Below are 70,277 nucleotides of genomic sequence, written 5' to 3'. Positions count from 1 at the left end.
GCCTGGCCCCATCCTCAGCTCCTTCCCACAGAACACTGTGGTGGGATCCTCCACCTCTGCTGCTGTGGGGAGCATCCTCAGCTGTGATGGAGTTCCCATCAACTCTGGGGGCTTTGACCTCTCCTGCATCACCAGCCGCTATGGTGGCAGCAGATGCCGTCCCTGCTAAAGCTGCCTAATATCTTTAGGCAAGAACCTCCACGACCTCAAGATCTGACTCTGGGCAGACAGAGAGCTTTAAGACATTGTATTTAGTGTCTGAGCCATTGTTCCCTTCTACATTTTTTGTCTTTCCTTTGCTGTCCATGTGTCCCCAGGCCAGCCTAGGGGGATGTGTTGCCCTCCCTCTCTCTTTAAGGCAGGTAGATGGACCTCCTACAGGAGCTCCACTGCATCTTAGTGGCTGGTCCTGGTGCTCTCTGTGAGCCACCTCTGTTTCTACCTTACATTCATTAAAGTTGTGCATCTAAGCCTTGGCCTCTAAGTTGTCTTTCTTTCTGTTGCAAATTTTGCAGTCTAGTCTGCTCAGGCTAAAAGGTGGAGGCATAGAATGTGCGACTCCCTGTTGTGGATTTAACTCTCTGCCTTTTCCTTTGGAGATGCTGAAGAACATCCCTGGCTACTTCATAGCCAATGACAAACAGGGAAAAGATGGCTCCAGATAGTTGCAGGAATGACGAAGGGAAACAGCAATATCCAGGAACAGCTCACAGCCTCATGTCTTCCTTCTCTACCCCTGCATTAGCCAAACTAGGCTCCATAAGCAGCACATGTTTGTTTAAAAGGGAAATGTCTGCAAAGGAAGGTGAGAACCTTCATGAAATGGAAAATATTCTTTCCTTCCAAATTATTTCAACTTTGAAATTAGAAGGTTTTCAGACAAAGATATAGGAAAAGGAATAAGTGTCCTTTACTAATAAATATATGTATAGCAAACAAACACCACCACCAGCAGCGACACCAAACAGCAGCAATACCAGTCCCAGCTGCTCTGGGCTGCAGGCACTTTCCCCTTGGGTGCAGTTCCAGGCACAGCCAGTAGGGGCGCTGCTGGCTCCCGGCCGGGCAGGGTGGGTGCGTTGATTGCCCAGCAGGGGGCGCTGTGGCGCGGGCTCGGCCGCGTCTCCCTCACGCGGTAATGGCGGCTCGGGCAGGGGAGGAGAGGGGAGGCGGCTCCCTTTGCAAAACTCACAGGGAGCAGCCGGGCTCAGTGCCACTCTGGGTGGCAAAATGTGCTGTAGCAGGAACCTTGGAGTGGTGAGCTGGAGCCGCAGAGGTGAGCAAGCTTGGGGAGGCAAAAAAAGCATAGCAAAAAAATCCCAAAGCCATGACAGGAGCAGCGGGGGGGGTGGATGTGGGGTGTTGAACTAAAATGTAGCAAAAACTGCCAGAGCAGGGGCAGAAAACAGCCAGCTGGGTGGCTCCAAAAGGAGAGAGAAATTGGAGAGAGAGGGTTGTTTATGGTTTTCCACCGGCTCTCACATCTCCTGTGTGATGTCCTGGGGATGGCAGAGGCAGACCGGCTCCTGCAAGCAACCAGGAGATGCTCCCTCCAGAGAGAGGAAGCACATCGGGTCCCAGGCTTCCCCCAAGCAGCTGGGGAGGGTCCCTGCAAGTGAGATCTGGTGTAGAAGAGGTCCCAGTTCAGGTCAGGAGAAGCATTGAAGATCAAAACTCTGCAGTGGCAGCAAATCGTCCCCACAGCAGCAGCCCAGCACCAAGTCACAACCATCTCCACTCCCATCCTGCAAGAGAGAAGGTGAGAGAGGGCTGAGGGCAGGCCCTGACCGCCTGCCAAATCTTGCAGTGTCTCTGCATTTCCCAAGGGGAACAACTCCCATCCACCAAGCCCACTCCCCAGCTAAGAAACTGCAGCCAGCTGCACCCCTTCCATATACAGTGACCAAGATATCAAAGTTCCAGTAAAAGTATAGAAGACTTCCACAGGAGCCAGAAAGAGAGTTGGAAACTGAATATATGTGGAGTGTTCCTGATGGGTGTTGATCAAATTATGCTGTTTAAGGAAGGAGCTCAAGGATACTGAGGGCTGGGAGTGTTCCTGATGGTACATGATTAGAGAGAATCTTAACTCACAAGGCTGCCTCTTTATTAGGCAGGAAGTTTAGAGCTTTTCAAGAGGGCTGATCCTGACAACAGAGAACTGAGTAAAGATGAATCTTCTCTCTTTCAAATTCCCCCATGCATGAAGCCTGATCAACTACAAAACCTTGGGCTAAAGCAGTAAATCACACAGGAAAAATGACCCCATTTGATCAGATCTTGAATTGCAAGATCATTATGGCTACAAGCCAGGCAAGACTGAAATCTGAGAAGTGGAATCCTATCAATGCAGACATAATAATGGCCCAGACATGAGCATTTTAGTTGGTTCTCATCAACAATTAATAAAATTTGCAATAGATAGGGGAGCACAACATTCAGTACTATGCACTGGGATCTTGAGTTGTGTGTATGGGATGGCAAATTGAAATCACCAAAGCAGATGGAGCTTTTTTAACTGAACTGATAAGGGTAATTTCTGGTGAGAAGTGGATGTCAGCTCTACTCCCTTCCCAATTAAAGATCACAATAAAAATATTTTGGGTTTTGAATTATCAAACCTGGTGTCTGCTGGATAGGACTGTGTGGATCTTCAGTTCAAATGCTAACCCTAATCCTAAAAGAAATCCAGAGACTGCAGTGTGCTTGCTTCATGCAGTGACTTCAGTCCCATTTCAAGGATTGCTGGTGTATCTCAGTGCTGAACTTTTGCTGTGGCATGAGGGGGAGTTTCTGTAGTTCCAGCCAATTTGGCCTAACAGCTGGGGTACCCAATATTGCAGGCAATTTATTACAGGCAATTTATTACAGGCAATTGATTGCCAAATTTGTGTCTTTAACTGCTGCTGTGCCAAATTCTGCAGGACTGGTAACTCAAATTTAGAGAGCCTCCCACTCAAGTATAGCAACTCTGGATGTAAAATAAATGTTTATTTATTATTCCATGCCAGGATCATGACAAGGCTCAATTTGCACTTGCTTGAAAGGGTGGATAATACACCTTTATCAGACTCTCATTTGAGTATAAACATTTCCCCACAATTGTACAAGCTGTGCTTGCCAAACATTTACAGACAGTCTCACTTTCTCTAGACATGTAATTATGTAATATTCTAATTGCAAGAGACACCACCACCACCCCCCCCCTCTGAAAAAGTGGGTGAAGCAGCAACAGGAGTGTGGGAAGCAGTTCATGAACTAGAAGCTGAGATTACACTCCTGAGGCCAAACTGACCCTGATGAATCAAAGATATTTTTATTACTCAACTAACTGTATTTAAAGAGACAGAACACAGATACTCTGAGTAAAAAAAGGTACTTTTGTCATTATTCCAAGCTGTTATACAACTTGAACAACTAAGGGGTAATCTATCTAGGCCAACTCTGCTGAGACTTGTAGTGTTTTATCTTTCCAGGAACATTACTGGGAATTGTGCCAGAACATCCTAGTGAAGATTGAGTTTCTTATCAAAGAACTGCTTATCATTTTTGTGGGAGCAATCATAGCCAGCAGGAGCCAAATTTGGTTCACATATCAACAAGCTCAACCCACAGGGTTGAAACTCTTTTTTCTTTTGTTTATGCTAATCAATATGGTAATCATATTCATTCTGGGCTACACACACTTCTTTCTTGTGGGTACAATTACATAGGAAGGTGGCATTCAAAAGGTAACCTTGGATAATACAAAAGGGAATTCCACTCCTAGCAACTAGATAATTGTAGCAACTATTAATTTTCCTTTATGACCCCACTAACTGTAAACCACAGTTTTTGTTCTAACAGTGCATGGTGCTTCAGTATATACCATATACCCAATGATTGTGTCAGGCTATAATCCCAATGGAGATGCACTCTAGCCCCTAGAGCACAGAGTATGGGCCTGATGGAATGGATGTGCTTGTGTGAGAACCCCTCGTGATTTTGTATTTGTAGACAACATTATTATACATACAAGTACCCTAATATTTGTGCTTGTAACTTGCTTGATATTATGGGATATGATTTTGGTAATTCAGCTCCTCTTATATCTTACCAATTGTTATCATTTAATTATAAACTGACTTAACACCAGCAGCCTATTCCCACTGAATGAATATCACTTTGATGGGAAAAATGCTATTTAAGGAAACTTGGGAAAACAGACTGAAATTTTTGATTGCCATTCATTCTGATGTAGAAAAATCCACTGAGTGATGGAGCAACCAAAGAAAGACAGTGAATACCATTGTTGGGACATTGTATTTGGATGGTCACCAAGAGCAACTGAAGTTCTTAATAAAACACTGCACCCTGTGATTGTCCTGATGCTAACCTTTTGCCTTTTATTTTCACAATCAAATTGTATATTAAAATGTGGGGGATTATAAAGACATTAACTTCCAAATTTAAAGATAATTTATATAGTTTTTCCCCTTTCTCTCTCTCTACTTCTCCTTTTTCAGTCCAACTCCTTATTGATGTTTGAGCCATAGGTGATGCAGAAGCCCAGATGATAAGGTGTCTCAAAGGCCAATAATCAGATAGCCATGGAGCCAACCAAGGACTGTTGGCAAGAAAGCAATGTGAGAAAAAACAGGCTGTGGCTGGAGAAGGGGCCATACAGAGGTAGGCAGCCTATTTTTGCAAAAAACATCCTTCTCTCTCCTGGAAACAAGCACAACACAGTACGGTGCAAACACAGAAATGGGTCACAAAGTAAGCATGGACTGCCAACCAAAGGTTGATCCAGCAGCAGTGGGCACTGGTTTGCTCAAAGGACTCATCCAGGAAGAACTCAATGGACAGATTACATACATTCATATATACAAAAAATGTTACAAATTTATGATGAAGCCATAAGACATTTGCACAACTTCAGCTGAAAGTCATTTACCATTGCATTAGCTTGAGTATGGCTGATAGCAAACTTGTGAATTACCTCAGCCCTGCATGTCTGGATACCAGATGAGTCCTGCCTGTGCTAAAGGAGTGTCTCTCATCTACCTCTTCTCCTGTGCGCAGGCCATGGAATGTAGAACAGGAAATGGAGGGGAGGGGAAGGAAGAGGAGAGGTTGTAGACAGTCCCCAGACACAGTTTTTTCCCTTCACAACTGTTGCCAAATTTTGAAGACATGCTCTTGTTGATGATCTTTGGCTGTTGAGTAACCAGGGACAACTTTGTCAGCTTCAAGGGAGTTGAACCCTCTTCTTCCTCCACTGTTTTCCTTAAGCAATATAGAAGGCTTGCCAGAAAATGAAGGATGACTCAGAGGCTAAGACTTGGATGCAAAAGTATTTTATTGAGTATACAGAAAAAAACATGGCTCAGGAAGAGTACCAGGAGCAGCCACTAAGATGCAGTGGAGCTCCTGCAATGTGTCCATAAGAGGAAGGGAGGGCAGCTGGTCCCACTGGGTTGGCCTGGGGACACATGGACAGCACAGAAAGAAGATGGAATAGTAGGAGAAAGAAACATCATCCTAAAGCTGTAAACAGAATGTCCAGAAGCTCTATCTCCTGCCCAGAATCATGTTCTGCCCAGAACCATGTTCTGGGATCTTGGAGTTCTTGCCGAAGGACAATGCCAGCAGATTTAGCAGGGACGGCATCTGTTGCCACCATAACAGTTGGTGATGCAGGAGAGGTCAAATCCCCCAGAGTTGATGGGAACTCCATCACAGCTGAGGATGCTCCCCACAGCAGCAGAGGTGGAGGATCCCACCACGGTGTTCTGTGGGAAGGAGCTGAGGATGGGGCCAGGCAGGGTCACCACCACAGGCGAGGGCTGGATGGCCACATGGGAGTCCTGGCACTGCCTGACACAGCACTCATTGCAGCTGTTGGCCAGTGGGGTGGGGCCACAGGGCTGGCAGCAAGGGTTGCAGGGCTTGCAGCAGGACATGGCTTGGGGGTCACAGGAGCACCTGGGATAGAAGGAAAGGGAGAAGCAGAAAGTGAGGACACATGAGGATCAGCACTGCACCCAAACACCCTGCAGCCAAGGCACCTGCTGGCCCACATTGCACTGCCCAGCTCCAAGCCCAGGAGCCACCTGAGCCAAGTGCCAGCCTCTCTCTGTCTGCACAAGGCCTTCTCTCCCCTGCCCTCTCCCTGCACAAGCAGTTCCCAGCCCTGGGCTGTGACAGCCCCTGTCAGCTGAGACCTACAGCCAGGAAATCTGGTCTTGAAGCAGCAGGGGGAGAAGAGGTTTCCCACTCACCTGATTCCTGAGGAGGAGGTGAGAGAAGTGGATGAGAGCACAGAGACTTGGGCTGCCTTTTATAGCAGTCCTGCACTGCCTCAGGCTCAGAGGCACCTTAGTGGAAGTCATAATTTTGTGACCAACTCATGTCAAATGTGTGTCAAATATCCCAACTAATGCTACAGGCTGTGTCCTGGTTTCCTGCATTACTACCTTTTCATTTCCTGGCTTCTGCCACGTGCTTTCCTATATGAAGGGTCATTTTTTAAAATGCCAGGATGAGAGGCTCAAGTATTTCAGATCAGAAAGACATCAGTGGATGAAGAAGGTTTAGATCAAGGCCATTGTCATCCCATGCAAGCAGGTGATTTGTACCTGTGTCATTCCTCTGAGCTCCTCTGGTGGCCAGAAATCAACCCTGCTCTCCTGCTTCTTGTGCACTTGCTCAAGATCTGCATGTGACATGACACATCTTTTGGTTCCTTCATCATTCCGTGATCAACACTCAGGGTTATACTCTCAGGTGGGCTTCTGCTAGGAGGGTTTGTTTCCAATGCTGTACTAAGAGTACTGAGAAAATTGTGCAGTCTCATTGACCTCATCCCATGTCTGTGCACTCTCTTTAGGTCCTCTGTCCTTCTCTGGCGCACTTGAGTCTATTCTGCCAGTGTGAAGGTTCCATGCAGAGCACATGTGTGGGCTTGTGAGACCTTCATCCTGAAAGCATGTGCACATCATGGTGGGGGATTCTCCCTTTTTGTGTCCTTGAGCCCCACAGGGTTGCAGCTGTCCTTGCTGGAAGGAGACAATTTACAGCTCAACAGTGCTGCCTTCAACCTTGCAGAGACGTGTTCAGAGAGTTGAAATGCCACCTCTGCCTCCTGCACCCTCCATTTTTGCTTTATGTTTAGGTAGAAACACTAAGAACATCTATCCACTCCTGCAGGCTGTAATCCCTAATGGATCCATTCTGGTGTGACATTGCTAATGACAGGAAAGGGACACAGGGTCACCATGTACAGGCCAGTGCCTGATGAACTTCTACAGCTCAGCAGCCTGGTGCTGAGTGAGGGAGGGCTGAGACTTCCCAGGAAATGAGTCTTGGACCTTGCCCATGTTCAGATGTTTCTCTGCTGAGAGCTATAGGAAATTTGGACCAACCCAACATAAGGATTGCATAGCTGAGTGTTTCTCCCTTCCCTTTGCCAGCCTTGGTGAAATCATTGCCAGGTGGTTCTGCTGAGAGGTTTCAACCAGAACCAACTCTGCTTCCTTTTGGGCTAGCTTTCAAGATTAGGTCCTAGTGCTCATAATCTGATTTAGGTCTCCAGCTGTGACATGTCTGTATCTGTATCTGGCCATTGCCCTGAACCTGGACTTTGATATACATGTAACTTCCAAACTTGACCTGTCTCATGGTCAAGTCTCATGTCACACGTGGTGATTGCTAGACTTCGCTGAACTCTGGTTATTGTCATGGGATCTCATCCAGACATCATCTGATGATGCCAACATTAAAGAAATCACCATAATGACCTCCATGTGTTTCATTTCCTGAAGGACTTACCAAGGACATTAGATGACTTAGATGGCAGTATTTTTAGAGTGTTTCTTCTGAATTTTTAAGCATGACTAGTAATACCATTTTTCTTGAGAATATTCTAAGTTTTTTTCTGCTTCCTATCTGTTCCAGCAGAAACAGTGTTCTTCTCCCAGGTTTTTCCTCTCAGAGGACTGTGGGCAGTGATATCAATTGGCCCTTGTCTACCTGGAGACCAGCATCAGGTTCAGAGTTTTTCTTTTCCCAGCCTTCCATCCCTCACTGCCCCTCTCTCCCAGCCCCATGTTTCTCCCATGTTTCCCATAAAGGACACTGCAGAAAATCTGAACTGTCTTTGTAGTCTCAAATTTCTGAGGTTCAAGCAGCAAAGGCTGTTCCCCATGACCTCCAGGCTACAGGAGAAGTGGGAGCTCAGAGGAGCGGCATGCTACAGTGATCCCTTCCTGTAAGAGGCTGGGGTTATTTCCTCAAAGAAAAGAAAAGAAAAAGGTGATGAGAGAACATCTACCATGCATTTGTTACTCTCCTGAGCCACAGGATGGCATTACACTTGCCATTTCAGCTGTGATAAGATAAAATATTTTCATAGAATGGTTTGTGTTTGAAAGGACCTGAAACATAACTTAGTTCCAACCTCTTGCTATGGGCAGAGGCACCTTCCACTAGACTGAGTTGATTCAACATGTCCTTGAACTCTATCAGGGAAGGGGCAGCCGCAGCTTCTCCGGACAACCTTTTCCAGAGCTTTACCACCATCACAGTAAATAATGTATTCCTAATATTTAATTTAAAACTAACTTGTTCAGTTTAAAGCCATTCCCCTTTATCTTATCACTACATCCTGCCATAAAAGGTCCCCCTAACTTTAAGTACTGAAAGGTGCTCTGTCTCCAGAGCCCTTTCTTTTCTGGGATGAGCAATCCCAACTCTCCTGTCTTTGTATCAAAGGTGTTCTTCCCCTCTCATCATGTTTACAGGCCTCTTCTGGACCCTTTCCAGCACATCCATATCCTTCTAACGGGTCTTTTATATTGGGGGTCCCAGAGTTGAAAGCAGTACTCCAGGTGAGGCCTCATGAGAGAGAACTAGAGGGGGAATATAGTGCCCCTCAGCCTGTTTGCCACATTTCTTTTGATGCATCCCAGGATATGGTCATTTTTTTCGGGCTGCTCCTCAAATGCATGACACATTGCTTGGTTATGTCAAGCTTCTTGTGTACCAAAATCCAAGGTCCTTCTCTGCAGGGCAGATCTTAATCCATTCCCCATCTATGCAGTATTTTTCCTTGGTTCTGCCCTGTACCCAAGTGCAGAACCTTTCACATGATCTCCCTAGACTTCATGAGTTTTGCACAGGCCCAAGTCTCAAAGTCCACCAAGGTCCCAATGGAGCATATTCAGTGCTGTTTGTAAAGTGAGCCAGCCTTGCCTCAAGAATTTTTCCAACCCAGAAGGGACAGATTTCCATCCATTCCCATGTCAGGCTTGTTTCCCTGAAGACAAAGCAACAGCTTCACTTGACAATATGGTAAATTAATTTGGTGTTTTCATGAATTAATTAATTGCTGCACAGGAATTCTCAGCTCAGTTATGTGTTTCCACCATAACTTTAGCTCCCTTGGGCACAAACCATAGCAGAACACAACCAGTGTCCTCTCCTCTTCCCAAGGACATGTGACAAAACCTCCACCTATGACCTAGCTTATAGAGAGAACTGGATTTATTTTGTGGAGAAAAGGAGGCCGAGGGAAAAGTTTATCACACTAATACTACCTTGAAGGAGGCTGTAGTGAGATGGATGTCAGTCTCTGCTCCCAAGTAACAAATGGTAGGACAGAAGGAATTGGCCTCAAGTTGTACCAGGTAAGGTTTAGATTGGATATTAAGAAAAAATTATTCCCTAAAAGGATTATCAAGCATTGGAACACACAGTTGAGGGAGGTGGTTGAGTCACCACTCCTGGAGGTGATTTCAAAGAAGTGTAGATGTGGCACATAGGAACATGAGTTAGTGGTAGAGAGGGCAGTGTTATGTTTATGGCTTGATGACCTTGAAAGCATTTTCATGATTCTGTGGCTGTGCAAATATCATGAGTCTTGAGCATTTGAATTAGACAATTAAGAATGAGACAATCAAAAGGTCAGTGCAACCAGGAATTACCACAGATACGATGAACCTTTTCTTCCCTATGTATCTTCTAACCCTGGTGAAGAATGGCCTTCTCATTGTCCCTGCATGGAGCAATCAGTACCTACAGACCTTACTGCATTTGTTCTTCCTCATCATGTTTCCTTTGTTAAGATCTGGCATTCTTCCACTCCTGCATCAAAGCTGATGGAGACTTTCCTTGTCACCAGGAAAACCATTGCAAGCCCTGGTCATATGTCCATTGGGTTTGTGGTCATCTCCACCCAGGTGTTTCTGCTGACTGGCACACCTGCACCCACAAAAGCCATTGCTTAATCCAAGTCCCCCGATGTGGCCTCTGCTCATCCTGATCCAGCAGCTGTTCCCACCCCACTGTGTGTGTCAAAGAAAAGCAAAGAGTTGGAGAGCCTGTGCTATGAGGAAAGACTGGAGGAGTGTAACCTTTTCTCTCTGAAGAACAGGAGCCTTGGGGAGGAGCTTATCACAATATTTTAATGAATAAATGGGATCTACCAAGAGCACTTAGAGTTTTTCAGCACAAGGATCTACATGGAGGGGCTGCCCATGAGGGTCACCCACTGAGTGAAGAGGAAATGGAGATGATTTGAGTGCTGACAACTGAGACCAGTGCTTGGGTGTCAGCAGGAGCAGGTGATACCTTGTTTTCTGGGCATAGTAAGATGAGCATAGGCGCCAGTAAGATGGAGTTCTTTCTCATGTCTGCCCTGAACTCCACACCTGAGTTGTTATTCTGAGCCCTGCAAGGTCTTTAAGAGTCCCTTTTCTGCATGTAGGGGACCATGGATATCTGAGTGATAACATGGATTAGAGCATTGCTCAAGGCTGAAGGCAAAGGAATTTTTGCGTCCCATTCCCACTGCTGCCATTGTTTGAACTTGTGATTTCACAGGTGGCCTTTGTGCAGTAGTCAAGGATGTCTTCATTAGCTCCAAGGGAAAGAGCACAGAGGAAAATCCACTGCAGGGACTCCCACCCTCTGCTTTTTTTAACTTTATACATTAACAGATTAGAAGAGTTGCCACAGAAGAAAGGGGAACTTGGAGGCGAAGGCATGAGAGCACAACAACTTTAATGAGTCTAAGGAAGAAAAGGAGACCACTGAGGCAGTCACTAAAATGCAGTGAAGCTCCTCAAGGGTGCCCATCTGCCTGCCATGCAGAGGGAGAGAAGGCAAATATCCCCACTAGACTGGCTGGGGAGACATAGAGAACAGGGGATAAGAAAGAGCAGAGTGGAAGAAGCTCTGTCATGTCCCCTCACGTGGCAGTCCTTCAGTGTGTGGGCAAGAAGCACAAAAGGGGTGCCCATTTCCTGACAACTTGGACAAAAACAAGCCACTCAGAAATGACCCAAGTGAATATTACCATTACCACAAGGAATGCCAACAGCCCTTGATCAGAGACTCCTGCCTCAGAAATCCTTGAGCCTCTCATCCCAGCATTACAGAAAGAGATCTTCATATAGGAAAGCACGTGGCAGAAGCCAGGAAATGAAAAGGTAGTAATGCAGGAAACCAGGACACAGCCCTACCATTAGCTGAGATGTTTCACATTTGACATGACCTGGTCACAAAATTATGACTTCCACTAAGGTGCCTCTGGGCCTGAGGCAGTGCAGGACTGCTATAAAAGGCAGCCCAAGTCTCTGCATTCTCATCCACTTCTCTCACCTCCTTCTCCTCAGGAATCAGGTGAGTGAGAAACCTCTTCTTCTCCTGATCCTGCTTCTTCAAGACCAGCTCCTTCCTGGCTGTAGGTCTGAGATGACAGGGACTGTCACAGCCCAGGGTTGGAAAATGCTTGTGCTGGGAGAGGGCAGGGGAGAGAAGGTCTTGTGCAGACAGAGAGAGGCTGGCACTTGGCTCAGCTGGCTCCTGGGCTTGGAGCTGGGCAGTGCAATGTGGGCCAGCAGGTGCCTTGGCTGCAGGGTGTTTGGGTGCAGTGCTGCTCCTCATGTGTCCTCACTTTCTGGTTCTCCTTTCCTTCTATCCCAGGTGCTCCACTGACCCCAAGCCATGTCCTGCTGCCAGCCCTGCAACCCTTGCTGCCAGCCCTGCGGCCCCTGCCCGCTGGCCAACAGCTGCAATGAGTGCTGTGTCAGGCAGTGCCAGGACTCCCATGTGGCCATCCAGCCCTCGCCTGTGGTGGTGACCCTGCCTGGCCCCATCCTCAGCACCTTCCCACAGAACACTGCCGTGGGATCCTCCACCTCTGCTGCTGTTGGCAACATCCTCAGCTGTGGTGGAGTGCCCATCAACTCTGGGGGCTTTGACCTCTCCTGCATCACCAGCTGCTATGGTGGCAACAGATGCCGTCCCTGCTAAAGATGCTGCTGGCAACATCCTTGGGCAAGAACTTTCATGACCTCAGAACATAGTTCTGGGAAGGAGATAAAGCTTTGGGACATTGTCTTTACAACGTCAAGCCATTCCCTTCTTTCGCTTTTTTTTTGTCTTTGCTGTTCATGTCTCCTCAGGCCAGCCTAGGGGGATGTACTGCCCTCTCTCTCTCTTTAGGGCAAGCAGATGGACCCCCTGCAGGAGCTCCACTGCGTCTTAGTGGCTGCACCTGGTGCTCTCTGTGAGCCACCTCCTTTTCTTCTTTACACTCAATAAAGTTGTTTTGCATCCAAGTCTGGGTCTCTAAGTCCTACTTTGTTTTCTAGCAAATCTTTTAGTCTGCTCAGGGAAAATAGCTGGAGGAAGCAGAGAATGGGGTTCCCTAAAGTGGATTTTTCTTCCTGCCCTTTTCCTTGGAGTTGACAAAGTTACCCCTGGATATTCAGCAGCTAAAGGCCATCAGGGAGACATCGAGCAACAGTTGTTACGGGAAACAAGAATTCCTGAAGCCCACAGCTTCGTGTCTTCCTTTTCCACAACTCCCTTATCTAGTCTAGGATCCATGGCTCCCACACAGGTGCACAGGCAGATAAGATGCACTCCCACAGCACAGGCAGGCAAATCTGTCCTGACATGCAGGTCTGAGGTAATTCACAAGTTAGGATTCATGCCAGTCATATACTCAGTACACAGTCTGGTAAATTACTTTTGGTTGAGTTTGTGCAAGGGACTTAAGGCTTCAGTATTAAATCACAACATTTCTCCCATGTATGGATGAATATAACCTGTCTGTCTATGTCTTCCTGACTGAAACTTTGAATTATGTCTTGAATTATGGTCAAATTATGGGAAACATCAGTTAATATGTTGGTTTGTGCCTGTTTTGTCTAGATGCTGTTAGTACTTGAAAATTTAAAAATAATGAGAAAGAGGAAAACTATCTCCTTTCCTGATCAGATCAGACCCCTTTCTTATTTTTCTTCCTCCAATCTTCTGTCACTTGTCCCTTTTTCTTCTGATCAGTCTCAGCCTGATCTTTCATAGATGCATGTGAAGAAGTATTGCAGAAGCTCTTTTTCTCTCCAGTAAACATTTTCTTACCATTCAACCCAAACAGACAGGACCTTAGAGAGTTGATGCAGGGACACAAAAGCTCTCTCATCCCAATCATTCTTAGAGCGTCTCAGTCTCTCCCCTAGCTGGCATGTGTTGTGCAACATGCCCTGACTGTCCACTCCTCCTGCATGTTTGCAGAGCCAGGGCTTGCTTTTTTTCTCTGCCTTAACCTTGGACACTTCCAAAAGGACAAGAAATGAGGAGCAGGATGAAACATTTCACAGGTCTCTCATTCTGCTGGATGTGTCCTGGAGCCAGCACAGAAAGACGAGGTGCTACAGGCTGTTCCCTGGAGACTCTGGGCAATATATTAGCTATGGAAGATCTGGTTCTCTCTAGGGTATCTCTATAGGAGTCAAATGGCATTATTTTGCTGTGGGATATATGCTGAGATGAGGTCTCAAACCTCCTGCCCAAACACCCTTCTCCCTTGCTCTTTCATTAAATGTGGCTGTAGCACAGAACAAGAAACAAAATGGGACCTTTTTCTGCTGCTGCTTTGCATCCCCTTGTTTTGCATCTTAGAGCTTTTCCCTGCAGAATCACTGACCAGTGCTTTCTTCCAAGTACTATTGGGCAGATCACTGTCACCCAGCCATGACAAGTGAGAGGAGAGGAGAGGAGAGGAGAGGAGAGGAGAGGAGAGGAGAGGAGAGGAGAGGAGAGGAGAGGAGAGGAGAGGAGAGGAGAGGAGAGGAGAGGAGAGGAGAGGAGAGGAGAGGAGAGGAGAGGAGAGGAGAGGAGAGGAGAGGAGAGGAGAGGAGAGGAGAGGAGAGGAGAGGAGAGGAGAGGAGAGGAGAGGAGAGGAGAGGAGAGGAGAGGAGAGGAGAGGAGAGGAGAGGAGAGGAGAGGAGAGGAGAGGAGAGGAGAGGAGAGGAGAGGAGAGGACGAGGAGAGGAGAGGAGAGGAGAGGAGAGGAGAGGAGAGGAGGAGAGGAGAGGAGAGGAGAGGAGAGGAGAGGAGAGGAGAGGCGAGGAGAGGAGAGGAGAGGAGAGGAGAGTTGAATGTTGTGCCTACCAGAGCAATAACTTTTATGCCTGTTCTGGTACCAGCTGCAGAAAGGCCAAGCCCCCCAGCTGCTCTCCTATCAATCAGGGACTGGCCCCAGGCACAGCGGCCGTATCACCATGCACCTGAACACCACGGGGAAATCCAGTGTGCTGAAGGTGGAGGAAGTGGAGGGCTCTGACAGTGCCTTGTACCTGTGTGCTGTGCAAGTCACCCTGATGCAGGGAGCTTCCTGGGCTAAGCAACAACCCACGGGAGGGAGGGGAGGTGTGTATGTGTGAGGCTGATCTTGGGGAAAGGTGAGCTCTTCTCCTGGAGCACTATTTCCTTGGTGGACTCAGAGACCTTCAGGCCATTACATTCTTCCAGAAGGAGTCAATGTCAGTGGCTAGAGAAGAGGGAAAGAGTGGTGAAAAAATCTGCTTTGGTACTGGTTTCCCTGTGCATCCTAGGATAGGAAAGTATTTGCCATGTGCTGTGCAGGGAACACTTGTCCATTCTCCTCTCTGTGTGCTAGGTTGATAGGAAGCAATCAGAGACTCACCCAAGCCTCTGTAGTGTTTTTGATTCACCAATTTCAGTATACTCATTTTCTGCTGTGAGATAGGATTAGGAGTAAAAGCAAAGCAGGCTTAAAACTTGAAGGGTGTAAAGAAAACTTTTATTAACAACCTAAAATAATAATAGAATTCAGAATAAAACCTTCAGAACACCTCTCCTCCCCTCTCTCACACCCTCTTCTCCTTCTCAACAACATACAGCAATACTTCAGTCAGTTATCGACTTAAGGACAGTCTTTTTTTCAGTTCATTCTAGGGAGAGGAGTCTCCCCTTGTCAGGCTATGGGGACCTTTCCAAGACAATAAAACAGCTCCCTCGCGGCTTCACTTTTCATGAATAGCAGCCACCCAGAAGTCTGCAATCGTGAAACTCCTCTTCACAGCCTTTCCAGAGCTGTGCTTATGAGCCATGTCAAACTCATGGGGTATTTTGAGGATGAGCTGTTCAAAAACAAAAATTCTCTGCATCTATCTTTAAAATTATCTTCATGTCTAAGAACAGAGGTCCTCTTCTCCCCTTGGGCAAAGGGTCTTCATCACTCTTCTCTCTCTGTTCATGCACAGGTACATTTTCTCATGATCTACAAATTGAACACTCCACCCCACCATGTCTTTCTCCATGGTTTATAGGAATCTTTAGTGTATTACAGTCCATCCCCATAGCTTACAAAAGGATTTTCAGCCTAAATTCACGGCACCTCCTCATTCCTCTTTCCATGTGGATCCTGACTCCTGCTTCACTGACTTTAGTGTATCCTCTCTGTTCTTTTTTCCTCTTCCTCAAGAGAGTATTGAAGGTCTGCCAGTATTATTAGAGAATTGGAAGGGATAAAGTCTCACATGGTGGATGCAGAGGCTGTGCCAGGCCACACTGGAGCTGTCCAGGATCTCAGGAGACTCAGGCTGTGCTGGGACAGGCTGGCCTCAGAAACAGCAGCGGCTACTCTGGAAAGGGTGGGAGGAACAGGTGGAGCTCACTCAGCCTCCCTGGGCCCAGCCACAGCACCCACTGCCCACGGCCACCCCTCCTCCCTGCCGGACATGGCAGCTTCCCTCCCAGGGCCCGGCCCTGTCCCGCCAGGCCTGCAGAGGAGCCGGGCCAGGCCCTGGGACCTGCACTCCTGACAGAAGAGAAAACAGACCTTGCCTGCCTTTGCTTACTTCAAAATGGGAATTCACAGACGTGGATCAAATCCTCCAATTAGTTTCCCAGGCTGTCAACACCCAAATCAGCCTATGATTGATCCCATCAAGTCACGGAGGAAGTTTTCTTCCATGGATGCTACTGAAGTGCCAATTAATGCAAAATCAGCACAGCCTCGTAGTCAGTTCCTGTGAAAAAGGTCAAGGTTTTTTGTGTTTGTTTTCTTTTTTAATAAAAACTCTTCATTTAGTTCCCTGCGCTTTTCTCAAAACCCCATCCCTCATTGCAGCTGTTGAGCAGTGGGGTTGTGCAAGGCTGGCACTGCTGTATGCAGGGCATGTCTTGGGACACAAGGGGCACTTGGAAAGAGGGCAGGGAGGAAGAAAAATACAGGAATACATGAGGAGCACCACATCAGGAGCGAGTCAAAGAACATGCTGGGCCAGGAGGTGGAGGCTCTGCAGAGATGTATGAGTGCTTGTTGGCCTTATCCTGCCAGGCTCCAAAAGAGCTACCAGCTCCTATGCAGCCACTGCCCAGCCTCTGAGTTATTTTCTGTCAGACTCATCCTGAATGCAAAATATCACATTTGAAATGCAAAACATACCATTTAATGCTATGGGTTGTGGCTTGGCTTCTTGAATGACTGTGTTTTTATTTCCTGTATTATTTTTTATTTCAGGCACGTTTCCAAGAGATTCTTTTTCTTTTTTTTCTTTTTTTTTTTGGCAAGATAAGAGGCCCGAACAATTCAATTCGGGATCAAAATACATCAGCTAGGGCAGAGGACTCATGTGACATAATGGGCAAGTGTAGTAAAAGCAAATAATGTCAGTCTGGATCACTGCTGTGGGGGTCTGTAGATGCCCTGTTGGCAAGGAATGACTCAGCTCCTGGATTTTATGAACCCAGACAAATTCTGCTCCTCCTCTTCCAGAGAAAAATGTGTGGAGCCCATGTCTGCATCTTTGTTCCTCTCCAGAATGCTCCAGTCCAGTCACTATCATCTCCACATGTCCACAGCAGAGGCCATGGTTCATTCTTTCACAGAATCACAGAATATGCTGAGCTGGAAGGGACCCACAAGATCATCATGTCCAGCTTGTAGCACAGGGCACTGCCAAGAGTCACCCTATGTGCCTGAGAATACTGTCCTGGGGAGCCTAGGCAAGTACCTGACCACCCTCTGGACAAAGAACAATTTTCTAATATCCAACCTAAACTTCTTCTGACACAACTGCAGCCTATTCTTTCTAGTCCTGTCCCCACAGAGCAGAGATCAGTGTCTTCCCCTCCTCGTCCCCATCATGAGGAAGCTGTAGACTGAAATGAGGTCTGACCTCAATCCCCTCCTCCCCAGGCTGAACAGACCAAGTGACCTCAGATGCTCCTTATACAACTTCCCCTCAAGGCCCTTCTCACTCCTTGTGGCCTCCTTTGGACACTCTCCAATAGGATAATGTCTCCTTTTAAATTGTGATGCCCACAGCTGCATTAAGAACTCAGGGTGAGACCACCCCAGTGCTAAGCAGAGCAGGACAATCCTTTTGCCACTGGTCATGCTTGACCTGATGCCCCCCAGGACACAGTGACCCTCCTGGCTGCCAGGGCACTGCTGACTCATATCCAGCTTGTTATCAACCAGGACCCCCAGATCCCTTTCCATGACACTGCTTTCCAGGCTCTTGTTCCCCAGTCTGTCTGTACATTCAGGATTGCTCCATTCCAGCTGCAGAATCTGGCACTTGTCCTTGTTATGGTTGGTGATTGCCCAGCCCTCTGATTTGTGGAGTTCTCTCTGCAGGGTGTCCCTGTGTTTGAGGGAGTTGACAGCTCCTCCCAGTTTTGTATCATCCATGAACTTTCATTCCTGCATTCCAGTCCTTTATGTAGATGATGAAGAGCACAGGTCTGAGGATGAAGCATTTCTGAACCCCAGTATTGGCAGGTCACTGGTCTGATGTCACCCCAGTCACTGTCATGCTTTGTGCCTGACCTGTGAGCCAGTTGCTCACCCCTCACATCATGTGTTTATCCACCTGTGGGCCGGACATTTTGTCCAGGAGGATCCTGGGGAGACAGTATCAAAAGTTTCACTGAAGTGAAAAAGATTACATCAACTGTCTTCCCTTGATTAAGCAGGTGAATTACCTTGTCATAAAAGGAAATCAGATCTGACAAGCAGGACTTCCCTCTCATGAAACTGTGCTGGCTGTGACTTTGCATGTTCTTGTCTCATGTGTACTTGTGTGCAGCTGTGACTGTGTGAATATACATAGGTGCAAAAATTTGTGCATGATTTCTTTCTGATGTGCATAAGTGTGTCTGTGTGTCCCTTCTCATGATGAATTGCTCTACTTAACAGCAATGACATTCTCCACTGCTCTACCAATAAGCTCCACAGATCACCCAGAGTCTGAAGGAACTTCCGTGTAGCTGAGCAATAACAGAACAAACCTGGCAGAGAATTATCCTCACCACAGGCACTGAAATGCAGTCTTCTCTAGCTTCAATCCTCCTTTTCCTACTGCTTCAAAGCTCACACTCTGCTGATGATGATTCCTAGAATGAATTAAGATGATTCCATACAATTTGGATCCTCAGTTTAATTCACTGTAAACAATATTAGGAATGCCTAAACATGGCTTGCAGTCTGCACTCTCTGCTTCTCCAGGCCAGGACACAGCTATCCCAAGATCTAGGGACTTCAAAAGGTGAGGCTTGCTTTATGGACAGCAGAAAGGCTAAGAAGTCCTGCCAGTTTCATCTAGGCTATGCTCAAATGAGTTTTCTTGCACTACAATGGCAATACTGTCTGGTGTGAGATATGTCTCTGCCTCATATTCAAGCTAATGCCAAATGTGCCAGTGCACACCATCAGCCTGGTGCTGTGTCAGGTAAGCTGAGACCTCAGATTCAACATGGTCTTATCTAAAGGACTATGACATAGGGAAAGGAAAGTACTCAATGGGTATTTGTCCTCACTTATTAATGAGTCATGATGGGGAGAGGAAGGTGGAGTAGAAACCTTGATCAAACGCAATGATTGTTCTCTGCATTCCAACTCCTGTTGTTCTGCAGAGGAAATTACACCCAGGACCCTCACACCAATGACCCCAATGCAGCTCTGACCACACTGACAGGAAAACCATTCCTCAGGAGATCATGGGGCAGCTATTGCTTCAAGGTTCCCCAGCTTTCTGGGCATTTGTGGGCAAAGACACATCAAGACAAGGCTTGATGGTGTCTGGGAGCAGAGCAGTCAGGGGATGTCTTCCTCAGCTCCAAGAGATTGTACCTTAATAATTTCCCCTCCATGGTGCCCCAAAATTCCATTCCTCTGAATGGAGAAGGGTCTCCTTATGCTCTCACCCATGTCCATGACTAAGTAACACCTTTCTCCTTTGGCATTCAGAAGTGCAACTGGGGGAAGGACCACACAGACGCCAGACTTGAATGCAGCAGAACTTTAATGAAATGAAAGAAGGAAACAAAGCCACTGAAAGCAAAGGTCAGCAGCACAGGCAGCACCAAGAGCAGCAGAGAATCTGTGCTCCTTGGCTCTGGAATAGTTCCTGCATAATATGGGTCTACCTGCCCCACAAAGGGGAGAAACCAAATGGTCTCTACCAAGATGGCCTTTGGGGAACATTGCAGCACATAGGAATCAATGCAAACACTGAAAAGGGAGAGAAAGGCAAGTTCGGTCAGCTATCCTGCAAACAGCACCCAAAACCTAGATCCTCTGCCCAACACCATGTTCTGAGTTCCTCAAGATGTCTCATTGGAACTTTTCAGCAGCTTCAGCAGGGACGACATCTGTTGCCACCGTAGCGCCTGGTGATGCAGGAGAGGTCAAAGCCCCCAGAGTTGATGGGAACTCCATCACAACTGAGGATGCTGCCAACAGCAGCAGAGGTGGAGGATCCCACCACGGTGTTCTGCGGGAAGGAGCTGAGGATGGGGCCAGGCAGGGTCACTACCACAGCAGGTGGCTCAATGACAACAGTGGAGTTCTGGCACTGCCTGACACAGGGCTCATTGCAGCTGTTGGCCAGTGGGGTGGGGCCACAGGGCTGGCAGGGACGGCACTGGGTGTTGCAGGACATGGCTTGAGGCTGCAAGTGTACCTGGCAGAGAGAGAAAACAAGAAACAGAGCACAAGGCTGGGTGGGTGGCTCAGGAGCAGCCTGGTTACCCCATCACTGAAGAGCTAAAGGCCATCGTGAGTGGGAAGCTGGAGACTGGGCCAGGAGCCCTACAAAGAGCAGCAGGAAGCTCAGGAAGTTCTCTCCCAGGACATAAAGCAAAAGGCAGCACCATCACCAGCAGCTCTCTATGCCAGCCTCCTCCCCACTTTCTTCTCTCATGACCAGATGCTCCAATCCCCAAATATGAGAAAGCCAGCATCAGTTGAGATGGCCACCAAGTGGAGATCTCACTTTGGAAGAGAAAGAGAAGGGGCTTCACACTCACCTGGTTCCCAAGCTGAAGGAAGCAAGAGAAGTGGATGAGAGAGCAGAGACTTGGGCTGCCTTTTATACCTGCCCTGCACTGCCGCAGGACCAGGGGCAGCCTTTGCAGAGGTAACAATTTCCCAGCAAGCTCATCTTGAATGCAAACCAGTGCACCTAATGATATGGGCTGTGCTTTCATTTCCTGCACTGCTGCCTTTTCATTTCCAGGTTTGTTCCATGCCCGTTCCCCAATGAAGGCTTCTTCTGATCCCTGGGATTAAAGGCCCCAGGATTTCTAAGGCAGGAATGCAGCAGTGCAGGCAGAAGACTCAGTTTATGTACTGCATGGATGGGCCCAGACCAGGCAAGTGATGCTATCCTGATCAGTCTTCTGGGGTTGTTTGAAGTGTTGTTTTCAGGAAGAAGCTGCAGCACTCATAGAAACATAGAATCTTATAATCATAGAATGGCTTGGTCTGGATGGAACTCCTTCATAAAGAAAAGCAGTGACACTCACTAGATTAAGTTGTTCCAAGCCCCATTCCCTGGCCTTGAACACTTCCAGGGATGCAGCAGCCACAGCTTCTATGAGAAGTTCCATTGCCTCATCACCCTTTGAGTAAGGAATTTGTTCCTAACATCTAATCTGTATCTTTCCTCTTTTAGTTTAAACCATTCCACTTTGTCCTATCAGTGTCTGCCTGTGTAAAAAGTCAGCATCCATCTATTTCTAAGTCCCCTTCAAACACTGACAGGCCTCAATGATGTTTCTTCAAATCCTCTTCTCCCTGCAGAACAGCCACAACTCTGAGCCTGTGCTCATAGGAGAGCTGCTCCAGCCCTCTGAGCATCTTTGTAGCCTCTAATAGAAGCGTGTCTTTCTTGTGCTGAAGACTCCATGTCTGAACCTAGGTGGGGTCTCAGAAGATCAGAGTAGATGAGGAGAATCGCTGCCTTCAACCTGCCAGTCCTGCCTTTTGTGATTAGCCTAGGATGCAGTTGGCTTTCTGGGCTGCAAATGCAAACTGCCGGCTCATGTCCAGGTTTTCATCCACCAGCACTCCCAAGTCTTTCTTCACAGATCTGCTCTTAATGAGTTCATCTCTCAGTTTGTACTCATGTCTGGGATTTCCTGATGCAGGTGCTGCATCCTGCACTTGAACTTCTTAAACTTCATCAGGTTCTCATGGGCCAACTTCTCAATTTTCTCCAGATCTCCCTAGATGGAAATCTTCTGTAGTGTCAGCTGCACTGCTCAGCTTTGTGTCATCTCAAACATGCCAAGGGAACACCTGATCTAATATCCCTGTGATTGTCCCGAGACAAAGCCTCGAGTCAAGCCCCTCTTCCCCTACCTCCATGTGGTTATAGAGTCACAGACCAAAGCTGTGTCTATCCAGACATTTTCATATTCACAATAGTACACCCTTCAAATCCATGTGTATTGGGTTTGTATGGCCTGGTTTTGGAAGTGGGAGGGTTACAGGGGTCTGTGGCTTCTATGAGAAGTTGCTGGAAGCTTCCTCGGTGTCCAGCAGAGCCAAAGGCAGCTGGCTCCAGGACAGACCCACTGCTGGCCAAGGTCAGCCCATCAGAGATGGAAGTGATGCCTCAGTGATGCATGTTAAAGAAGGAAAAAAGTTATTGCACTGGTGTAGTTGTGGCCAGAGAACAGCAGAGTGAGAGTATGTGAAAGAAACAACTCTGCAGACACTGAAGTCAGTGGAGAAGGAGGAGCAGACATTGCTCCAGGCTGTGGATCTGAGATTCCTCCGAAGCCCATGGTGAAGGGCATGGTGAGGCAGCTGTGCCCCTGCAGCCCACAGAGGGAATGGGGGTGCACCTGCAGCCCCTGGAGGAGCCCATACCAGAGCAGATGGATGCCTGAGAGGAGACCATGACCCTGAGGGAAGTCCTGCTGGAGCAGAGTCCTTGCAGGGTCCTATGGAGAGAGGAGCCCATGCTGGAACAGGTTTGCTGGAATGACTTGTGACCCTGTGAGGGCTCCTGAACGAATGACCCTGTGGAAGAGTGACTCACATTGTAGCAGTTTGTGGGGAACCATAGCCTGTGGGAAGGACTCATTTCCTTCATGGAGAACTTCTGCCATGGGAGGCACCCCACCCTGGAGGAGGGGAAGGACTCCCACTCCTTTCCCTGATCAGCAGCAGGAACAACCTGTGATGATCCCCATTCCTGCCTCCCTGATCTGCTGGGGGGAGGAGGAGGTAAAGCTGGGAAGAAGACGGAGGTAGGGGGAAGATGTTTGCTTTTTGGGGGTTTTTAATAAGACTTCATTTACTTCTCTTTATCCTCTTCTGGTTGTGCTGATAATAAGTTCAATTAATACACCTTAGTTGAGTCTGTATTGCTTGTGACAGTATTTGGTGACAGATCTCTTTTGGTCCTTATCTCAACTCATGAACCATTGTTTTACTTTCTCTCTCCTGTGCACCTGTAGAGGAGAGTGATAGAGTGGCTTTGGTGGGTGCCTGGCACCAAGCCAGGGTCAACCCCCCACACATCTCTCTAATTTGGAGTTAAAGATGTTGTGTGGACTATGTTGAAGGTAGCTGACACTGGCCAGTCTTCCCTTGCTGACTGTTTCAGTCACTCCATCATTGAAGGCCACCAGATTGCTCAGACATTACTTGCCCTAGGAGAAGCCTTGCTGGCTGTTTTGGATCACCTCCTTGTCTCAAATATGACTCACAGTTGCTTTCATGAGGATATGCTCCATGATCTCCCCAGGCACAGAGGTGAGGTTTACCAGTCTGTAGTTCCCTAGGTCTTTCATATTGTCTCTAAAAATCCAGTCTGCTGCTGGGTGTCTAAGGACTCCTGTGTATGAGGATGGGCCATGTCCTTCCCTATCCCTCCCTCCTCAGCTCACCCTGATGGTTATTTGTTGTCTCCCCATGTGTGTGCATTGGGCTGCAGGGTCTGACCCCACCTTACCTAACTCTGCCCGCAGGAAAAACTTCTGCCTTGTTTTGACTTGTCCACTCTCTGTGAGGGTGAGTCTGTGAGTACATAAACAATGCCATGAGCTTGCCTGGGGCCTTGCCCTTCCCACAAGGCTCCAACCCTGCTGCAGCTGTCTCCTGGTGTCCTCAGCAGAGTTCACAGTAGGGTGTGCTCCTACATGTATTCATGCCTTTGGTGCTCTTGTGTGCAACCAGACTTGTGTAAATGTACCACAGGTGCATATTTGACAGGTGTATATGAACACGTCCTTTTGTGTCTCTCCTCACAGACTGTGCTGCTCATGGGAGGGATGCTCTACAGGCTCTGTTCATGAGCTCTGCAAAGCAGCAGGAGTTCAAATGCAGCTGAAAGGTAACGGCATCAGCCTCCTAGAAATCCCTCCAAAAAGAGGCACTATAATCAACCTGCTTCCTGAGCCCTCCTTCTCCTGATCCTCCAAAGCTCATACTCCACTGATGGTGATGCCAAGCCCCAACAAGGATTCCCAGTTTAGATCCTTAATTTAGTTCAGTGTAATAGGATTGGAACTGCCTCAGGATCATGAACAGTCCCTCTCTGCCTGCCTCACCAGGTCAGGACACATCTGCTAGAGAGTTCAAAATGATGGGGTTTGCTTTCTCCTGGAGAGATAATAAGAAATACTGCTTATTCTCCTTGTTCAGACTGTCCAAATGGATCTGCTTCCAGTGAACTGTTGGTGCTTCCAGGTATGGGTCACAGCCTTCCTTCATGCCAAAGCCAATGTCAAATGTATTCATCCAGCTTGTCGACCTGGTGCTGTGTCAGACTGAGGTCTTGGCCCAAACAGATGCTGTATTAAAGAATCACATAAAGAATGCTGTTATTGGTGTGCACTGGACTGGAAGGACAGAGACACTGTGTCTCTCGTAGGGAAAGCCAATAAAAAGGGTTATTGGGCAGATGGGCACTAGTGGAGGATGCCCCAGCAGTCGCTCTGTGGTGCAGATGTCACAGTGTCCCCAGGTAGGAGTCATGCTTGTGCCTTGGGTCTGCCTGTGGAGCAGAGAGAGAGTGGGGGACTCCAAGGGTGCCAGGCAGAGCAAGGAGCTGGATTGCCCCTATATTAGCAATTTACCTGGTGACAGCAGTGCAGGTCTTGTGGGTGAAAAGGTGAGGCTGGGCATCACTAGAATGTGTCCACTGGCCAAAGAGGTGGAGGAGTTCAGAGACTCTTCCCTAAATCTCCAGCAGGAAGAATATGGGGGAACTTCCCTGTTAGTTCCTTCATGCTTCAGCTCGTGCTTTGAGCTTAGCTTTGCCTTCGTCAGCTCTTCCCTACATTCGGGGAACTGTAGACATCTGAGATGTCCCAACCTTCTAATCACTCACTTAAACTGAGAATGGAAGTTGAAAAAGAAATTTTGGAGTATCAAAGAAAAAAGACTCCTAAATGTCTGCATAATAGTGAAGCCAGATGTTCTTCACGGAAACTCAGAAATTAATGCTATGACTTGTTGTGGAAAGTAAGAGAATGCTGTATACTAGTAGGCCCAGCTTTCCCTGGGGACACTCTGTGTCCTGCTGTCATCAGCCCTGTTACCCATCTATAAACAGCAAAGGGATGGCTAAAAAGCAGGGATTTCCAACAGGTATGCACAGGGTACAGACATTAGAACTGCAGCCTGCAGAATTCTGCATCAACCTGATTGCCAAGAGAGATGGTGTTCAGTGCTCTGATACCTCTGTCACCCTGACTGACTATTGGTAAAACAGAGAAGAGGAGGCGATGTCATCAAAGGACTTCACAACCTCATTTTCTGAAGAAAAGGACATCTGTCTCCATTCCAGACTCCTAGATGGGGAAAGGGCAATTTACATAGTCTTCATCATGGATGGATGGATGGATGGATGGATGGATGGATGGATGGATGGATGGATGGATGGATGGATGGATGGATTCTGTTTATCCATCCCTTCCTGAGGCCTCTGATGTGCTTTTGATCAAAACAGTGCCCAAGAGTATCAGACTAAGCAAGAGGGACGTTTGCAAACAAAACTTGTCTGGCACAGACAGCTCACAGATACTGCTGAATATGTCCAGAATGACCTTGCACACAACTTTTCTGGAGCAGTGCTGATCCTGACACAGCAGGGCCTTTGAGGCCTGAGCCTGAGCAGAGCTGCTCTATCTGTGGCTGGGAGTGACGGGGTACCACGGAGCAGTGGAGGGTCTGTGGGCATCTGTTACTGTCCTTGGACTGCCCTGGACCATGAGGGGTCACAGGGACTCCAGACCCTCCAATGTGGCAGTGGGACTGCAACGAGGAGCTGATCCCAGCTGCCCACACCCATTTCTGCTGGCCATGGTCTGAGACTGGCAGTGGAGTGAAGATGGAGATGAGGCCATGGGCCAGCTCTGAGGCTATTCCACACAACCCACTTCTGACATCCTTTGGGAATATTTTCTGTCTACTCCAGCACAGCACTGACCAGAGCAAGGGGTGCTGCATCCTGCAGGTTGGTTGTCTCCAGGACCTCCCACAGAATTCTAGTTGTTATGTCAGGACAGCAGAGGTTTTTGCATGAGGTATTGGGGATATATCTGGGCAGAGACACTGAAGGGAAAGGGCTGCTCACCCTGGGGTAGCAGGGGATGTTTTGCCTGCCCCAGGATTGTTCCCCACCCTCTGCAATGTATTCCAACCTCACATTTTTCTGGATGAAGGGTCTCACTTATCCCTCAGGAATAATTCTACCCCAGCAGCCTTCAAGTGGAAGGAAGGACAACCTGGAGACCCAGAGTGAGATGCAAAAATCTTTATTGAGTTTAAAGAGGGAATCAAGGTTGTTACAAGCACAGCCCTCAGTGCAAGGATCTGGAGAGACAAGCAAGACACTTCACCTCTTGGCCATGGTGAAGTCCATGCAGGGCATCCATTTGCCTTGCCTGTAGAGTGCAGGCTGGCTTGGAGGAGCCTTGCAGCCCAGCAGAGCAGAAGGACACAATGAAAATAAAGACAAAAAGATATGCAGGAAAGACATAGGGCATGCTTTCAAAGTGAGCTGGGCCCTTCCTTCCAGCATTTTCAGTAGGAAGCAAAGATGGCCAGTTCCTCATAAAGAAATGAAGATTCTTCTGAAGATTCTTCCTTTGTCCAGCACCATGCCTGGAGATCCTGGGGACACTTTGCAAGACCTATATATGCCCAGGGACTTTAGCAGGGGAGGCCCCTCCTTCCACCGTAACGCCTGGTGATGCAGGAGAGGTCAAAGCCCCCAGAGTTGATGGGAACTCCATCACAGCTGAGGATGCTGCCAACAGCAGCAGAGGTGGAGGATCCCACCACGGTGTTCTGCGGGAAGGAGCTGAGGATGGGGCCAGGCAGGGTCACCACCACAGCAGGTGGCTCAATGACAACAGTGGAATCTTGGCACTGCCTGACACAGGGCTCATTGCAGCTGTTGGCCAGTGGGGTGGGGCCACAGGGCTGGCAGGGACGGCACTGGGTGTTGCAGGACATGGCTTGAGGCTGCAGGTGTACCTGGCAGAGAGAGAAAACAAGAAACAGAGCACAAGGCTGGGTGGGTGGCTCAGGAGCAGCCTGGTTACCCCATCACTGAAGAGCTAAAGGCCATCGTGAGTGGGAAGCTGGAGACTGGGCCAGGAGCCCTACAAAGAGCAGCAGGAAGCTCAGGAAGTTCTCTCCCAGGACATAAAGCAAAAGGCAGCACCATCACCAGCAGCTCTCTATGCCAGCCTCCTCCCCACTTTCTTCTCTCATGACCAGATGCTCCAATCCCCAAATATGAGAAAGCCAGCATCAGTTGAGATGGCCACCAAGTGGAGATCTCACTTTGGAAGAGAAAGAGAAGGGGCTTCACACTCACCTGGTTCCCAAGCTGAAGGAAGCAAGAGAAGTGGATGAGAGAGCAGAGACTTGGGCTGCCTTTTATACCTGCCCTGCACTGCCGCAGGACCAGGGGCAGCCTTTGCAGAGGTAACAATTTCCCAGCAAGCTCATCTTGAATGCAAACCAGTGCACCTAATGATATGGGCTGTGCTTTCATTTCCTGCACTGCTGCCTTTTCATTTCCAGGTTTGTTCCATGCCCGTTCCCCAATGAAGGCTTCTTCTGATCCCTGGGATTAAAGGCCCCAGGATTTCTAAGGCAGGAATGCAGCAGTGCAGGCAGAAGACTCAGTTTATGTACTGCATGGGCCCAGACCAGGAAAGTGATATTACAGTCTGTCTAGCTCTGGTGGGGCTGTTTGAGTTTCAGCAATCCTCGGCTGGCTGCCCAAGGACTTCTGTGCATGAGGATATATCCTGTCCTTCTCTTTCCCTTCCTATGGTCCTTTCTTCCCTCCTCATGTCCATGGACTCTGCAACTTGTTTTGGCCTTGACCTACCTAACTCTCCTATCAGGAGAAAATTCTAGCTTTTTTAAACTCATCCCCACTTTGTGCAGCTCAGACAGCCTTGTCTGGCTCCTTGTCCTTCCTCACAATGCTCCAAGCCTGCTGCAGCTGTCCCCGAGTATCCTCAGCAGAGTCCACAGTGCATTGTGTTCCTACAACTTAACTTCTACAGGGTAGAGAGGTGGGCCCATGTAATCCTTATGAATCTCAAGAAGGCCAAGTGTAAGGTCCTGAATTTGGGTTGGGTTATTCCCAAGAATGGGCACAGACTGAGTAATGAGTAAACTGAGAGCAGCCCAGCCAAGAAGGACTTGGGTGTACTGGTGAAATAGAAGCTGGACATGACCTGCAATATTCACCTGCAGCCCTGGAACTCTATCCCAGAATTGTATAACATGAAAAGAAGAGTGACTACCAGGTATAGAAAAGTGGTTGTCCCCCAATACTGTGCTCTTGTGAGACCCAGCTGGAGTGCTGGGTCTAGTTCTGGGGTCCCCAGTGTGAAGGTGCTGGAGGCCACAAAGAGACTCACAGGGCTGCAGCCCTTCTGCAGTGAAGAGAGAGCTGGGAAAGATTAATGTGTTTAGCCTGAAAATGGTTCTAGGGATACCTTAAATCACATTCCAGTGCCCAAAGAGGATCCAAAAGAGATGAAGAGGAACTTCTTTACAAGGGCATGGAGTAACAGCACAAGGGAGAATGACTTCCCACTGAAACAGGGCAGATTCATACTAGTTATTAAGAAAAAATTCTTTCCTCTGAGGGTGATGAGACCCTGGCATAGGTTGTCCAGAGAAGCTGTGGCTGCCCCATCCCTGTAAGTGTATGTTGTAATGCACATACTCGTGTGACTCTCAGTTGCTTCTAGATACAGACATTTTGATACTGAAAACTATCCAAGAAACTTGACTTGGGGCAGATGTATTGGAGGCTACACCATAAACAAGCCAAAACAGCCTTGTCAATGTTCAATGCTTAAAATAACACTGGAATTCTCAGAGCAAGTAACCTACTAGCTCTTCTTCTTTTTTCATCTCCATGGGCCTCCACAGATGGGCACAGCTGGAGAACGAGGCCTTTGGAAGGAGGCACAGTTGCTCTTATGGTTTTCTCACTGTGGTCACAGAAGCCTAAGATGGGAAGGGCTCTTCTTTACCCTGCATTAGCAAGTGAAAAACAGCCACCAGCCAGACTCTGGACAAGAATCTTCCTGCACTCATCCACTGCCAGAGAGTGGTCCCAGTGTTTTTCATGTCTCTCCTTTCCAGGGAAATCACCAATGCTGGAGGAAGCTCCCACATTCTTGAGTCCATGCCAGTTTCTCTGTCCAGCAGATGGTAACATCTCAGCACTCTCCTTTCCTCCCATGAGCTAAAGGAAGGGTTCTGGGGACCTATTTTCAAGTAACCCCACTACATCATTCAGCTTAAGGGTGCTGATTTTCCAGATGGATCCCACCCTTTGAATTGGAATCTGTTGCTCATGGAATATCACACCCTTTGCCTGAGAAATCTCAGGGTACTCATTTGTTTTCCTGCTGCTGTTCCAGGATAGCCTGCCTCTCCCAAGTGACACGGGTCTGCTCTGACAGCCCTGTGTGAGGCTTTGCATGCCTCTGTTTATCTCGGAGGGCTCTGAGCAGTGTTGATGAGGAATTCACAGCAGGTCTCAGTGTCCTGCACTCTGCTGTGTCTTGGATTTCTTGGACACTTCAAGTCCTGCTTTTTGTTGCTTTCCAGGACTGTAGAGGGCTTCAACACTCCAAATATACAATTCTCTCCAAAATGCATCATTCTTAGGCAGAAATGACTAGCAGTGATATCTGAGGTTAAATTCAGTCTCAGATTCTTTCTGCTGTCCCAGGCATTTTCCCAAATGCTGCTGAAAAAGAGCACAGCTGACAAAGACTGGGAATCAGCCTATGCCTTGAGCAATGGTGCCTGGATACAGGACTAAGTGCCAAGTGCCCAGGTGGATACAGAAGGCTTGTGAATCTTTTTCAGAATTGTTTCTAGAAGGGAAGACTGGAGTCATCTCCCTTGGAGAGCTCTACACTCAGGTGAAATTAATCCCACACTCTCCATAAAGGTGTGTCTACCATGCTGATGCCTCCTCCTTATGAAGTGGTTACAAGGACTATCTTCAGTGTCAGTGTGCAAAAAGAAAAGCTTTGAGAACATGATTAATCTGTTCTGAAATGAAAATTGGGAGGGGGAAAGCAAGTGTTTGGAAGTGCTAATATCCTCCTAATGAGTGTAAAGAGAGACTTGCTTCCCAGCCAGCCTTCTATAGCTCTGCACTTCGACTGCTTTGCCAATCCCATTAAAGATTTTCCACAACAAAGACCAAAATGGGTGGAACAATGTTCTGCTAAAAATTATGTGGGATTTTAGATGTGGAAATGCCCTGACACATCTCGTACGAAGCATACTGTTTTGCATAAGTTTAATTAAAAATAAGAGAGTAGATTCAGATAGTATTTTATTATAATTTTGTTTGCAGTCTTATGCTAGGAATAATGGTTAAGGGTAGAGATATCAGACATTGCCAAATTTTATCCTGAATCAGAGTATGATTTGATGAAATAGCTACAAGAATGTGGCATAGATACATCTCAAAACATCAGGCTAAATGGAGAAACACATGTATACTTCCTAAAGAAATGTTTCCTAAAGCTGCTGGGATTTCTTTAGGAGATTCAGACAAACCCTGACAAAATGAAGCACTTGGCACACTGGGGTATAAACCTGTGGGAATACCATTCCTCTGGCTCTGTTACAGAACCATTTATGGATGGGGTTTGTGACCCTTTCCAAGCACAGCACTTTAAACGACTGGGAGGCATTCTGATTTCACAGGGAATGAACAGAGGGTGGTGGGAGCAGCAGAACTCAGGCTCAGCGCAGCCAGAGATGGCTGTAAGGTGACATGGGCTCACTGGGGAATTGGTGGCTTCTTGCTGCCTGGGATGCCCAGACAGACTCACACTTCAGTGGGGATCTTGTGCAGGACAGAAGTCATGGGAGGGTGGGGATGAATCTGTTCAACTGATGCCCTGTAAAAAGTCACTTCATTTTTTCCAGAAAGCCTGTCTCAGAGCAAGCTTCACCTCTCTGTTTCTGAGTGTGTAAATGAAGGGGTTCAACAAAGGAGTTACCACTGTGTTAAAGGTATTCACAATTTTGTTCAGATCCAGGGAGTTCTGGGCTGATGGCTTGACGTATAGGAACATGGTGGAGCCATACCAGATCGTGACAACACTGAGATGGGCAGAGCAGGTGGAAAAGGCCTTTTTCCGGCCATGGGCTGACTGGATCCGCAGGATGGCAGAAATTATGTACATGTAGGAGACCAGGGTGACCACACAGGAGGCCACCACAACAATTATGGAAATGAGGAAGGTTGCCAGTTCTACAGGCCGTGTATCACTGCAGGAAAGGGCAAGGCAGGAATCTATATCACATAGAAAATGATTGATGACATCTGGCCCACAGAAAGTCAGCCTGGATGTCAGAAAAGCCAGCAGAGAAATGGCCAAAAAGCCTCCCAGCCAGGAGCTGAGTGCCAGCCGAACAGAGAGGACACTGCTCATGAGGGAGCAGTACCTCAGGGGGTAGCAGATGGCTAAGTAGCGGTCGTAAGCCATGACAGAGAGCAGAAAACACTCAGTGGAGCCTAGAGAGAGAAGAAAGAATAACTGGAGGATGCAGACACTGAAGGAGATGGTCTGGCTAGTCCCCAGCATAACTCCTATGGCTTTGGGAACAACACCTGTAGTGTACCATATCTCCAGAAAAGAGAGATTACAGAGGAAAAAGTACATTGGTGTGTGTAGTTTGCTGCTTCTCCACACAAGGGCTATAATGGATGCATTGCCTATTACTGTCAGGGTGTACATCAGTGCAAATACCACCACAAAGGAGACTCGGAATTGCCGTGTGCCTGGGAAGCCAAGAAGGATGAATTCTTCCACACTTGTCCCATTTGCCATGTCCTTCCAAATGTTGAGGTCTGTCTACAAAGAAAGAAAAGTTTCTGTGAAAGTTTGAATGCTTGTGCTGGTCCTTCAGATGCTACAAATAGTGGGAAAAAAAATCACTATCCATGAAAATGCAATTGGTGCACAGCATGGGAAAATGGCATTTGTCCTATGTTAAAATTGTCAGAGAAATCCTTCCCTGATGCAACACATTTGGACAACTAGATCTAACCCTAAAAACCAGGCATACCCCAACAAATGAACACTTGGAGAAGTATTTATCAGAATGTGCACCTCCTTTACAGCATGGGAAATGTAGTCACTTCTGTGAGATTAAAATCCCACTTAGGAAACTATGGACAACAGGCTGAGGCACTCCAGCTATGGGAAAAGCTGTTACAAGTAGAAAGGGAATAACATAACCTGTAGTCTCCAAGGCAGGCAATACTGATGTGTGCAATCAGCAAATGCAACTGAAGAATACAAATACTCTCGTGATAATGTGACACCCTAAGAGATTTTTCCACCTCTTCTATGACAATTAGTTACAAGGGATTGAGACTGAGCTGCAGCCACATAGGGCAGCAGGTTAGTATGACAGTCACTACTCAAGGTCTCCTATACTTGCTTTCTTCCAAGCCTCAGAACAGGAAGCTTTTGCAAATATTTCCATTTCCCTCACTCGTGTCTGCTTCTCAGCATAGCTACTAGGGGTACAATTCACCTCTTTGTAATTTTACCATCTCAGAGACAGGAGAAGGATTTCTGCTGACCAAGCTGAAGTATCTACAGTGAAATACTATCTCAGCTCCTCAGCTTACCCCGCTTCTTTCTTCACAGATAGAAAAAAAGCATGAGGGAGACATGGCTCATTTTGTCTTATAAACATGGCTAAAAGCCCTTTAGAAGTGCCAGGTTGTCTCTGAGGGCTAAGGCAGGAGTCTAGTAAGCACCTGGATGTTAGACATCTCAGTTTGGGCAGAGATATTCAGTCTCAGTGACTGAAGGCAAAATCCTCCAAGTTTAATCCCATTAAAGGTACCTCTGATTAACTGTTCCTGCAGACAAGGGAACAGTTCTCTAGAGAACTGCTGTTCAGGTGGATGTGGAAGAGAGATGGACTAAATCACCATCTGAATAATCTTTTTCTCTTCCTCCACAGCAATATATACCAGAAATCTTAAAGAGCAAAGAAATCTCCCTTAAATCAGCTCTTAAACACGCATTGGAATTCTGTGCTATACGTCTTGGGCAGGCTTCACTCACCAGATTTGCCTGTGGTAATGATCCAAATGACATTTTCTTATGCACCGTCCTCCTAAGGTTGCCATGATCCCCTTGGCTTATGGAGAGCATTGGAAAGAGGTAGATTTATTTGGGGTAACTCTGGATTCAGGTGAAGGTGCGTGGATGAGCAGCTCTCCCCTTGCTGACTCACTTCCAGCCGATGGCAACTGCCTGACCTGGTTTCCTCTCCATCCAGTAGGATCTGACAGCTTCCACTCCTGATCTTTTCCCTCTCACAGCCACCACCGTAATTCCACTAAAGGGAGCTTTGTGTGTGCACACACAAAGTGTAAACTCTCTTCAGCTTAGCTTCATATAGTGAGATCACACACTAGAGAGTGCCAGCATCATTAGCGTAAGAACATCCCCACACCCACCTCATTAACACAATGAAGCTCCAGCTGGCCACGCCTAGGAGACTGTTTTCTGTTTTCCCTCTGGTGTGCCCAAGGGAGTTTGACCTCTGGGAGATCTTAGATGAATAGTATTCTCTCTTGGCACAGGCCAATTAAAGAACAGCAATGCAATTCCCTAAGGGGCTGCTCGGCTGGGTGTTTGCCTCCTGCCTGCTGCTGTGGTATGAGAACCTTGTCAGGAACTCAGCTGACATGGAGATGTCTGAAATAGTCATGTTTCAAGAGACTGGATGTGTGAAGTATTTGGTGATGGATACTAAGGTGGCTGTGCAATCTTAGGGTGGGAAGTAACTAAAGGCAACTGTGGGCACATGAATACAGAGACTGTAAGGTAGGGGATTCACCAACCTTCATTTCAGAGCCTTTAAATGCAGTTAAGGCCTCTGTCTTCAGCTTTAATTGAAGAACTAAGTAAAGATGTAAGTTCAAATCAGACAATACATTAGTAGGGGAAAATTTATTTCCCCTGACTCAGAAAGGATGTCTTCTGTAGAGGTACTCATCTTTGCTCCATTCATCATCAGCTGAAACAGGCGCTCTGAAGCCTTAGATCAACCCTTACAAAAATATGATCTCTTACAGATCAGGCAGCACAGGCCTTACTGACACCTATTTTTCTTCTGTTGGCACTCAAGATAAACCAGTCAGCTGGCTTAGACCACACACCCACAAATACACACACTTCTCATCCTCCAGACATTTTGAGTTAGATTCCCCTCCAGAGAGTCTTCCTGCACCATCCAGGACCACCACACAGGTGTTGGACTTGACAGACACATTTTCTGCAAGTCCTGTGTCCCAGGCTTCAGTGTGGTTGAGAGAAAACTGATCTGTACTTGGTGTGAGGTGAAGATGCAGCTGATGGGAGTGAAGCACTCAGCTTGAGCCTATTTGCTGACCAGGAAACTATCTCCCCACTATCTATCTGTCCTATCCATGGAAATGGTGTGGGGTTTAGCCATGGGAGGGAGGTGTTGGAGCGTGGGTTCACTTGTGATTGTTTAATGAAGGAAGCCATGCACACATGACCAGGTATGCAGGCCCTGCTGTGAGCTTGTCCTAGTTAAGGAGTTCAGAGGCCACCACTGGTCAGCTGCAGGATTTGTGTCTCCAGAAAGATGATTCATGCCATTTTCTGTGCACATCTGCTTTGGGATGGGGTAAGTTCCCTGGGTGATCTTATCTCCCATCACTGACTGTGGGAGAGTCTACAGAGTCTGTTAAATCTGGTCCTGAAGGTGAGTTGTACTCCCCATCTTCAGGCCATGCTCTGAGACCAAGCAATCGTATCTGAGCAGAAATGTTGGAAGGCTGAGCCTGATCCCTGCTGTCTGTGGAGAAGTTAGGAATGTCTTCTTTAGCTCCAAGGGTCAGTGCCTGAAAGGGCTCCATTTCTGTATTTCCCACCCTCCCCTTCCTCTGGGAATAATCAATGATCCATTTGTGTCCTCATCTTTTCCTCCACCACCCATGGCAATGCCTTTTGGTCTCAGCAACTTGAGACAAGGACACCAAAAAAGAATTACATGAAGGCTGAGGGTGAGATGCAAAAAGCTTTATTGTCATTGAAATGGGAAATTAGTTCCCTTATAGAGGAGGCTACTGATGGTGGTGGTGGGAGACCACATGTAACCGTGGAAAGTCTGTGCCCACTTTGGCACAGACACTGGAGAGCCAACAGGGCACCCATCTGCCTGCCCCACAGTGGGCAAGGGTTAGCAGATTCCCCCAGAGAGGCTCTGAAAGTCTTACAGTCCAGAAGTATGGAAGCAAGAGGTGGGGGAGAGAGTAATGCAGGGAAAGCAAACAGTGGCCATGGTTTCAGAGAGCCCCACCTGCCCTCCTTCAGAAGGGCAGCATTGGTTGCTCAGCACCTCTGAATTTGATGGCCTGGAGCTCTGTCCTCAGTCCAGCATCAGCTTCTGGGTTCCTGGGGGTCCTCATGAGGGCTGCACCAGTGGCTTTAGCAGGGACGGCATCTGCTGCCACTGTAGCGGTTGGTGATGCAGGAGAGATCAAAACCCCCAGAGTTGATGGGAACTCCATCACAGCTGAGGATGCTGCCAACAGCAGCAGAGGTGGAGGATCCCACCACAGTGTTCTGTGGGAAGGAGCTGAGGATGGGGCCAGGCAGGGTCACCACCACAGGCGAGGGCTGGATGGCCACGGTGGAGTCCTGGCACTGCCTGACACAGGGCTCATTGCAGCTGTTGGCCAGTGGGGTGGGGCCACAGGGCTGGCAGGGCCGGCACGGGGTGTAGCAGGACATGGCTTGGGGCTGGAGATGCACCTGGGAGAGAGGGAAGGGAAGGAAACAGAGCATGGGCACTGTGAGGAGCCATCGGCCATGAGTCCATCATCCCACTGCAAGAACTGCATGGGCCAGAAGGGAGAAACTAGCCTGTGAGAGAAAGGGGTTTTCAGACTCATCCTGACATAGTATTGCAGAGTTTCACCTTATTTCTTCAATAATGAGCTCCCTCAGCCAAATTCATGACAATATTTAAGTCAGACCTCAATTCTTCTCTGATCCCTCAGCAGCAGAAGCAGCACTAAGACCTCTCACAGGCTATAGGAACACACATTTGCTGTACTGAAAAAGGACAGGGTAGAAGAGTTCAGACTCACCTGGGTCCCAAGGAGAAGGAGGCAGGAGAAGTGAATGAGACAGCATGAAGCTGGGCTGGCTTTTATGGTTGCTCTGAGTTGCCCCAGGCCCAGAGGTGGCTTCTATGAAAGTGGTAATTTCCTAAAGGTGCTCATGATGTATGGAAAACATCCCAGCTAATGAATGGGCCGGGCGCTTGTTTTCCGCATTGCCACCTTTTCATTTCCTGGCTTATGTCATAGACATTTCTTCATGGAAGCTTCTTCTGAGTGCTGAGAGTGAGATGCCTCAGGATTTCCAGGGCAGGAATGTGTCAGTGTCTGTGGAACCCTCTGTGCAGTGTGGGGAAGTGAGGTTGGTCTGGAGCTCACTGGTGGTGTTGCCTGTGGCCTTGTTGATAGGAAAGGGCCCAGATGCCCCCAGCACTTCAACCCTTGACTAATCACCCAAGGACATGCCATGATACCCTTGCAAAATGACATGCCATGTCTCTTTTCTCCATGCCTCCTGACTTGCTCCAGTGTTTGTTTGTGTTCAGAATCTCAGGCATTTGGGTTTCATTTTGTTGCTCCTAAAGCTCTCCTTATGTCCTTCCAACAGCTCCAAGGAGGGAGGATCCTCAAGTCATCTGGTCAATGTGAGCCAGTGTTTGGTTACGCTCAACAATAAGGTCTTTGTTTCACACAGAACTTCCAGGGTTCCAGCTTGTGCTTGTTGCCTGTGGTCCCATCACTGGGCACCTCAGAGAAGCACCTGGATCTGTTGGCCTTTCACCCTCTGGATTTGGGTTGCATGGCAAGGTTTTGTTTGTAGGGAAGCCAGCACCAGATGGCTTTAAGACTGATCCACCACTGGCTAGGCTGAGCTCATCAGCAATGATGAAAGCACCTCTGGAATAACATATTTAGGAAGGGAGCAAACACCTATTATGGAACAGCAGCCAGAAGAGAGGTGAGAGAAGACAGGGGAGAAACAACCCTGCAGGCACCACTCTCAGTGAAGAGGGGAGGTAGGTGCTCCAGGTGACCCCACAAAAGCTCATGCTGGATCAGGCTCCTGTCAGGACCTGTGCCCGTGTGAATGACTGGCCCGTGCTAGAGCGGTTTGCAGGCAGGACTTGTGCAGAACTGTAGCCCATGAGAAGAACTCACATTGGAGAAGTTTATGGGGTACTATTCTCTCATGGGAGGGACCCCATACAGGCATAGAGGAAGAATGTGAGAGTTCCTTCTAAGGACAGAAGAGCCACAGAGACATATGTTGAACTGACCACAACTCCCATTCCCCATCCCTTTGGAGGGGAGAAAATCAGGAGTAAAGATGAGGTGAAGTAAAAGGAGGGTTGGGGGCAAGGTGGTTTTAGATTTTAGGTTTATTTCTCATTAACCTACTCTGATTGGATTGCAATAAATCAAATTAATTTCACCAATCTGAGTTGGTTTTTCTCATGAGGGTAATTGTTGAGTGATCCTTCCTGTCCTTATCTAGACCCAGGAACCTCTTGTATTTTCTCTCCTCTGTCCATCTAAGGAGGCAGAGTGAAGGAACAGCTTTGGTGGGCATCTGGTGTAGGACTACTGAGAAAATGCAAGAGATCTTGTCCTCTGTCTTAGGAGAAAATTCTGCCCCGAAGTATCTGGTAATTATTACCTTAATCTGTTCTACAGATGTGGAGAAGGTGACAGGAGGACCAGATCTGGGCAGGAGTGCCATGGCCAGAGCTGGGACTGGGGCTCAGGGCAAGGCCAGACTCAAGAGAGGCCCAGGATCCATTCTGTGACTGCCGTGGGTGGTGAAGGGGCCTGGGCAGAACAAGAGTAGAAGAATAAGAGTACTCTTGTTCTTAGACAACAAGAGTAGCCCAGGTCAGGCGCAGGCAGTGAGAGGGCAGAGCTGGGACAGGCCTGTGCTAGGCCTGGGCTGTCACAGAGCCCCTGGCAGGGACCAAGGTGGAGCTGAGCTCACGGCTGAATTGAGCCTAGGTGACTCAATTGATCCTGGGGTCACCTGCTGACTCTGCTCTGACTCCCACAGATCTGTCTGGGGTAGAAGTGCACTTGTGGCTGGGTTGTGACTCCTGTGGGGCCATAGAGTTCTTGGGTATTAGGACAGCTGCTCTGTCCTGGGGCAAGACAAGGCAGAACAAAGCTCTGTTGTGTGTTTTGTCACCCCTCCCTGTCCCAGGGCTGGCTTCACCTGATGGGTGCTGGGTTCAAAGGGAGAAGAGACTCCAGAATGGGGCCTGCCATAGCTGATCCCAGTGATTCCCACTGGGAACACCTCAGCCCTACACCTGGAGCACCAGGTGAGCCAGAGGCTGTGCTGCAGGGGGAGAGGGTGGCATGGGGATGTCTCTGCTGCCTGTGACCAGACACACTGACCATGGCCCCTGGATCAGGTGATGGAGGAGTAGGGAATGTAGGCCATTCCAAGGCTATTAACCCATTTCCAATCCCTGCCATTCTTTGGCTTGTGAGCCTTCTTGCCCAGCACAGCTTCACACGAAGCAAGAGAAGCGCTCTTCCCTAAGAACTTGTGGAAATGCTGACCTCCTCAGGACTTCCCACATGCCTGCAGTTCTGTTCTAGAGAACAGAAGTTTTCAGGAGTCCTGACTGTATGATGCACTTCAGGTCCAAGGGGTATTTCTGAGAGGCGATGCAGCCAGGCAAGGATTGACAGCCATTGGCAGTGACATCCCCATAACTAGGGATGTCTTCCTTCATAGATGAAAGGCTGGATATGAGTTGTAAATGTGCTCTTGCAGCCCAGAAAGCTGACTGTTTCCTGATTTTGCCCCTCTACACTGAGACCCAATCTCAAATACTGCCTCCAGCTCTGGAGTCCTCAGCACAGAGAGGACATGGACCTTTTGGAGCAAGACCAGAGAAGGCCACAAAATAATCTGAGGGCAGGAGCACTTCTCTTATGAGGACAGGCTGAGACAATTGGGCTCATTCAGCCTGGAGAAGACAAGGTTTTGAGGAGACTTTATTGCAGCCTTTCAGCATGTAAAGGGGGCTTAAAATAAATATTTTAGCAAGGTTTTTTGTGATAGGGCAGGGGAAATAGTTTTAAACTAGAAGAGGGTAGATTCAGACTAGCTATGAAAAATGTTTTTACAAAGAGGGTGGTAATACAGAGAAATGTTGCCCAGAGAGATGATAGATCCCTGTACATGTTCTAGGTCAGGCTTGTGTGAGGCTTTGAACAGCCTGGTCTTGTGGAAAGTTACTTATTGTAAGGAGATTGGACCAGGAGAAATTTAAAAGACCCTTCCAACCCAGAATTCTATGAAATTATGTGATGCTTCAGTGTGTGGAAGCAGTGCTGGAAATTCAAACCCAGGAACAAGGCCACTTTTTTGAGACAAAGGCCTCTAAGATCCAAGTGGAGTGACCCAGACTGACATAATTTATTTTTAATGGGCTCCTGCAGCATGTGGCATGAGTCCTGGGCTGACGCTGATGTGTTTTGATCCCGAAATGCTTGGGCCTCTCATCTTGTCATGCAAAAGATGCCTTCATTGTGGAATGTGCCAGAAATAAAGCAGGAAGTGAAAACACAGCCATTTAAGAAGCCAAACCACAGCTCACAGCATTAAATGAGATGTTTTGCATTCAAGATGAATTTGCCAGAAAATGACCACCTCTAGAAGGGATACCTCTGGCAGCCTGGGGCAGTAAAGGTCCATGATAAAAGTCAGGATCAGGGAACACGCACCCTTGATGGAAGGAGATCAGCTCAGTGAATCCTTAGCAAAGTGCACATATTTAGGCCCTGTTGGAATGTACACACGAGTGGTAAGGGAACCAGCTCCTTTCACTGCCAGGTCACTCGTGGCTACCTTCAGCTGAGCATGGTGACTGGGTACTGAAGCAAAACAAATGCCACTTCTGTCTTCAAAAAGGGCAGTTACAGGGGGATACAGCCTTCATAGCCTCATCTTACCCTCTTAGAAGGTGATGGAGCAGCTAATCCTGAAAAGCTCTCCTAATAAAGGCATGTCGGTGATGAGAAAGCCACCAGGAACAGGTCAGTGTGGCTTCACCAAAGGGAAGTTATGCCTGATCTTCTTGATAATGTGCTGTAGTGATGTGACAGGCTCAGGAGAGGAAGAAAGACAGTGAGGTAGAATGAAAACTGACTGGCCTGGCACAGGGATCAGTGATCAGCAGCACAAAGTAAAGTTGGAGACCAGTGACTGGTGGTGTATCCAAAGGGTCAAGACTTGATGGGTCTTGTTTATCAACATCATTGATGCAGTGGGCAATGGGACAGACTGGACCCTCAGCAGGTTTGCAGATAAGACCAAACTGGGAGGAGAGGCTTATGCCTCAGAGAATCAGGCCAGCATCCAGAGGGACCTCAGCAAGCAGGAGAAATGGCCTGATGGGAAACTCATGCAATTGAACAATGGAAAATGCAAATTCCCTTCTGTCAAGTTGTCCAAGTATCCTCAGCTCCATTAGCCCAGGTGTTGCAAGGAGCTCAAAAGAGGTGACTGCTTCCCTTTATGCAGCACTGGGGGTGGTGGTGGGGGGACACAGCTGCAGTAGCCTCCTCTGCCACCCTTCCTCTGTGACCACATTGGTGACAAAAGGGATCAGTAAGAGAGTGATAAGGTGAGTGGAAAATTGTCTGGCCTACCAGGCTCACAGAGTTGTGGCCATTGCTTCAAACCTCAGCTGGCAGACAACTGAGGGATCTCTCAGGGATCAACAGCAGGACCACTAGTGTTGCATGTTACCATGAATGTCATGAATAGTGGGAAGGAGGACACTCTCCACAAATTTAGAGGTGACATCAAACAACAAAGAACACAAAGTGAACTAGCCTCTGTTGCCCAAGTTGTTCCCAGAAAATCCTGGAACCACCTGTGCAAAGGAAACAGGAAATACAGACCTGACTCTGGAAGTTCTCTGCAACAGGAGACTAGGCTACCAACAGCTGCTGGAACACGGGGTGTTGTATTTCATATGCTCAGATCGTCTCTGCAACGGGGCTATCAACCTGCTCACAGCAGAAAATCTCTGGCTGCTGTTTCCAGCCCCTGAGCATGGAGACAGCTCGAGGAAGCTGCTCCACTCCTGGTTCGGGGTCCCGCTGCTGCCTCAGCCTGCAGCTGTTTCTGTGCCAGCTGATTCCCGCCGGGATGTCCTTGCCGGAGGAGGAGGAGAAGGGTACATTCGCCAAGACACCGGTCTGAGAGCCCCTGAGCGCTCCGAGCAGGGGCGAGAGCCCGAGAGGGGCCGGCGTAGGGATCAGCCCCGGAGCGGAGCTGGGAGAGGCGGGGAAGGGAGGCGAGAGAAGGGGAGGGGAGAGAAAGGAAGGGGAGAGGAGGGGAGCCGGGGCTGAGGGGCACAGCGCTGTTCGGCCGGAGCCATGCGGCGGTGTCGGGGCGCGGGGCTGGCGGCGCTGGCCGCGCTGCTGCTCGGTGCGCGGGGGTGGCGGCGGAGAATGAGGCTCAGGGCTGGGGCTGGGGTGCTCCCCAGGGATCCCGGCGCCAGCTCCTCCGTGTCTCTCAACGTCTCTTCTCCCCTTCTTTGCGTCTCTGTCATCTCTCAGCCCCCTTTCCAAATCCTCCGAGTCCCCACCTCTCTTGGCATGAACCTGCTTGCGCCTGTGCCTGCTTTTCAATGCACCCTTCTCCTTCCCCTGCCTGTTCAATCTATATGCCCTGATTGCAGCCCTCTTACCTTTCATTGTAACAGCTCCTTTCCCTGTCTACTCTTCATCCACCCACACACCCTCACCCTGCTCTCCAAAAATCATCCCTCTCTTCTCCTTCCACTCAAGAGACCTCTCTCATCTCTTCCCCTGATTGTTTCGTATCTCTAGACACAATAGTTATCTCCTGCATGTCTCCACACATCCACGCATCCACACATTCCCCCTGTGCATCAGAAGACATCGCCCTCCATCTTTCCCTATAGCACACTCAAACCTCCTGTCCCTTTTCTTTCTTGTTGGTCCTCCCTCCATGCAGCCAACATAATTATTTGTCCATGCATCAATTTCAAATTCCCACCCACAGACACATCACGATCCATGCCCGGTAATGTGCATTTCTCCCCGTTTTCTTTCAGCCTAGTTCTGTCTCACTGCTCATACTCCTGACTGTCTCTGTGGGAAAACAGACAACAAAGCTGAGCCATTACAGCTGATGTTCAAACTGTCTTTCTTCCTTCTTGGCAGTGGCTGCGGTCAGAGCCCAAGTGCAGCAGGAGCCATTCCTGGAGACAACCGAGGGCACGAGTATCAGCATCAAGTGCTCCCACGCCAATATCCGCACTGGCGATTTCATCCATTTCTACCGTCAGCTCCCGGGCCAAAGACCCGAACTCGTGGCGGTCACTGCTAAAATGCCCAAGGAAATCCGAACCCCCGAAGGGCGTCTGTGGGTGTCGGCAGATCGGCGATCGAGCGCGCTGTGGCTCGGGCGGCCCCGGCGCGGGGACGCGGCCGTGTATTACTGCGCGCTGGGCCACGGGCAGAGGAGCCGGGGCTGCGGCCGGGCACGAACCGCCGCGGGCGGGGCCGGGCGGGGCAGGGGCGCTGCCGCTCCCGGATGACGCCGCTGGGCGGGACCGGCACCGAGCCGAGCCTGGAACCCGCGGGAGCCCGGCCGGGAGCCACCACGGGCCTGGCCTTCCACGAGAGACCCCTCCGAACTCAAGGATGCTGCTCTGCAATGTGTACAAAATAATTCTGCTGGAAAGGAGCATTTCAGCAGCCGTGAAGAAAGTCAGGGATTGTATTTTTGAGCGTGTTGGCAGGCAAAGAAAGGCTCAGATGTTGATTCGTTGCTTGGTGAGGAAGGGGGCCTGCTGAAATGACAAGGGAAAGACTGGCACACATAATGCCTATTTGCCATCATTTTAACTGTCATCACTTTTCCACAGTCCCATCACATTAGCGAGGCTCCCTGAAGCCTTTCTGGAAATAAATCAGCATCCAGAGTAGAAGAAGTAATTAAAGAACTCCTCTGCACATACACATGTCCACAGTATCACTAACACACTCTGGAGCTTGCACACACCCAAAGAGTAATTCATAGCTCTGCATTTATGAAGAGGTGTGTGCACACACATTTCTAAAGCAGATCCAAGCACTGACACCTCTTTCTGGCACGTCCCCACAGATGTGCAAACATGCACAATCACTCCTGTTCCTGCTCCTGTACCCGAGTTTTTGCACACACATCTATGGGAACATTCCTGACCAGAGATGTGCAGGCAATAAAGCACATCCCAGGACGTATCTATTCCCAAATATTTACACATATTCTGTGCCTTCTTCCCTCCTCAGCTCACCCTGATGTTCACCGGGTTTTGCCTCCTGATGGGTCAGCATTGAGCTGCTGGTTTTCATCCTGCCCTGTTAAAACTGCCTTCAGGAAAGTATTCAGGCCTCAGTGGATGTCTTACCCTCTGTTCAGCCTGCAAGTACACCTATACCATGGGCTGTCTGACTCCTTGTCCTTCCCCACAAGGCTCCAGCTCTGCTACTGTTAGTCCCAGGTTTCCTCATCAGTGTCCATGGCTGCTTGTGTCCTTGCCTGTGTTCCTGGTTTGTGTGTACTTTTGTTCAGGCAGGGTCCACAGGAATCCATGTGGGAGCACAAATTCGTGCATGAATCTACCCCAATGTGCAGGAGCGTGTCTGTGTTATTCCACAAGTGAAATGCGTTGATCACACTGGAGATGCTCTCCTCTGCTCTTCCCTGAGCATCACGGAGCAGTATTTTCCCAGACTCAGAAGGAGCCTGAGTGCAGTTTAACAATGATGTAGCAGCTGTCAGTAGATTTGTCCAAGGAAGAGGCACTGAAATTCAGTTGCTGCTTCCTGAGCCCTCCTTTCCCATCTGATCTCTGAACATCATGCTCTGCTATTGCAAACTGCCAGCTCCAACAAGGATGGTATCACCCAAGTTTGGAGTTTTAGTTTTATTCTCTTTGAAATTATGGCTGTGTCTCTGCATAACTATGAGTGCTCACACAAACACAGACACACAAACACAGACACACAGACACACGGACACACAGACACACGGACAGGTCTCTCCAGCCCAGTGCACAGCTGCTCTCCCCTGTGCAGCATCAGCTTGGTTTCGTAGACATGGAGAAAGGCTGACGCTTTATGCCCACCTCCTGCATCCTGTATGAGGAGATTTCTTTCCACTATCCTGAAGGACAATTCAGTATTCCCTACATGACAGCAAAGGGGGGATGTGATGAGACAGATTATGGGAGTGAAAGAAACACAGGGACTGTCAATCTTGAGCTCCATGACACCAGCCCGACCCCCGGCCATCCACCTCGGACCCGCTGCTCTCGACGTGCAGAGACCCGACGTTCGTCCCACTCCCATCGCGCTCGCCTCCCCTTAGTGTTCTGACCGGACACATCGAGCAGCGGCGGCGCAGGGCTCTGCCCCGGGGCGGAGCTGAGAGAGGGGAGAGGAGAGAGGAGAGAGGAGAGAGGAGAGAGGAGAGAGGAGAGAGGAGAGGAGAGAGGAGAGAGGAGGAGAGGAGAGAGGAGGAGAGGAGAGAGGAGAGAGGAGAGAGGAGAGAGGAGAGAGGAGAGAGGAGAGAGGAGAGAGGAGAGAGGAGAGAGGAGAGAGGAGAGAGGAGAGAGGAGAGAGGAGAGAGGAGAGAGGAGAGAGGAGAGAGGAGAGAGGAGAGGAGAGGAGAGGAGAGGAGAGGAGAGGAGAGGAGAGGAGAGGAGAGGAGAGGAGAGGAGAGGAGAGGAGAGGAGAGGAGAGGAGAGGAGAGGAGAGGAGAGGAGAGGAGAGGAGAGGGCTGCAGAGAGAGCCGGGGCTGAGGGGCACAGCGCTGCTCGGCCGGCGCCATGCGGCGGTGTCGGGGCGCGGGGCTGGCGGCGCTGGCCGCGCTGCTGCTCGGTGCGCGGGGGTGGCGGTGCAGGTGGCAGAGGCTGTGTCTGGGTGTCTGGGTCTGCCTGGGATAAGCACTGGCCTCGGGATTTGTCTCTGCCATGCCTGCCCCTCCTTGTTCTGCTTCTCTCACTGCCCTCAGTCCTCTTCTTCTCAATGAATCCGATCTCTCCCACCTGTCCTGGTGTCCGACTCCATGTCTTTAGTCACTCATTGATTCATTCAAACATCTACGCATCCATCCATTTCTGACAATCACTCTTCCCTCATTCCACTCCTCCCTTCTGCAGTCTGACACTTCCCCAAAATATCCCACATTCTATCTCCGGGTTATCACTCTCTGACAAATACTATCTCCATCCTTTATTCTCAGAATATATCTCAGCTACCTGTGATCTGTCCTCGTCTGTCCTTTGCCATTTCTGCATGCACGGCGTGTTCTTCTGATGGAAAGTGATTGTTCATTTCTCCCGTACAGTGGCCGTGACCAGAGACCAGGTGCAGTAGGAACCGTCCCTGGAGACCATCGAGGGCACTGAAATCAACATCAGCTGCTCACATCCACAAATCCAGACCAACGATTACATCTACTGGTACCGTCACTTCCCGGGCCGAGGACCCGAACTCCTCGTGAGCACTCACAAAGGGATCAGAGAGCTGCCGGACATTGCGGGACAGCTGTCGGTGTCGGAGGACGGGCGTTGGAGCGCGCTGTGGCTCGGGCGGCCCCGGCGCGGGGACGCGGCCGTGTATTACTGCGCGCTGGGCCACGGGCAGAGGAGCCGGGGCTGCGGCCGGGCACGAACCGCCGCGGGCGGGGCCGGGCGGGGCCGGGGGCACAGCGCCGCCCGCGGCCAGCAGGGGGCGCTGCCGCTCCGCCCGCCGGGCCCCGGGCGGCTCCGCAGCTCCTTCGTGTGCCCCGAGCCCGCGGGGGCACCGCGACACCGCACAGCCCGCCACGGCCCCGACACACGGCTGCCAGCCTGCCTGCTGCGGGACACGGGGCCACGCACCGCCCGCCCGGCCCTCGCTCCCTCGGCCGCCTCTGCCTCACACCAAAATGCTGCACCCGCCGCCTCTGCCATCGCCAGCGGCCACGGCCGCCGCAAAACAGATGCCAGGGTTTAGCAAAGCTACAAGTGTTGGAAGTAGATACCTGAAAGCATGAGCTCCACATTAGGTTTCCGTCCTGTCACTTACTCTAGAGACCCAGTTTCCCTGAGGGCAGGGACCTTTCAGCATCTTCAGGAACTCATTGCAATGAGTAAGTTCAGCAGAGGCCACAGGGCATGAGAAAGTGAGAGCGTTTGGTTCTCTAACACCCACGTCAAGTCCATTTTCCATTCCAAGGGAAGAACAAGACAAAAGGAAAGCGATGATCAAAGCACACAGTGACACCAATGTAGCAGTAGGTGATAAGCAAATGAAAGGGGCAGCTCAGAGGTAATCAACCTCTAATTGATGAGCATTTAGGAGCCAGCGGCTGTGGCTGTGGATTGGCTCAGGCTGAGCTTTATCAGTGACAAAGGGTTAGAGAGGACGAGAGGACATAGAATCCCCAGGAAAGGAGAGACTGCCAGTTCTGTGTCTCTAGGATCATCAGGGATGGTTGCAAGTTTCGCTTCTCAGCACAACTGCTGAGAAGAATCCTCATCTCCCAGTACATATCTTACCATCTATTCTCTGCTCTGATGCCAAAGAAGGCACAATCTTCGAAGGAACCCCTAGAAGGATAAGTTTTCTCTTGGAAAATCTGTGACAAACACAGAATCCTCCAATTCTCTTACTAAACCACGGAGAGATGCGACTCCTGTATGAGAATGTTCCTATTTCCACCATTATCAGATGTGCAATATTGTTGACGTTATTCCATATGTTTATTTGTGCTACAAACCCATTTTAGAGAAAACCAAAATGACCAGTATTTGATTACTCTGGAGTTGATATGGAAAGGAGGATAGGAGTGAGGGACGTGGGAGAGAGGCATTTGTCCCAGGCAGATGAAGGCGGCCAGCAGAGAAGGGGCAGAGACAGTGGAGTCCCCTGTTCCTAAAGGAAATAGAATTGAGCCCAGACAGGCAAGAAATCTCAGCGGGGAAGAAGCCCCTGAGCTCCCCAATGCTCAGCACGGGGTGTGCAGCAGAGCTGGCCATTGCAGCTGGGGAGGTGAGGACTCCACTGCGAGCTGAGCGGGAACAGCCCCTCGCCATGGCTGAGGCGCCAGAGGCACGGAATGCTCCCAATGCCGCTGCCTGAGGGAGCCACGGGGGCTGCTGCTGGAGCAGCGACAAACGCAGCACGAGCATTTCAGGCACGCCAAGGACAGGCCATTGCTCTGCCTGCTCCCGCTGCTGCTCCCTTTGCACAGAGGCGTTTCCTGCACCTCTGCTGTCTCGGGGCTGCGACGTGGTTTCTGACTCTTCCTCACTCGGCAAACACGCAGCTTGCTCTCGCCATGCACCTCGCACATCTCATCCTCACCGTCCTCCTGGGACAGCTCCTGGGTAAGTTCTGCCTGTTCTCCAAGGCTCTCTTCCTCTTCTTCCTTCCCCAGGAAACCCTCAACAGCCCCTTCAGGACAATAATGGGCAAATGTGAGTTATTGGAGGGAAAGGGCTGAGCAAAGTAGGATCCCCTTTGTGATTTTATAAGCGTTTACTCAAGAAGGTCTTTGATTTCTAAAGAAAAAAAAAAGGAAGAGAAGAGAAACCTCAGACCATATCCCAGTCTACTCTCTCGCCTTAAATTTATCACCCTCTGCCTCTCTCTTTTCATCCTTCTGTCAACTCGGGAGATCTCAGTTCTCTTTGCAGTGCTATATTGTGCCTGTTTTAATGTCAATTCACAGCCCCTGTAAACCTGCTCCAGGCACCTCGAAGTTCCCATTTCACTGACTTTTACAGCGTGTCCCTTTCTGCCTGCAGACTGACACAGCTCTGCCACACCTTCCAGTGTTCTTTGGGCTGGCAGCACCAGCAGGGCCCCCTCTTTCCAATATAATCTTTGTGTGTACTCAGGGATCGAGGGGACCTCGGAGATGACAATGATGAGGAAGCACAATGAATATTTTGCTGAACCTCGGTGGGATCCTCAACGTGATTCAAAAAAACAAAAAAATTCAGACTGTACTCAGATTGTCTGAGCAGTAAACTAGGAACAGGGCGACAGTCCAGCTCTTGCGAGAAATTTGCTGTGCTGAGAGCTCTGACACCCAACCCAAAATCACTCTCTCCTGCCTCTCTGAAAATCTCAGGTCTTCCCTGCAGAACAGAAAGCTTTTTCCACCAGGGATTTGCGTCTCCTGTCTGTACTTCTTCCTTCTGGAGCTGCTGACATTGACTTTATTCCAGGCACCTCGGGGCAGGACACGGTCATCCAGGAAGATGGACAAGTCACGGTGAACCAGGGACACACCTTCCACACCACCTGCAAATACCAGATCAATGGTTTTACTGCCTTGCTCTGGTACCAGCTGCGGAAAGGCCAAGCCCCTCAGCTGCTCTCCTATCAATCAGGGACTGGCCCCAGGCACAGCGGCCGTATCACCACGCACCTGAACACCACGGGGAAATCCAGTGTGCTGAAGGCGGAGGAAGTGGAGGGCTCTGACAGTGCCTTGTACCTGTGTGCTGTGCAAGACACCCTGGTGCAGGGAGCTTCCTGGGCTGAGCAACAACCCAGGGGAGGGAGGAGGTGTTTCAGTGCATGGTTGAGATTGGAAAAATGTTGCCCATATCTCCCCAGTGCCCACCAGAAGTTGCATGCCATGTGTTTTCAGAGATCTGAAGGTTTTCACTATGCCCATTGCAACCCTTTTCTTGGGAAAATATTCTGGATTATTTTGAACCATTTCTGCATTGCAAAATATCTAAGTAAAAAAAATATCCCCTGTGCATGTTTGTGAACCTGTTCTTCCCCACACCAGCCCTGCTGCTTTTGGCCCCACATGTTCTCAGGAGAGCCCAGGGCTGGTTCTGTGTTCCTGCCCTGGTTGTTCTTGCAGCAGCCCCGTTTGCATGGACACACGGGAAGCACAGATTTGTGAATGGCTCCACACTGCTGTGCACCAGCCTGTGTCTGTCCCTAAGTGTCCTTCATCGGGAGGGAATTCCCTGACTATGCCAGGGACACGGAGCACTGCTCTGGTCCTGCACAGCACAGAGCAGCAGCTTGCCAGGCTCAGCAGGAGCCCGAGTGCAGCTGAGCGCTGACGGCAGCTGCTCGCTACAGATGTGTGCAGGGAAGAGGCGCTGAAATGCAGCCCCTGTGTCCCGAGACCTCCCTCTCCTGCCCCTCCAATGCTCACGCCCGGCTGATGTGGATGGATTTGCTTCGGATGCAGTGTGCGTGGTGTGTGGGATGGGACAGAGCTGTGTCCTGTCCCTGGCCATGCCGAACGTCCTTGTGTCGCTGGCTGTGCCGCTGCTGGGAGAGGCGGGGGCTGAGGCCGGCCGGGGCGGAGCTGTTGGCGTGGCAGAGGAGGCGGCAGGGCCGCAGAGAGAGCCGGGGCTGAGGGGCACAGCGCTGCTCGGCCGGCGGTGCGGCGCCATGCGGCGGTGTCGGGGCGCGGGGCTGGCGGCGCTGGCCGCGCTGCTGCTCGGTGCGCGGGGGTGGCGGCCAAGGGGCCGCGGCCGGGGCTGGGCTCATCCCGCACGGCCCTGCAGGCTGCCGTCCTGCCTTCTTCTTCACACACCTCTCCCCTCCCGCTCCTCTCCAGTTCTTTCCTCCCTCTTCTCTATCTCGTTCTCTCTCAGGAATCCCCTGATATTTTTCTCTGCTCATCCCTGCAAAACATTGCCTTTTTACATTTTGCGAAATTACCTTCTTATCGTTCATCTCTTCGAAGTTTTCTGACTTTTCCTGCTTTCTCCTGCATCCTCCCATTTTCAAGTGACTCCTGAGCGTCCTGTATTTCACGCATTCATCTCTCCGCTAACGATTCCTGGGCGTTTCTGTTCCTCCTTATCTTGAAATCCTCTGGGAACTGCTTTCTCTGTACGTTTCCGATTCTTTCTGGGAGCTGTGTTCTGTGCACCAGGGCAATGTTGGATTTCAGGTTTGTCCTTTTTCTGTCCCCGGCAGTGGCTTCAGGCAGAGCCCAGGTGCAGCAGGAGCCATTCCTGGAAACCACCGAGGGCACCGGCATTAACATCAACTGCTCACATCCCAGGAAAGTGAGCAGCGATTACATCCATTTCTATCGCCATCTCCCGGGCCAAAGCCCCGAATTCCTCGCACTCACTCTTAGTGGGTCCAAGGATGTTCCGGCCATCGCAGGAAAGCTGTCGGTGTCGGAGGACGGGCGTTGGAGCGCGCTGTGGCTCGGGCGGCCCCGGCGCGGGGACGCGGCCGTGTATTACTGCGCGCTGGGCCACGGGCAGAGGAGCCGGGGCTGCGGCCGGGCACGAACCGCCGCGGGCGGGGCCGGGCGGGGCCGGGGGCACAGCGCCGCCCGCGGCCAGCAGGGGGCGCTGCCGCTCCGCCCGCCGGGCCCCGGGCGGCTCCGCAGCTCCTTCGTGTGCCCCGAGCCCGCGGGGGCACCGCGACACCGCACAGCCCGCCACGGCCCCGACACACGGCTGCCAGCCTGCCTGCTGCGGGACACGGGGCCACACACTGCCCGCCCGGCCCTCGCTCCCTCTGCATTCGCACTGCGATGTTAAGGAAGGTGGTCTTCAATCCAACCTGAGGCTGGAATAAATTACTCTACATTCTCTTCTTCATCCACGGGTTTTTCCAAATACTCTTGGATGTGAATTCAGCATCTGCCTGAAACAGTTGAACATCTGGGAGGGAAAACATTAAATCTGTTGGCATAAAGAAGCTTTTCGAAACAGCAGGGAGCTTGGTCACGACCTTCCACCAGATACACATTGGTCTCTATCCCATCACGTTAGTAAGCTCTCAGGCATCCTGAAATTCAGATGCCAGGGTATGGCAATGCTGAAAAAGCTGGAGGGAGACACTTGAAATAATGAACTCCACAAGAGGATTCCGTCCTAACACTTTATCTAGAGACCCCATTTCCCTTAGGGACTGGAGTCTTTCAGCATCAAGAACTCATTTCAATCGTCAAGTTCAGCAGAGGCCACACTAACAGCTTGGGAAAGGCGAGAGTGTCTGGTGCTCCAAGACTTACATCACGTCCATACTCCTTTCCAAGGGAGGACCAGAGAAAAGTGATGATCAAAGAACACAATGACACCAAGATAGCAGTAGGTGCTATGGGAATGAAAAGAGCAGCTCAGACCAAATCAACTTTTAATTGATGAGTCCTTAGCAACCTGCGGCTGTGGCTGTGGACTTGCTAGGGCAGAGTTTTGTCAGTGTCAAAGGGTAAGTGAAGGTGAGAGAGGGCACGGAATCCACAGGAAGGGAGAGACTGCCAGTGCTCTGGGAGCACCAAGGATGGTTGCAGGTTCCTCGTCTCTGCATAAATGCTGAGAAGAATCGTTATCTCCTTGAACATGTCTCACCATCTTTTCTCTGAAGCGTAAGAAGCCACGTTATTCGAAGGGTCCTATAGAAGGATAAGCTTTCACCTGGAAAATCTGTGAAAAACACATGACCCTCCACATCTTCTATACCATAGAGAGGTGCAACACCTGCATGAGAATGTTCCAATTGCACCCATTACACTAACTACATCACTGCTCAAGTTATTAAAGGATGGGGTTTTTTTCCTACAAACCCATTTTAAAGAAAATCAAAATGATCAGTACAGGATCACTCTGGAGTTGATATGGAAAAGAGGGTGGGAGTGAGGAAATTGGGAGAGAGGCATGTGTTCCAAACAGATGAAAAAGAGCAGGGGGGAAGGAGCAGACACAGAGGAGTCCCCTGTTCACAGAGCAAAGTGCAACGATCCCAGACAGATAAGAAAGCTCAGCGGGGAAGAAGCCCCTGAGCTCCCCAATGGCCAGCACGGGGTGTGCAGCAGGGCTGGCCATTGCAGCTGGGGAGGTGAGGACTCCACTGCGAGCTGAGCGGGAACAGCCCCTCGCCATGGCTGAGGCGCCAGAGGCACGGAATGCTCCCAATGCCGCTGCCTGAGGGAGCCACGGGGGCTGCTGCTGGAGCAGCGACAAACGCAGCACGAGCATTTCAGGCACGCCAAGGACAGGCCATTGCTCTGCCTGCTCCCGCTGCTGCTCCCTTTGCACAGAGGCGTTTCCTGCACCTCTGCTGTCTCGGGGCTGCGACGTGGTTTCTGACTCTTCCTCACTCGGCAAACACGCAGCTTGCTCTCGCCATGCACCTCGCACATCTCATCCTCACCGTCTTCCTGGGACAGCTGCTGGGTAAGTCCTGCCTGTTCCCCAAGGCACTCTTCTTATTATTCATTCCCCAGGAAACCCTCAACAGCCGCTTCACGGCTTGATGGGGAAAATGTCAGTGATTAGAGGGGAAAGATTGAGAAAAGTCGGTTCCTCTTTGTGGTTTTGTAAGCGTTTACTCAAGAAGGGCTTTGATTTCTAAAGGAAAAGAGAAGGGAGAGAAGACAAACCTCAGACAATGTCTCTGTCTTCTCTCTCGCCATAAATTTAGGACCCTCTGTGTCTCTTTTTTATCCTTCTCCTGTCACCTCAGGAGATCTCTTCTCTCTTTGAAGTGCTATATTGCTCCTATTTTAATGCCAATTCACAGACCCTGTAAACCTGCTCCAGGCAGCTCGAAGTTCCCATTTCAATGACTCTTACAGGGTGTCCCTTTCTGCCTGCAGACTGACACAAGTCTGCCACAACTTCCATTGTTTTGTGGGCTGACAGCTCCAACAGGGCTCCCTCTTTCCAGCCTCAGCTTTGTGTGTACTCAGGAGTCCTCAGAGGTGACAGGGATGAGGAACACAATGAATCCATTTGCTGAACCTCGGTGGGCTCCTCAACCTGATTGAGCAAAACAATCCAGACTGTTCCCAGATTGTCTGAGCAGTAAACTAGGAGCAGGGACACAGTCCAGGTCTTGCAATGAATTTCCTGTGCTGAGAATTCTGATATCCCAAGAATCATTCTCACCTGCCTCACTGAAAATCTCGGGTCTTCCCTGCAGGACAGAGAGCTTTCTCCACCAGGGTTTTGCTTCTCCTGACTGTAGTCCTTCTCTGTGGATATGCTGACATTGACTTTCTTCCAGGCACTTCTGGGCAGATCACGGTCATCCAGGAAGATGGACAAGTCACGGTGAAGCAGGGACACACCTTCCACACCACCTGCAAATACCAGATGATTGGTTTTCCTGCCTTGCTCTGGTACCAGCTGCGGAAAGGCCAAGCCCCCCAGCTGCTCTCCTATCAATCAGGGACTGGTCCCAGGCACAGCGGCCGTATCACCACGCACCTGAACACCACGGGGAAATCCAGTGTGCTGAAGGTGGAGGAAGTGGAGGGCTCTGACAGTGCCTTGTACCTGTGTGCTGTGCAAGACACCCTGGTGCAGGGAGCTTCCTGGGCTGAGCAACAACCCAGGGGAGGGCGGGGAGGTGTCTCTGGTGCTCTGAGGTTGGGAAAGGGACCCTGATCGCAACACAGGGCTCATCAAATGCTGCAGCCCACGTTTGTACAACGGCCAGACGGTTTCTACTATGTCCATCCTGACACATCACTTGGAAAAATACGCCAGACTGCTCTGACATCTTCCTGACTTCTTACTGAGTTCTTGTGCAGTCTCAAAGTAAAGAAAAAGATCATCTGAGCATGTCTGTGAACCTTGTCCTTCCACACAGCAGCCCTGCAGCATGTGGCCCACAAGTTCTCAGCAGAACATAGGGGCGATTCTCTGTTCCTGCCCTGGGTGCTCTTGCAGCAGCCCCGTTTGCATGGACACACGGGAAGCACAGATTTGTGGAAGGCTCCTCACTGCTCTGCACCAGCCTGTGTCTGTCCCCGTGTGTCCCTCATCGGGAGAGAATTCCCTGACTATGCCAGGGACACGGAGCACTGCTCTGGCCCTGCACAGCACAGAGCAGCAGCTTGCCAGGCTCAGCAGGAGCCCGAGTGCAGCTGAGCGCTGACGGCAGCTGCTCGCTACAGATGTGTGCAGGGAAGAGGCGCTGAAATGCAGCCCCTGTGTCCCGAGACCTCCCTCTCCTGCCCTCCAAAGCTCACGCCCGGCTGATGTGGATGAAGTTTTTTGCGATGCAGTGTGTGTGGTGTGTGGGATGGGACAGAGCTGTCTCCTGCCCCTGGCCATGCCGAACGTCCTTGTGTCGCTGGCTGTGCCGCTGCTGGGAGAGGCGGGGGCTGAGGCCGGCCGGGGCGGAGCTGTTGGCGTGGCAGAGGAGGCGGCAGGGCCGCAGAGAGAGCCGGGGCTGAGGGGCACAGCGCTGCTCGGCCGGCGGTGCGGCGCCATGCGGCGGTGTCGGGGCGCGGGGCTGGCGGCGCTGGCCGCGCTGCTGCTCGGTGCGCGGGGGTGGCGGCCAAGGGGCCGCGGCCGGGGCTGGGCTCATCCCGCACGGCCCTGCAGGCTGCCGTCCTGTCTCCTTCTTCACACACCTCTCCCTCCCGCTCCTCGCCAGTTCTTTCCTCCCTCTTCTCTATCTCGTTCTCTCTCAGGAATCCCCTGATATTATTCTTTGCTCATCCCTGCAAAACATTGCCTTTTTACACTTTACGAAATTACCTTCTTTTCGTTCATCTCTTCGAAGTTTTCTGTCTTTTCGTGCTTTGTCCAACATCCTCCCATTTTCAAGTGACTCCTGAGCGTCCTGTATTTAACGCATTCATCTCTCCAGAAACGATTCCTGGGCATTACTGTTCCTGCTTATCTTGAAATCCTATGGGAACTGTTTTCTCTGTACGTTTCCGATTCTTTCTGGGAGCCTTGTTCTGTGCACCAGGGCAATGTTGGATTTCAGGTTTGTCTTTTTTCTGTCCCCGGCAGTGGCTTCAGGAAGAGCCCAGGTGCAGCAGGAGCCATTCCTGGAAACCACCGAGGGCACCGGCGTTAGAATCAACTGCTCGCATCCCAGCAAAATGAGCGGCGATTACATCCATTTCTACCGCCATCTCCCGGGCGAAAGCCTGGAATTCCTCGCACTCACTTTTAGTGGGTCCAAGGATGTTCCTGCCATCGCAGGAAAGCTGTCGGTGTCGGAGGACGGGCGTTGGAGCGCGCTGTGGCTCGGGCGGCCCCGGCGCGGGGACGCGGCCGTGTATTACTGCGCGCTGGGCCACGGGCAGAGGAGCCGGGGCTGCGGCCGGGCACGAACCGCCGCGGGCGGGGCCGGGCGGGGCCGGGGGCACAGCGCCGCCCGCGGCCAGCAGGGGGCGCTGCCGCTCCGCCCGCCGGGCCCCGGGCGGCTCCGCAGCTCCTTCGTGTGCCCCGAGCCCGCGGGGGCACCGCGACACCGCACAGCCCGCCACGGCCCCGACACACGGCTGCCAGCCTGCCTGCTGCGGGACACGGGGCCACGCACTGCCCGCCCGGCCCTCGCTCCCTCTGCATTCGCACTGGACTATTAAGGAAAGTTGTTTTTAATCCAACCTGAGGCTGGAATCAATTACTCTACATTCTCTTTTTCATTCACGGGTTTTTCCAAACACTCTTGGATGTGAGCTCAGGATCGGCCTCAAACAGTAAAAAATCTGGGAGAGAAAACATTAAATTTATGGGAGTATAGAAGGTTTTCAAAACAGCAGAGGGCTCCCTCATACCCACCTTCCAGCCTATAAATACTGTTCCCTTATCCATCACCTTCATAAGCTCTCAGGCATCTAGAAATACAGATTCCAGGGTTTGTCAATGCTGAAATTCTTGGAGGGAGACACTTGAAATAATGAGCTCCACAAGGGGTTTCTGCCCTCTCACTTGTTCTAGAGACCCCATTTCCCTTGCGGACAGGAGTCTTTCATCATCTTCAGGTACTCATTGCAATGAGCAAGTTCAGCAGATGCCACACTAAAGACATGGTAAAGACAAGGGTGTCTTCTTCACTAAGGCTCACATCACGTCCTTTTTTTTCCGAAGGGAAGAACAAAGGAGAGTGCTGATAAAATCACACAATGACCCCAGTGTGGCAGCAGGTGATAAGCGAATGGAAGGGACAGCTCAGAGCTCATTAGCCTCTCATTGATGAGCATCTAAGAACCAGGGGCTGTAGCTGTCGACTGGTTGAGCTTGGTCAGTGGCAAAGGGTTAGAGATGAAGAGAGACAACATGGAATCCGCAGAAAAGGAGAGACTGCCAGTGCTGTCTTTCTGGGATCAGCAAGCCTCATTGCAGGTTTCTTGCCTCAGTACAAGTGCTGATAAGGAACCTTATCTCCTGCAATATGTCTTATCATCCGTTCTCTGCTCCGAAGCGTAAGAAAACACAATATTCAAAGTAATCCACTGAAGGATAAGCTTTCACCTGGAAAATATGGGACAAACACAGGATCCTCGAAGTCTCTTCTAAACCTTGGAGACGTGCAACACCTGCATGAGAATGTTCCAATTACACCCATTATCATTACCTTCATCACTGTTCAAGTTATTCCAGGAAGGTTTTTTTTTTTCTTACAATCCCGTTGTAGAGAAAATCAAAATGATCAGTATGGGATCAGTCTGGAGTTGATATGAAAAAGAGGGTGGGAGAGAGAGCTAGGAGAGAGGCATGTGTCCCAGGCAGATGAAGGCGGCCAGCAGAGAAGGGGCAGAGACAGAGGAATCCCCTGTTGTTCACAGAGCAAAGTGCAATGTCCCCAGTCAGAAAGCTCAGCAGGGAAGAAGCCCCTGAGCTCCCCAATGGCCAGCACGGGGTGTGCAGCAGAGCTGGCCATTGCAGCTGGGGAGGCGAGGACTCCACTGCGAGCTGAGCAGGAACAGCCCCTCGCCATGGCTGAGGCGCCAGAGGCACGGAATGCTCCCAATGCCGCTGCCTGAGGGAGCCACGGGGGCTGCTGCTGGAGCAGCGACAAACGCAGCACGAGCATTTCAGGCACGCCAAGGACAGGCCATCGCTCTGCCTGCTCCCGCTGCTGCTCCCTTTGCACAGAGGCGTTTCCTGCACCTCTGCTGTCTCGGGGCTGCGACGTGGTTTCTGACTCTTCCTCACTCGGCAAACACGCAGCTTGCTCTCGCCATGCACCTCGCACATCTCATCCTCACCGTCTTCCTGGGACAGCTCCTGGGTAAGTCCTGCCTGTTCTCCAAGGCATTATTCCTCTTGTTCCTTCCCCAGAAAACCCTCAACAGCACCTTAAGGACCGTAATGGGCAAATGTGAGTTATTGGAGGGAAAAGGCTGAGAAAAGTCGGTTCCTCTTTGTTGTTTTGTAAGCGCTTACTCAAGAAGGTCTTTGATTTCTAAAGAAAAAGATATGGGACAGAAGAAAAACCCCAGACCACGTCTCGGTCTTGTGTCTCACCTTAAATTAATCACTTTTTGCCTCCCTTTTTTATCCTTCTTCTGTCACCTCAGGAAATGTCAGCTCTTTTTGTAGTGCTATATTGCTCCTGTATTTATGTCAATTCACAGACCCTGTAAACCTGCCCCAGGCACCTCGAAGATTCAATTTCAATGACTTTTACAGGGTGTCCCTTTCTGCCTGCAGACTGAAACAAGTCTGCCACAGTGTTTTCTGGGCTGGCAGCACAAACAGGGCTCCCACTTTCCAAGCTCATCTTTGCGTGTTCTCAGGGATTGAGGAGCCCTCAGAGGTGACAGGGATGGGGAAGCAGAACGAAGCCCTTTGATGAACCTCGGTGGGCTCCTCAACCCGATTAAGGAAATAAAATTCAGGCTGTACACAGATTGTCTGAGCAGTAAATTAGGAACAGGGCCAGAGTCCAGCTCCTGCGAGGAATTTGCTGTGCTGAGAGCTCTGACGCCCAAACCAAAATCACTCTCTCCTGCCTGTCTGAAAATCTCAGGTCTTCCCTGCAGGACTGAGAGGTTTCTCCTACAGGGTTTTGCTTCTCCTGACTGTACTCCTTCCTTGTGGAGATGCTGATCTTGACTTTCTTCCAGGCACCTCCGGCCAGGTTACGGTCACTCAGGAAGATGCACAAGTCACAGTGAAGCAGGGACACACCTTCCACACCACCTGCAAATATCAGATCAGTGGTTTTCCTGCCTTGCTCTGGTACCAGCTGCGGAAAGGCCAAGCCCCCCAGCTGCTCTCCTATCAATCAGGGACTGGCCCCAGGCACAGCGGCCGTATCACCACGCACCTGAACACCTCGGGGAAATCCAGTGTGCTGAAGGTGGAGGAAGTGGAGGGCTCTGACAGTGCCTTGTACCTGTGTGCTGTGCAAGACACCCTGGTGCAGGGAGCTTCCTGGGCTGAGCAACAACCCCAGGGGAGGGAGGGGAGGATTATGTGGAGTTCTGATATTGGAGAAGGAACGCTGATCTCACCACAGTGCTCATCAAAAGTAGCGCCCTATGTGTTTTCAGAGGTCTGATGATTTTCAGTACGTCCATTGAGACACTTGTCTTGGGAAAACATCCTGGATTAATTTGAATCATTTCTGCATTGTGCAGTGTCTAAGCAAAGAAAAATATCCCCTGTGCATGTCTGTGACCCTGTGCTTCCACACTGCAGCCTTGCTGGTTTTGGTCCCACAAGTTCTCAACAGAACCCAGGGCTGATTCTGTGTTCCTGCCCTGGATGACCTTGCAGCAGCCCCGTTTAAATGGACACAAGGGAGGCACAGATTTGTGCATGGCTCCACACTGCTGTGCACCAGCCTGTGTCTGTCCCCGTGTGTCCTTCATCGGAAGGGAATTCCCTGACTATGCCAGGGACACGGAGCACTGCTCTGGCCCTGCACAGCACAGAGCAGCAGCTTGCCAGGCTCAGCAGGAGCCCGAGTGCAGCTGAGCGCTGACGGCAGCTGCTCGCTACAGATGTGTGCAGGGAAGAGGCGCTGAAATGCAGCCCCTGTGTCCCGAGGCCTCCCTCTCCTGCCCCTCCAAAGCTCACTGTAACGTGATATCGATGGATGCGCTTGTGTTATGGGCTGATGTTTGGACTAGCACCTCTCCTTGCTTCCCCTGTGCCGCTGCCGGTCCCTCCCTCCGACAGTTTTATCTAGGCTGGTGTTTTCTGGCTCTCTCTCTTGCTGCGCTTCGGTTGTGGGCTGTGTCTTGCTCTCTGCCGTCTGTTCAGCTTTAACCCCCTCCCCTGGCTGCTTTGGCCGTTTTTTTCCTTTTTCCCCCAACTGTTTTGTCTGTGCCCCTGTGTTGGCTCGTCTTGGGTTTGCTTTTGCTTGTCTTGGGCTCGCTTTAGCTTGTCTTGGGCTTGCTTTGGGCCTGCTCCCGGCTGCCCCTCCCCCTCTCTCCCTTCTCCCTGCTCCAGGAGAGCACCAACTCCAGAAGACGAGGATCTGAACTTCGGGGGCCGCTGCTGGAGGTCGGCTTGGGAGGCTCTGCCGCTCTCCCCGGCGAGGACCAGCTGGGTTCGTCTTATCTGGGTTTGGGTTGGGGAGTGTTTCTTTTGTAATTTCGTTAATAAAAAAGTTTTTTCCATTTTCACCAGAAGAACAATTCTTTCTAAGCTCAGTAAAAAAAAGAATTGTAAAAAAAAAAAAGGGGGGGGGGGTCTTTGGAGCTCTTTTTCCCCAAATTTGTCCTAAACTTGCACAGCTTGCGATGCGGTGTGGGTGTGTGTGTGGGATGGGACAGAACTGTGTCCTGTCCCTGGCCATGCCGAACGTCCTTGTGTCGCTGGCTGTGCCGCTGCTGGGAGAGGCGGGGGCTGAGGCCGGCCGGGGCGGAGCTGTTGGCGTGGCAGAGGAGGCGGCAGGGCCGCAGAGAGAGCCGGGGCTGAGGGGCACAGCGCTGCTCGGCCGGCGGTGCGGCGCCATGCGGCGGTGTCGGGGCGCGGGGCTGGCGGCGCTGGCCGCGCTGCTGCTCGGTGCGCGGGGGTGGCGGCCAAGGGGCCGCGGCCGGGGCTGGGCTCATCCCGCACGGCCCTGCAGGCTGCCGTCATGTCTCCTTCTTCACACACTTCTTACCTCGCGCTCTTCTTCTGTTCATTCCTCCCTCTTCCCCATTTCGTTCTCCCTCAGGAATCCCCAGGTTCTATTCTTTGCTCATCCCTGCAAAACATTCCTTTTTTAAACTTTACGAAATTACCTTCTTATCATTTATCTCTTCTAAGTTTCCTGTCTTTTCCTGTTTTCTCCTACATCCTCCCATTTTCTTGTGACTCCTGAGCGTCCTGTATTTCACGCATTCATCTCTCCACAATCGATTCCAGGGCATTTCTGTTCCTGCTTATCTTGAAATTATCTGGAAACTGTTTTCCATCTCTGTACTTTCGTGAATGTTTCTGTGATCCTTTATCTGTGCACCAGGGCAATGTCGGATTTCAGGTTTGTCCTTTTTCTGTCCCCTGCAGTGGCTTCAGGTAGAGCCCAGGTGAAGCAGGAGCCATTCCTGGAAACCACCGAGTGCACCGGCATTAACATCAACTGCTCGCATCCCAGCAAAGTGAGCGGTTATTCCGTCCATTTCTACCGTCAGCTCCCGGGCCAAAGCCCCGAATTCCTCGCACTCACTCTTAGTGGGTCCAAGGATGTTCCGGCCATCGCAGGAAAGCTGTCGGTGTCGGAGGACGGGCGTTGGAGCGCGCTGTGGCTCGGGCGGCCCCGGCGCGGGGACGCGGCCGTGTATTACTGCGCGCTGGGCCACGGGCAGAGGAGCCGGGGCTGCGGCCGGGCACGAACCGCCGCGGGCGGGGCCGGGCGGGGCCGGGGGCACAGCGCCGCCCGCGGCCAGCAGGGGGCGCTGCCGCTCCGCCCGCCTGGCCCCGGGCGGCTCCGCAGCTCCTTCGTGTGCCCCGAGCCCGCGGGGGCACCGCGACACCGCACAGCCCGCCACGGCCCCGACACACGGCTGCCAGCCTGCCTGCTGCGGGACACGGGGCCACGCACTGCCCGCCCGGCCCTCGCCATCTACTCACTCAGGAAGCCCTGAAGTTGCTGTTTATAGCTTACAACAATATCAGATGCAGACGACGAGAAAAGAGCAGCCTGGGTCTCCGGCACTCCAACTCCCCACAGACTTTTTTTTTTTTTAATTTTTTTTTAATATTCTTCGAAATGTGTGCATCCTCAGACAGGAAGGGCACCATTTCTTGCCGGCCGCAGGTGTATGCACAGAATCGCAAACGAGACTGGACTGCTGTGGAACACATCTCGAGCTGTTTATTTTCCAACATCAGTCTCGTTACATGATTAGAACAATGGGAGATCGCCTGTAGCTCACATCCTGGCCAGAAGCCACATTACTTGATGCTGCAACACACTTTGAAAATGTTTTGGACCAATCACAAAAAACACAAGCACACTGGCAATAGTTTTATCCAACTGCTATAACTACATCTACATTGCTAATTTCGACCAAAATACCTGCTTGTAAGTCTGTAATGTACAATAAAGAGATCTCCATTATTAGGTTTAGAACTTCCTAACATCATGCTAGATGTACTTTTCTGCAGGTTAGGGTGTTATTCCAGCCAAGAGTTAATACACAGACCATTGTGTTATTTGTCCTTGCATTCTACACCTTATAGAACTTTTCTGCTGACAAATCTTAAGGCTACTGCTTCGCTCTATTTACAGTTCTGCAATTTCTGAGGTCTGCTTTTTGCCACATTCTCAAAACCCTCGTATTTTAAGGATTCCCACAGGAATGACAGCTGAACTTGGAATTCACTTATCTACATTTTCTTCTAATCCGTGTGTTTCCCCTAACACCCTTGCTTGTGCAATCGCCATCTTTCTAAAACATTAGAACATCTAGGAGGGCAGAGAATAACTCTCTTGCAGTAGAGGTGAAGTCCCTTTTCTGTCCCTTTATGTATCCTCTGAGGTATCCTGAAATGCAGATGCCAGGGTTTAGCAAAGCTGCAGGTGTTAGAGCGATCCGTTAGAAAGAATAAGCTCCACGTGAGGTGTCTCTTCTGAACCTTGCTCTAAATATCCAATTTCCCTTGGGGACAGGTGCCTTTTGCAATATTCAGGAACTCATTGCAATGAGCAAGTTTAGCAGCAGGCACAGTCAGGGCATGAGAAAAGTGAGTGTCTGGTTCTCTAATGCCCACATCACGTCCATTTTCCTTTCCAAGGGAAGACAAAGTAAAGGGAAAGCGATGACCAGAGCACACAATGACACCAATGCAGGAGTAGGTGAAAAGGGAATGAAAGGGGCAGCTCAGAACTCATCAGCCTTTAATTCATAAGCATTTAAGAACCAGTGACTGTGGCTGTGAATTGGCTCATGCTGAGCTTGGTCAGTAGCAAAGGGTTAAAGATGAAGACAGGAGAATATGGAAACCCCAGGAAAGGAGAGACTGCCAGTGCTGTGACTCTGGGAGCAGCAAGGATGGTTGCAGGCTTTTGTCTCAGCACAAACGCTGAGAAGAATTCTCATCTCCTTGAACATGTCTTATCATCTCTTCTCTTCTATGAACGCTAAGAAGGCACCATCATCGAAGGAGATCAAATAAGGATCAGCTTTCACATGTAAACTCAGTGACAACCTCAAACCCTGCAATTCTCTAGAAACCTACTTTAAACCATCTAGTGGGGCAACATGAGAATGTTTCAATTTCACCCATTATCGTAATCTGCATAATTGTTGACATCATTCCAGATAGCTTTACTGAGAAAATCCGTTTTATACAAAACCAAAATGACCAGTATTTGATCACTCTGCAGTTCATATGGAAAAGAGCGTGAGTGAGGGACCTGGCAGAAAGGCAATTGTCCCAGGCAGGTGAAGAAGGGCTGGGCAGAAGGGACAGAGACTGTGGAGTCCCCTGTTCCTAAAGGAAATTTCAATGAACCAAGACAGATTACAACGCTCAGCCGGGAAGAAGCCCCTGAGCTCCCCAATGGCCAGCACGGGGTGTGCAGCAGAGCTGGCCATTGCAGCTGGGGAGGTGAGGACTCCACTGCGAGCTGAGCGGGAACAGCCCCTCGCCATGGCTGAGGCGCCAGAGGCACGGAATGCTCCCAATGCCGCTGCCTGAGGGAGCCACGGGGGCTGCTGCTGGAGCAGCGACAAACGCAGCACGAGCATTTCAGGCACGCCAAGGACAGGCCATTGCTCTGCCTGCTCCCGCTGCTGCTCCCTTTGCACAGAGGCGTTTCCTGCACCTCTGCTGTCTCGGGGCTGCGACGTGGTTTCTGACTCTTCCTCACTCGGCAAACACGCAGCTTGCTCTCGCCATGCACCTCGCACATCTCATCCTCACCGTCTTCCTGGGACAGCTCCTGGGTAAGTCCTGCCTGTTCTCCAAGGCTCTCTTCCTCTTATTCCTTCCCCAGGAAACCCTCAACACGCCATTTAGAAACGTGTCGGGATATGTCAGTGAAGAATGAGAAAAATGGGCTTCACTTTCTGGTCTTGCCGGTGGTTGCTCAAGATCTTTGATTCGTAAAGGAAAAGGGAAGAGAGAAAAGTGAAACCTCAGATCCCTTCCCTGCCTTTTCTCCCACCTTCCATCCATCTCCCTCTATGTTCACATTTCGCAAAAATTTGCAGAGTGTCCCTGTCTGCCTCCAAGCTGACACAGCTCTACCACATCTTCCAGTGTTCTCTGGGCTGGCAGCACAACCAGGGCTCTCTCTTTCCAAGCTCAGCATTGCATGATCTTAGGGATTGTGCAGCCATCAGTGGTGACATGGATAAGGAAGTAGAATGAATCCCTTTGCAGAACCTTAGTTGACTCTTCATCTTTCCTGAGCTAACAATATTCAGGCTATTGCCATGTCGTCTGAGCTGTAAATTATGAGCAGGGATACAGCCCAGCTCTTGTAGGTATCTTACTGTTCTAAGACCTCTGCCACTCAGCCGAATATCATTCTCACCTCTCTGTCTGCACACCTCAGGTATTCCTTTGCAGGGCAGGGAGCATTTTCCACCGGGTAGTGCAACAAATTTGCCTTTCATGCGTGTTGTGCTTTCTTGTGCAGCTCACTCTTTATTCCAGGCACCTCGGGGCAGGACACGGTCATCGAGGAAGATGGACAAGTCACGGTGAATCAGGAACACACCTTCCAAACCACCTGCAAATATCAGAGCAGTTATTTTAGGGGATTACTCTGGTACCAGCTGCGGAAAGGCCAAGCCCCCCAGCTGCTCTCCTATCAATCAGGGACTGGCCCCAGGCACAGCGGCCGTATCACCACGCACCTGAACACCACGAGGAAATCCAGTGTGCTGAAGGTGGAGGAAGTGGAGGGCTCTGACAGTGCCTTGTACCTGTGTGCTGTGCAAGACACCCTGGTGCAGGGAGCTTCCTGGGCTGAGCAACAACCCCAGAGGAGGGAGGGGAGGTGTCTCTGGAGGTGTGAGGTTGGGAAAGGGACCCTGATCGCAACCCAGTGCTCATCAAATGTTGCAGCCCATATTTTCACAATGGCCAGATGTTTTGCACTTCGTCCGTCCTGACACATCACTTGGAAAAATATGCCAGACTGCTCTGACTTCTTCGTGACTTCTTCCTGACGTCTTGTGCAGTCTCAAAGTAAAGAAAAATATCCCTGAGCATGTCTGTGAACCTTGTTCTTCCACACACCAGCCCTGCAGCATTTGGCCCCACGTGTTCTCAGTAGAACCCAGGGCTGGTTCTGTGTTCCTGCCCTGGGTAATCTTGCAGCAGCCCCGTTTGCATGGACACACGGGAAGCACAGATTTGTGAATGGCTCCACACTGCTGTGCACCAGCCTGTGTCTGTCCCCGTGTGTCCTTCATCGGGAGGGAATTCTCTGACTATGCCAGGGACACGGAGCACTGCTCTGGCCCTGCACAGCACAGAGCAGCAGCTTGCCAGGTTCAGCAGGAGCCCGAGTGCAGCTGAGTGCTGACGGCAGCTGTTCGCTAGATGTGTGCAGGGAAGAGGCGCTGAAATGCAGCCCCTGTGTCCCGAGCCCTCCCTCTCCTGCCCCTCCAAAGCTCACACTAGGGTGATATCGATGGATGTGCTTCGGATGCAGTGTGCGTGGTGTGTGGAATGGGACAGAGCTGTGTCCTGTCCCTGGCCATGCCGAACGTCCTTGTGTCGCTGGCTGTGCCGCTGCTGGGAGAGGCGGGGGCTGAGGCCGGCCGGGGCGGAGCTGTTGGCGTGGCAGAGGAGGCGGCAGGGCCGCAGAGAGAGCCGGGGCTGAGGGGCACAGCGCTGCTCGGCCGGCGGTGCGGCGCCATGCGGCGGTGTCGGGGCGCGGGGCTGGCGGCGCTGGCCGCGCTGCTGCTCGGTGCGCGGGGGTGGCGGCCAAGGGGCCGCGGCCGGGGCTGGGCTCATCCCGCACGGCCCTGCAGGCTGCCGTCCTGCCTCCTTCACAGACTTCTTACCTCGCACTCTTCTACTGTTCATTCCTCCCTCTTCTCCATCTCATTCTCCCTCGAATATCTCCGGATTCTATTTTCTGCCCATCCCTGCAAAACATTGCTGTTTTTGCAAATTACGGATTCAGCCCCTTTCTCTTTCTCCCTTCCAACTTTTCCGCGTTTTCGCGCTTTCTTGCACCTCCTTCCGTTCTCAAGTGACTCTCCTGAGCATTCTGTATTTAACGCATTCATCTCTCCACAAATGGTTCTTGGCACTTCTGTTCGTGATTATCTTGAAATCCTCTGGGAACTGTTTTCCCCTCCGTCTGTATACATTCCTGACTGTTTCTGCGGGCTGTGTTCTGTGCACCAGGGCAATGTTATATTTCAGGTTTATCCTTTTTCTGTCCCCGGCAGTGGCTTCAGGAAGAGCCCAGGTGCAGCAGGAGCCTTTCCTGGAGACCACCGAGGGCACCGGCATCAACATCAGTTGCTCACATACCAACAAACAGATTGAGGATTTAATTCATTTCTACCGTCAGCTCCCGGACCAAAGCCCCGAATTCCTCGCACTCACTCTTAGTGGGTCCAAGGATGTTCCTGCCATCGCAGGAAAGCTGTCGGTGTCGGAGGACGGGCGTTGGAGCGCGCTGTGGCTCGGGCGGCCCCGGCGCGGGGACGCGGCCGTGTATTACTGCGCGCTGGGCCACGGGCAGAGGAGCCGGGGCTGCGGCCGGGCACGAACCGCCGCGGGCGGGGCCGGGCGGGGCCGGGGGCACAGCGCCGCCCGCGGCCAGCAGGGGGCGCTGCCGCTCCGCCCGCCGGGCCCCGGGCGGCTCCGCAGCTCCTTCGTGTGCCCCGAGCCCGCGGGGGCACCGCGACACCGCACAGCCCGCCACGGCCCCGACACACGGCTGCCAGCCTGCCTGCTGCGGGACACGGGGCCACGCACTGCCCGCCCGGCCCTCGCTCCCTCTGTATTCGCACTGGCATATTAAGGAAAGTTGTTTTGAATCCAACCTGAGGCTGGAATCAGTTACTCTACATTCTCTTTTTCATTCACGGGTTTTTCCAAACACTCTTATATGTGAGCTCAGGATCGGCCTCAAACAGTAAAAAATCTGGGAGAGAAAACATTAAATTTATGGGAGTATAGAAGGTTTTCAAAACAGCAGAGGGCTCCCTCACACCCACCTTCCACCCTATAAATACTGTTCCCTTATCCATCACCTTCATAAGCTCTCAGGCATCTAGAAATACAGATTCCAGGGTTTGTCAATGCTGAAATTCTTGGAGGGAGACACTTGAAATAATGAGCTCCACAAGGGGTTTCTGCCCTCTCACTTGTTCTAGAGACCCCATTTCCCTTGCGGACAGGAGCTTTTCAGCATCTTCAGGTACTCATTGCAATGAGCAAGTTCAGCAGATGCCACACTAAAGACATGGTAAAGACAAGAGTGTCTTCTTCACTAAGGCTCACATCACGTCCTTTTTCCTTTCGAAGGGAAGAACAAAGGAGAGTGATGATAAAATCACACAATGACACCAGTGTGGCAGCAGGTGATGAGGAAATGGAAGGGACAGCTCAGAGCTCATTAGCCTCTCATTGATGAGCATTTAAAAACCAGGGGCTGTAGCTGTCGACTGGTTGAGCTTGGTCAGTGGCAAAGGGTTAGAGATGAAGACAGACAACATGGAATCCGCAGAAAAGGAGAGACTGCCAGTGCTGTGTCTCTGGGGTCAGCAAGCATCGCTACAGGTTTCTTATCTCAGTACAATTGCTGATAAGGAACCTTATCTCCTGTAATATGTCTTATCATCCGTTCTCTGCTCCGAAGCGTAAGAAAACACAATATTCAAAGTAATCCGCTGAAGGATAAGCTTTCACCTGGAAAATATGTGACAAACACCGGATCCTCGAAGTCTCTTCTACATCTTGGAGAGGTGCAACACCTGCATGAGAATGTTCCAATTACACCCATTATCATTACCTTCATCACTGTTCAAGTTATTTCAGGAAGGTTTTTTTTTCCGACAAACCCGTTGTAGAGAAAATCAAAATTATCAGTATGGGATCAGTCTGGAGTTGATATGAAAAAGAGGGTGGGAGTGAGAGAGCTAGGAGAGAGGCATGTGTCCCAGGCAGATAAGGCGGCCAGCAGAGAAGGGGCAGAGACAGAGGAATCCCCTGATGTTCACAGAGCAAAGTGCAATGCCCCCAGTCAGAAACTCAGCAGGGAAGAAGCCCCTGAGCTCCCCAATGGCCAGCACGGGGTGTGCAGCAGAGCTGGCCATTGCAGCTGGGGAGGTGAGGACTCCACTGCGAGCTGAGCGGGAACAGCCCCTCGCCATGGCTGAGGCGCCAGAGGCACGGAATGTTCCCAATGCCGCTGCCTGAGGGAGCCACGGGGGCTGCTGCTGGAGTAGCGACAAACGCAGCACGAGCATTTCAGGCACGCCAAGGACAGGCCATTGCTCTGCCTGCTCCCGCTGCTGCTCCCTTTGCACAGAGGCGTTTCCTGCACCTCTGCTGTCTCGGGGCTGCGACGTGGTTTCTGACTCTTCCTCACTCGGCAAACACGCAGCTTACTCTCGCCATGCACCTCGCATATCTCATCCTCACCGTCTTACTGGGACAGCTCCTGGGTAAGTCCTGCCTGTTCTCCAAGGCTCTCTTCCTCTTCTTCCTTCCCCAGGAAACCCTCAACACGCCATTTAGAAACGGGATATACCAGTGAAGAATGAGAAAAATCGGCCCCACTTTCTGGTCTTGTCGTTGGTTGCTCAAGAAGATCTTTGATTCGTAAAGGAAAAGGGAAGGGAGAAAAGTGAAACCTCAGATCCCTTCCCTGCCTTTTCTCTAACCTTCCATCCATCTCCCTCTATGTTCACATTTCACAAACATTTGCAGAGTGTCCATGTCTGCCTCCAAGCTGACACAGCTCTGCCACATCTTCCAGTGTTCTCTAGGCTGGCAGCACAACCAGGGCTCTCTCTTTCCAAGCTCAGCATTGCAAGATCTTAGGGATTGTGGAGTACTCAGTGGTGACAGGGATGGGGAAGCATAATGAAACCCTTTGCAGAACCTTAGTTGACTCTTCATCTTTCCTGAGCTAACAAAATTCAGGCTATTGCCATGTCGTCTGAGCAGTAAATTATGAGCAGGGATACAGCCCAGCTCTTGTAGGTATCTTACTATTCTAAGACCTCTGCCACTCTGCCGAATACCATTCTCACCTCTCTGTCTGCACACCTCAGGAATTCCCTTGCAGGGCAGGGAGCACTTTCCACCAGGGCATTGCACCCAATTTGTTTTTCGTGCCTGTTGTCCTTTCTTGTGCAGCTCACCACCTCTTTATTCCAGGCACCTCGGGGCAGGACATTGTTACCCAGGAACATGGACAAGTCACGGTGAAGCAGGGACACACCTTCCACACCACCTGCAAATATCAGAGCAGTGATTTTAGGGGATTACTCTGGTACCAGCTGCGGAAAGGCCAAGCCCCACAGCTGCTCTCCTATCAATCAGGGACTGGCCCCAGGCACAGCGGCCGTATCACCACGCACCTGAACACCACGGGGAAATCCAGTGTGCTGAAGGTGGAGGAAGTGGAGGGCTCTGACAGTGCCTTGTACCTGTGTGCTGTGCAAGACACCCTGGTGCAGGGAGCTTCCTGGGCTGAGCAACAACCCCAGAAGGGAGGGGAGGTGTCTCTGGAGGTGTGAGGTTGGGAAAGGGACCCTGATCGCAACACAGGGTTCATCAAAAGTTGCAGCCCAGATTTGCACAATGGCCAGATGCTTTACACTACATCCGTCCTGACACATCACTTGGAAAAATATGCCAGACTGCTCTGACTTCTTCGTGACTTCTTCCTGACGTCTTGTGCAGTCTCAAAGTAAAGAAAAATATCCCCTGAGCATGTCTGTGACCTTGTCCTTCCACACACCAGCCCTGAAGCGTGCGGCCTCACATGTTCTCAGTAGAACCCAGGGCTGGTTCTGTGTTCCTCTGCTGGGTGCACTTACAGAAGCCCCGTTTGCATGGACACACGGGAAGCACAGATTTGTGGAAGGCTTCTCACTGCTGTGCACCAGCCTGTGTCTGTCCGTGTGTATCCCTCATCGGGAGGGAATTCCCTGACTATGCCAGGGACACGGAGCACTGCTCTGGCCCTGCACAGCACAGAGCAGCAGCTTGCCAGGCTCAGCAGGAGCCCGAGTGCAGCTGAGTGCTGACGGCAGCTGCTCGCTACAGATGTGTGCAGGGAAGAGGCGCTGAAATGCAGCCCCTGTGTCCCGAGCCCTCCCTCTCCTGCCCCTCCAAAGCTCACACTAGGGTGATATCGATGGATGTGCTTCGGATGCAGTGTGCGTGGTGTGTGGGATGGGACAGAGCTGTGTCCTGACCCTGGCCATGCCGAACGTCCTTGTGTCGCTGGCTGTGCCGCTGCTGGGAGAGGCGGGGGCTGAGGCCGGCCGGGGCGGAGCTGTTGGCGTGGCAGAGGAGGCGGCAGGGCCGCAGAGAGAGCCGGGGCTGAGGGGCACAGCGCTGCTCGGCCGGCGGTGCGGCGCCATGCGGCGGTGTCGGGGCGCGGGGCTGGCGGCGCTGGCCGCGCTGCTGCTCGGTGCGCGGGGGTGGCGGCCAAGGGGCCGCGGCCGGGGCTGGGCTCATCCCGCACGGCCCTGCAGGCTGCCGTCCTCCATTCTACAAACAAATCTCTCCCCTCGCGCTGTTCTACTGTTCATTCCTCCCTCTTCTCCATCTCGTTCTCCCTCAGGAATCCCCGGATTCTCTTCTGCGCTCCTTCCTACAAAACATTCCTTTTATAAACTTTACGAAATTACCTTCTTATCATTTATCTCTT

The 70,277-nt window shown here is 50.7% G+C and overlaps 3 protein-coding genes and 1 gene segment (V, D, J or C); 1 reads left to right on the top strand and 3 right to left on the bottom strand.

Moving 5' to 3' along the window:
* Positions 1–19,943: 19,943 nt before the first annotated feature.
* Positions 19,944–20,964, bottom strand: LOC306812774 (feather keratin Cos1-1/Cos1-3/Cos2-1-like; the record flags this gene model as incomplete). The annotated part of the gene is given in 4 exon segments (XM_079327643.1): positions 19,944–20,267; positions 20,269–20,270; positions 20,617–20,731; positions 20,733–20,964. Coding segments are annotated over 4 exon segments (459 nt in total). The 5' UTR covers positions 20,751–20,964.
* A 5,384-nt stretch (positions 20,965–26,348) lies between these two features.
* On the bottom strand, positions 26,349–33,330 carry LOC306812823 (feather keratin Cos1-1/Cos1-3/Cos2-1-like). 2 transcript variants are annotated; one of them, XM_079327696.1, is made up of 3 exons: positions 33,211–33,330; positions 31,876–31,980; positions 26,349–27,088 (listed from the first exon to the last, which is right to left on the bottom strand). In XM_079327696.1, exons 1-3 carry the CDS (start codon positions 33,298–33,300, stop codon positions 26,762–26,764), a joined length of 522 nt encoding a protein of 173 aa, XP_079183822.1. In that variant the 5' UTR covers positions 33,301–33,330; the 3' UTR covers positions 26,349–26,761. The 2 variants fall into 2 exon arrangements, with proteins under 2 accessions (XP_079183822.1, XP_079183821.1); XM_079327695.1 differs by lacking the exon at positions 26,349–27,088 and having other exon boundaries at positions 30,804–31,980.
* Positions 33,331–35,610: 2,280 nt separating this feature from the next.
* On the bottom strand, positions 35,611–35,916 carry LOC306812913 (feather keratin Cos1-2; the record flags this gene model as incomplete). The annotated part of the gene is made up of 1 exon (XM_079327834.1): positions 35,611–35,916. The coding sequence occupies one exon, from the start codon at positions 35,914–35,916 to the stop codon at positions 35,611–35,613; it is 306 nt and encodes a 101-aa protein (XP_079183960.1).
* A 32,090-nt stretch (positions 35,917–68,006) lies between these two features.
* Positions 68,007–69,135, top strand: LOC306812912 (T cell receptor alpha variable 1-2-like). The segment is given in 2 exons: positions 68,007–68,055; positions 68,753–69,135.
* The last annotated feature ends 1,142 nt before the right edge of the window (positions 69,136–70,277 follow it).

This window comes from Erithacus rubecula, assembly GCF_903797595.1.
Source record: "Erithacus rubecula genome assembly, chromosome: 27".
Lineage (NCBI taxonomy): Eukaryota > Metazoa > Chordata > Aves > Passeriformes > Muscicapidae > Erithacus > Erithacus rubecula.
Note: the sequence above shows the minus strand (reverse complement) of the source record. Positions and strands in the feature narration are given on the sequence as shown.

What these genes read in the sequence shown, in the direction of transcription:
- LOC306812823 (XM_079327695.1), bottom strand. Translation starts at nt 33,300, where the DNA reads ATGCTCTCCATAAGCCAAGGGGATCATGGCAACCTTAGGAGGACGGTG. An exon ending in CATTACCACAGGCAAATCTG is followed by an intron (nt 31,981 to 33,210) that starts GTGAGTGAAGCC and finishes CTTTCTTTGTAG; the next exon opens with ACAGACCTCAACATTTGGAA.